The sequence below is a fragment of the Pocillopora verrucosa genome, chromosome 4, assembly GCF_036669915.1.
Source record: "Pocillopora verrucosa isolate sample1 chromosome 4, ASM3666991v2, whole genome shotgun sequence".
Classification (NCBI taxonomy): domain Eukaryota; kingdom Metazoa; phylum Cnidaria; class Anthozoa; order Scleractinia; family Pocilloporidae; genus Pocillopora; species Pocillopora verrucosa.
Genome location: NC_089315.1, coordinates 10,949,534 through 11,014,537, shown reverse-complemented (window position 1 = coordinate 11,014,537; position 65,004 = coordinate 10,949,534). Strand labels below are relative to the sequence as shown.

The 65,004-nt window shown below is 37.6% G+C and overlaps 3 protein-coding genes, 2 long non-coding RNA genes and 2 pseudogenes across 11 annotated transcripts in view; 3 read left to right on the top strand and 4 right to left on the bottom strand.

Moving 5' to 3' along the window:
* Positions 1-5,032: 5,032 nt before the first annotated feature.
* LOC136280581 (uncharacterized) lies at positions 5,033-7,272 on the top strand (annotated as a pseudogene).
* A 7,688-nt stretch (positions 7,273-14,960) lies between these two features.
* On the top strand, positions 14,961-22,027 carry LOC131796367 (toll-like receptor 6). Of its 4 annotated transcripts, XM_066166064.1 has the most exons (10): positions 14,961-15,043; positions 15,919-15,975; positions 16,207-16,252; positions 16,916-16,951; positions 17,460-17,536; positions 17,567-17,582; positions 18,711-18,734; positions 19,760-19,783; positions 20,831-20,953; positions 21,199-22,027. In XM_066166064.1, the coding sequence occupies exons 2-10, from the start codon at positions 15,964-15,966 to the stop codon at positions 21,630-21,632; spliced, it is 792 nt and encodes a 263-aa protein (XP_066022161.1). In that variant the 5' UTR covers positions 14,961-15,043; positions 15,919-15,963; the 3' UTR covers positions 21,633-22,027. The 4 variants fall into 4 exon arrangements, with proteins under 4 accessions (XP_066022161.1, XP_066022158.1, XP_066022159.1 ...); XM_066166061.1 differs by having other exon boundaries at positions 17,460-17,582; XM_066166063.1 differs by lacking the exon at positions 14,961-15,043 and adding an exon at positions 15,596-15,610 and having other exon boundaries at positions 17,460-17,582.
* A 3,658-nt stretch (positions 22,028-25,685) lies between these two features.
* Positions 25,686-27,395, bottom strand: LOC136280285 (uncharacterized). The gene is made up of 2 exons (XM_066165285.1): positions 26,408-27,395; positions 25,686-25,717 (listed from the first exon to the last, which is right to left on the bottom strand). The coding sequence occupies exons 1-2, from the start codon at positions 27,393-27,395 to the stop codon at positions 25,686-25,688; spliced, it is 1,020 nt and encodes a 339-aa protein (XP_066021382.1).
* Positions 27,396-30,694: 3,299 nt separating this feature from the next.
* Positions 30,695-31,618, bottom strand: LOC131796355 (uncharacterized; annotated as a pseudogene).
* A 2,721-nt stretch (positions 31,619-34,339) lies between these two features.
* On the bottom strand, positions 34,340-36,862 carry LOC131796353 (uncharacterized). The gene is made up of 3 exons (XR_010717306.1): positions 36,781-36,862; positions 34,859-35,005; positions 34,340-34,712 (listed from the first exon to the last, which is right to left on the bottom strand). It is a non-coding gene; the product is annotated as an uncharacterized lncRNA (long non-coding RNA).
* A 5,055-nt stretch (positions 36,863-41,917) lies between these two features.
* On the top strand, positions 41,918-57,034 carry LOC131796360 (uncharacterized). Of its 4 annotated transcripts, XM_066165576.1 has the most exons (15): positions 41,918-42,247; positions 43,458-43,512; positions 44,917-44,997; positions 45,968-46,006; positions 46,722-46,844; positions 47,040-47,119; positions 47,426-47,485; positions 48,724-48,772; positions 48,975-48,995; positions 50,100-50,153; positions 50,555-50,590; positions 51,011-51,058; positions 52,587-52,622; positions 53,134-53,274; positions 54,102-57,034. In XM_066165576.1, exons 1-15 carry the CDS (start codon positions 42,059-42,061, stop codon positions 54,542-54,544), a joined length of 1,455 nt encoding a protein of 484 aa, XP_066021673.1. In that variant the 5' UTR covers positions 41,918-42,058; the 3' UTR covers positions 54,545-57,034. The 4 variants fall into 4 exon arrangements, with proteins under 4 accessions (XP_066021673.1, XP_066021674.1, XP_066021675.1 ...); XM_066165577.1 differs by lacking the exon at positions 50,100-50,153; XM_066165578.1 differs by lacking the exons at positions 50,100-50,153; positions 50,555-50,590; positions 51,011-51,058.
* Positions 57,035-63,382: 6,348 nt separating this feature from the next.
* The window catches only part of LOC131796366 (uncharacterized), a 3,637-nt gene continuing 2,015 nt past the window's right edge, over positions 63,383-65,004 (bottom strand). Inside the window, exon 2 of the long non-coding RNA XR_009341126.2 lies at positions 63,383-63,752. This is a non-coding gene — a long non-coding RNA (uncharacterized lncRNA). The remainder of the gene's footprint in view (positions 63,753-65,004) is intronic.

The following is a 65,004-nucleotide window of genomic DNA, read 5'->3' as shown; positions in this document are numbered from 1 at the left end:
TTCAAGCCGGTGTAGCACGACATTAAGAGTGTTTATTTGATTTTGGCAAAACTGCTCGCGCAGTGTTTGTACCATTCCCTTTGCCAAAGCTTCTAGACCTTCCGAGCAGAGAGCACGTGGGGGCTTTTGCAGTGTGGAAAATTTCCGTAGTTTGAATGCAATAAGCTTCACGCAAAAAAACCTTATCGGCCGAGGAACCTTTGGAGAGATTTTTTTCTTACGGAATTCCGAATTACACGGTTCCTACAGGCATTTAATTCGCGGGAGAGGGGGAGCAATTGACAGATCCGTTTGATGGCATCTTTTATCAATATCAGTAAAGAAAAAAAGGGGGGTCTTCGTCTTCAGGTCTTAGTTTTTGGGGACTTCGTTGTGGGGTCTTTGTTTTCGAGGTCTATTCATTTTTAAAACTGAAGATCAACTTACTTAGCGATTACGCCATTAATATGTCAATCACGCGGTTAATCATAAAATCAAATGTTATCAATAAATTAAATTTCGAAACATGGTATGGTATATGTGTGATGTTGTTACCTACACATTGTTCTGTATCAATTCAAGCCAATAACTCGTTTCAATGTTCGTTCTAAAAGTCATGCACACTTGTGGGTGAAAAAGAAGGAAACAAAAACGAGAGGGAAGTTCGAGAAATGGTGTGACACCGTTCATGCATATATACTCTGACAAAGTACTTTGTTTCAGCTAATCATAAAGAGTGACAATCAATAATTGTCATGGGTCGAAACAAGATGTAATTATAACATAGCCAGCAGAGCCGCGCAATCAAATTCAGTATACGAAAGCGTGCTCAAAATCCCGATAGTGCACGTTGATAGCGTGAGCAAATCGCTTCGCCAGAATTTTTTTTTCGCGCGAGCGGCCATTGTTAGCGCGGGGAAAAATAATATATTTCGCGACAATAATGGATACAAACAGAGACTCGGCCCACCAGTCCCAAAACGAAGACAATTTTCCGACCTTTTTCCTTGGGCTAGAGTTCTTAAATGAGGCAGAAAAAGAGAAAAACAACGGAAAAGGAGACTCGGCATCAGCGCCGTCACGATTCATGATTACCGCGAACAGTCACTTCTGATATTGTTGTCTGTTTTTCGCGTCGGATTTGATGCACAATTCCACCGGCTATATTATAAAACAATTGGTTCATGCTTTTAGCTGTGCACTATCGAGTTATGGAGCACGTGGGAAGTTTGAAGAGCACGAAAGAAGCGTAAGAGTTGCCCGAGGCAATAGCCAAAAAGCTAGACAAGAAGTTAGCAATAGCCAAGAAACTAGAGTTGCCCTCGGCTATTACCTCGGGCAACTCTTACGCTTCTTTCGTGCTCTCCAAACTTCCCACGTGCTCCATAACTCGATAGTGCACACTAAAGCATGAACCAATTGTCAAATAACAACCAAGCCACAATGCAAATATCATTCCACGACTTAGTCTTAAAAGTCTATGCAAATAGTTGAGTACGCCAGAATCTCGACGATCAATAATGTGTAAGTCTGTCTGCAACAGTGTGATTGTGATCGTGTTCATTTGGAGCAATGTTGCATTTCTGTGCGTACTGTGTCCAAGCCCTTCTGGAATTCATGATGAATCGAAGTTAGCTGGGCAGATGAAACTCTGCTTGAGGAGATGTGGCCTAAGGTTTCAAGCAGATGACGCGGAATCAACATCAAGTGAAGGGGTGAGTAAGCAGTTCTCACTCTGATTTAAAGCAATGCTTATTTTAGTTCAAAGACAAACTAAAAGGCAAGGAATGTTGATAAGTCTAGAACTTTAACTCGTAATCACTAGGATTAAATATAACCGCAAGGGACGTAATTTCATAATCTCCAATTCCGAAGTCTTCTTCATCCAAAATCATTGCTAGTTACTCTAATTACCTACAAAACCGAATGGAGATATCTAAAACAAAAGCACCGATAACACTAAAAAACAAGAAAACATGCAAGGTAGTAAGACTGTATTGAGTTACATCGCGAAATGGAGAAAATTTAAATACTACTTTCAAATTTTTCAGTAAGAATATTACATTAGGGTTTGATGGCTAGCTCCACAGGACTTTTCTTTTTAAGTTACGATGTGTTTATTGAGGTTACATTTCGGTTTTTGGGCTATGAGGCTGCTTTATGTGGTGATAAAATGACTGATGAAGATAACACAGTCGATTAATCAATCTTACCGACAAACACCTTGGCCATGCCGATGATCTCTGTGATAGCTTTATGCCTTTTGCACGTAAACTACCCAGTTTCTACAACATCTTTTTAAAACTCTCCTGCCCACTGGACCTCAAAAAATTATGATATAGGACAGTTTCATTTCTATAATTATCACTCACATGAGAGAAAGAATGTTAGGATTAAAATACCTTAAGTCCGGTTTATCAGCGGAGTTAAGCGAGCCTTTGTCCGTGAATGAAGTGTTTTTGATGTTGCTAATTTTTTTGTTTTAAGGTTTATTTTTTTTCAAAACTGTTTTCATTACCTCACACAAGTTAGATGGGATTTATTGAGTGGGTGGGCGGGGTGTGGAGTATAGATCTAGAAAATGTCGAGAAAGGAAGATTTTATGGGTGCAGCGATGATAAGAGTTTTTGGTGTTTCCTTTTGTTCAACTCCTTGAAGAATTCTATGGAGAAATTCTGCGACCACTTATGCACTGGGTGTTGCAGAAATTCTGCAACCACTCATTCACTGGGTGTAGCAGAAATTATGCAACACTCATTCACAGGGTATCGCAGAAATTCAGCAAGCACCCATACACTGAATATCACAGAAATACTGTGACCTTTCATACACTGGATGTTGCATAAATTTTGCATCTTCTCGTTCACTAAATGTTGCAGAAACTCACTCAGGGCGTGATGGATACAGGAATATAACAGTCTTTCTCTAACCAGTCAATAAAAGATGCCACAAATATTCTGTCAATTAACTTTTACCAGAAATTATGTACCTTATGTACCTGCACATGGCTTAATGCCACGTGATGAAATTTGAATACTAAAATGTTAAGAAAGTAAACAATACAACATACAATCTCATTACTTTATTTTATGATCCGATACAAAAACTGAATGAAAAATATTATTAACTTAATAAAATTGAAGTTTGTTGTATAGCAAATAAGCAATCTATCCTAGCCAAAATATATTAACTAGTCACAATTTTAATCCTTTGACCCATTTTAAAAGATTTGTATATGTGATAAATAGAGAACAAATATATCATTGAAATCTTGCATTGTCTTGCAAAACACCTTGGGGAAATTAATGCTCAACCTTCTAATGAAAACCTTAAACCCTTCACTATTCAGGGGAAAACTAAATTAACAGAATCACAGATTTTAATTAATATCTCAACAAATTTTTAAAGTAGGTAATTATGCTACATATGTATCTCAGTTAAAGGGCAGAAACAAGATTCTAGGAAAAATAATCCTCTCTCTCTGTCAGCTACAACTGTTTCCAGAATAAGAAAAATCAAACCGTGCAATGTTGCCTAATAAGTCACAAACCAATGAAAGGGATAATGAACTGGAGAGCCACTCTACAAAGCCATTGTGAGGGCGCCTTCTGGTTTTGGGCGGGGTTCTACATTGAAAACAACGACGGAATCCAAGAAATCTGAAATAATTCACTAATTTTTATCGAAGTGTAATTCAACCGAAGTGAATCATGCATCGCATCAATATTCGCAACAACAAAATTGGCCTTAAACGTTCTTTTATCAAAAGTTTGTGGGTTCTACATCTCCATCGAGGACTGAAAACATACAATCCATAAATAAGAGATAGACTCAGAGATGACGATTCGATAAGCGTTTGGTAAAATTGTATTTATATCGGTGAGATCACAAACTTGTGCCTGGCAAACAAAGTCATGTTCGCTCAGACCACTGATCGTTATCTAATCGCTCTATATTTATCGTTATCCAATCGCTCGGACGAAGGGCTAACGCTCGACACGTCTGCCTTTAAACTCTTACGGTGGCCAATTTACGTTATCAACTCAGTTGATAACGCTAAATTACATTTATCGTTACGATACATTATGATTGAAGTTCGCGTTACCTGTCACACTTGCACACTTCTGACCTCTTATCAAACTTGAAATTTGAAAAGTTATCGACACTGGATTGACTGCTTGCGATACTTTGTATTCAGGTGTTTTCAACTTTACCTTCAATTTCTAATTGATTCTCTAAATCCGGAATCATTTCTTCATAAATGAGAGATCCTGCATTCAAAGAATTGTTTCAGTCATCGAAGTCAACCCACTGATCTTCATTGGGAAGTCTTCCCTTTGGTGGTGATTCGAGAATCGTGAAAATCAACATTGCTCGTAGAACTGGGATATGTTTCCGGTGTGCTTGCCATCATCCGGTGTGGTCGCCATCATCGGTTGATATGTTTTTGTTCGACGGATACAAGTTAACTCCACCCAGAGTCTGACAAGAGCGCATATCAAACAAAACTGATAAAAGGCCAATTCTTCGATTATTAGGATATATGAGCGGATGTTGGCGGTTTGTAAAACAATAGGTTGTGTAGGCGCAAGAATTTGTATTATCATTTTTTGTTAGTGTTGGTATTTCATAGTTTCGTGTTAGGCGTTTATTTTCTCGTCTTCATTAGTGTCCTTTGTCAGTTACCAGTTTTGTACTTGTTATATTTATTTGCATATCGTATATATATTGTTCGCGCGTAATTTATTTGGTTAGTTGTCTAGTTTGCGAAAATTATCGTTACATATCTAGCTCTAGGTTTCATGTTTTCGTCTTTGGTTTGGTCACATTCGTCTTGTAAGTGTCCTTGTTTATTTCGCTTTGTCGTTTTCCAGTACTTTCACTCATACAATGTAAGTTATTTTATGATCATTCGCGTGTTTGTAATTTTGTTATTTTCAGTTACTGTATTCAACAATGTGTCAAGTTTGTTCTAGTAAAGTTTGAAATACGAGTGACTGGCGTTTGCGGCTATAGGTTGAAGGGACTTTTGTCCCTCATAGATGATATTGCACAGTGCACAGCTTACGAGTTCTAATCGAAATACTAACCCTTTGCTCGCCGATAAGGTGTATAGTGCACACGAATGGAGATTTCATTTCTTTAACTAGGCCTTCCATGAGCGCTAAGCCTGTGAAGGTCAGTATCGGTGCTTTTCAAAACCGCGTTTTATAATTAACCATAATAGACTATTTTACAGTTCCCGACGCCATATTGGATTAGTAACCGCGCACACATGATAACGAGGCTGGGGCTGACCCGGCGGTTCTTTCAAACAGCTGATCTGCTAACATTTCGCGTCCTAATGCACATTTTAATGCGAGTTCTCCCTTCAAAATGGTTCTTAAATACAACGATATAGAAATTTCGTCTTTAGATGACATCCAGAAACTCAAAGCAAAAGATCTCAGGGAAATTGTAAGGTCTAATTCAGAATCGACGGGCGGAATGAGAGCCGACTTAGTGATGAAAGTTTACGCTTTGCTGATGCGACATGTGTTTCCATCGAGTGGTGGAGAAAACCGAGAACTTCCTACAGATGTTCAGGACTTAAAACAAAACCAGAGCGACTTTAAATACGAAGCAACTATGGTAAGGATTTCAGCCCTTGGATGGTCAAGCGATCTCCGTAACTTACCCGAGATGAATTTCATTCACCTCTACGATTACCTCGTTGTTTCCACACGAAAGTATCGCCACATCGTGTTGGAAGGAACGCATTACAAAAAGCTGAAATCTTATCAGTTCTTCTTTGAAGATAACGTGAAAAAACTGGAGAGTAAAGTCTTTGGCAAATGTTCTCCCCTCTATGAAGAAAACGCCTTACAGAGCTATTCTCGAGTTCTCACCTACCTACGATGTGCTACGCGCAGCGTGTACGTACCTTGCTGGCCTCCTTCTCCGAGGAAAAGGAAAATGCAACCACATCGGAGGAGTGCTGTTTGCTATCGAGGATTTCATAAGAAGAGGGTTACAAAATAACTCAGAGCCATTAACCTGCACATCGCGGCTCTCAGTGTGGGTGGTACCGCGCAATCAAAGTGTAGCAGCGAAGCCAATCGACAAAGTATTGATCAGAAAGATTCGATTCGGTAAGAAGAACCTAAGAACCCAGCCAAAAATAATAAAGTTTGATCCTAGGGCCCCAGACATGAGAACACGTGACGAGACTAGCTTCAAAAAACTCTGCGAGAACCTCCAAAACTGTTTGCCCTCAATTTCCTTCCTTCTCTTCCACGATATCAAATCTAAATGTAGAGGCATCACCTTTTAATCAGCCTCAAACAATGGACAGATCGATCCACAAGAAGTACCCTTTACTGACAATTATGACATTGCAACGCACAGGTTTAAAAGTATTGTAGATGAATATGTTGCAAATTTAACAGCCACCAGTGAAGAGATTATCAAAACTGAAAGGATCACAAGGGGTCAGAAGAAAGACCCCTTGTGGATTGAAAAATGAAAATCGCTTCTAACAGCTTCAAATTTCGGCAAGGCCGCCAAAACCAAAGTTGAACCTACAAAAAAACTTAAGGCAATGCTCTATTCGAATTTTACCACTGAAGCTGTTCAGTATGGCTTAGAAAGCGAGGCAAAGGCTATAGCCCTCTATGTCAAGGAGATGGAGCAGGAAGGAATCACTGTTTAAGTGGATGAAGTTGGACTTTTGCAGTCTAAAGATAAGCCCTTTTTAGCAGCTAGCCTGGATGGAATTGTAACAAACCTAACTACCCAGGAAAAATGGGGGATAGAAATTAAATCACCATTAAACAAAGTGGGCATGAGAGTGGAAGATGCATGCAAAAGTAAAACCTTCTTTCTGAACTTAGTGATGGAACAATTAGACTAAAAAGAAACCATGATTATTATATTCAAGTTCAGGGCCAACTTTATGTTGCTAAAGACTTAAATATTGAAAGTATTCATGTTATTGTGTACTTTGGTGAGGAAATGCCTCTTTTCAAAGAGAAAATTTTTATGGAAAGCCTTTGCTGGAATCAAGAACTATTACCCAGACTTGAATTTTTTTTCAAAAGGGCTCTATCCTGAAATGCTAACCAAAAGGGTTGAAAGAGGCAAACTTTTGTACCTCCATGGCGGGTGGCAGCCATATGGGCAATATTCATGTTCAGCAAATGGACTGAAGTTAAGATTTAGCAGGCCCATTAAAACCTTTTAATTCTGAAACTCCCATAAGTGATCAAAAGAGAATTTCTCCTTAAGGGGGCCGTCTAGTCAGATTTTTGCGAATTTTTGGTCATTCAACCACTTTTTGGTTTTCGCTTTAAATCGATAGTTTGACCTATCTACTTTAAGGTTTTGAAATCTTTTTCAATTAATTCTACCGGTAAAAACTGAAAAAACGTAATTTCCGTAACTGTGTCTATCAATGTTGATCAGTTGCCATGGAAACCGAATTCAAAATCGACCCTATTCCGTGAGACTTCTCGGATCAACGCTCTCCTAGTTCCGTTTCCAGGGGTCCCAAGGCCAGGTTTCTCAGTAAACGAACTTCACGCAGTCAGATTTTTCGTTCCTTTGTTCTTAGAACACAGCCAAATTACTTCAGTTTGTTTATCATCGAATAATCATGCCTAAAGGGTATAAATCAGGTGTAAAACAACGAGTTCTTAAGAAAATTGGTAGTGCTAGGAAAGAAAGGCTTTTAAAGGTACCCCAAAGCACAGAGAGATCGCGGAAAATGCATCGAAGAGACCTAGAATTGAGATCACGTTTGTCAGTGAGGATGACGTGTTATCGAGCAAATTCCGAAGCCACTTGCCTCTGTTTCTGCGAGAAAGCTACAGGAAAGTGACGATGAAAGTAGATCTGATGAGAGTATCTCCTTCGAAATGCCAGTGGCCGAGGGATATCGGCTCGTGCACATGGAAAGTCTTCGAGAGTTTGTTGAGAGGATTCACTCAGCCAGCCAAGATTGTGCTTCAGGTAAATTATGTAAACTTATGTCCATACCTACTTGAACCAGTTTCCAAACGGTGAACTTCTCCTTCAGGCCAATTAAACTTAAAAATAATCTTCTTATTTTCTCATGTCCTTTAGCCTCCATTAGGTTAGTGGAGAATGAAAGCGACAGATTTGGTCTGAGTAGCAGCTTGTACGCCATTTGTGATAGCTGTGCTATGAAAGAATTTCATGCCACCGGATGTCACAATATTCCCGATAGAGTTCCGAGGTCAGGGAAAGGATATTAACAGGCGGATAGTGTATGTTTCCTATGAAATGGGAGTGGGAAAGGAAGGTATTGCAAAACTCTGTGAAGTTCTCAACATACCCTTCACAATGTCGAAATTGACTTGGTACAGTCATGAAGATGTGTTACGAGGATGTTGTGCACAAAATGCTTGCAAGTAACAGAGAAGAAGCGAGAAGGATTGCTCTTGGGGAAGATGGAGTGGAATATTCTGACACTGCTTGAAGAGAAGTACTAGTTAGTTTCGATGGAACTTGGTCTAGGAGAGGGTTCTCAGCTAATCATGGAATTAGCTTTCTAATTTCTGCCTCAACTGGAAAGGTACTTGACTACGAGTGTCTTTCATAGATTTGTAACATGTGCACCCAGAAGAAGGCCACTATGTCTGAGGAAGAATTTGAGGCATAGTATAGTGTAGTGTTGGAACCTTTACAAAAAAGCTGGTAAAAAGAGGGATTCAGAGAGAGTGTCAGAAGCAGAGAAAAGAATTCAGGGACAACACAAAAAGTACAGACTTGCCAGGAGCCCAGCAAGGTAAAGGGATGAGAACATGAGACTTAACAAAGAGGGCAAAACATACGAGGCCGGAGCCTTTAATTTTTAGCTCCCAAGAGTGAAAAATGACTTAAAATAGTTCATTTTCACTTCTTTTCATTTCAAAATTGTTGAAGAGTGATATTTTGGAGCTTAATGATGCTATAAACACCTTCAAGTGATATGGCATTGGTTAAAGGAGGAGTTTTCCCTTGTGTCAACTTTAACAGCAGTTTTCTCAAAACTGCCCTTTCATGGTAGTTGCTATCTGCCCCCACCTTTTTTTTACTTCAATTTATGACCAATTGTGGTGAAAATTGGCACAGGCTATCCTTTTGATGTTAAGCTGTGATCCTATTGAGCAAAATTGGATTAAGATAAATAATTAAGGAGATACTAGATCAACATTCTTATAAGGAAGTGTTTGGTTGCCATTGTAGCACCAAAGACCCTATTCCGAATCCACACCATAGGATCATGGTTTAATCCATGCTAGTTATGCCTAAGAATTATAACCTTTTGCCATTAATTCTGTAGGAAAAAATATGGGGGGCAGACAGCAGCCCCCATTTTATGATATGAAATTCAGAAGTTAATAATTAACCATGGTTTAAACCATTTCATCTCAATTTCAATTTCCTGAATAGGTCTCTCTGAAGTGATGAACTGATCAAAATTTCTTAGTTGGGTCCAAGACAAAATAAAGAGGTATGCAAGGTAGTTCGAACAGTTAACGAGCAGGAGAAAGAATCAAGGAAGCTTCTAAGTTGATTAGATTAGTATATTACGGAAAATGTCAAATTCTTATTGATGTTGAAGGTGTGAAAACCATAGAAGAAAATGGAGTTGTAATGCGACTTTTTCTTCCTTCTTCGCCTCTCTTAAATTGCTCACTAAAATTTTATCTCAAGGAAAGGCCCATGATGAGAAGACACTAGTTGGTGATTCGTGGGTCTGTCAGCTTTGAGAATAGTTAGCTCTTTGATTCTAACTCACATCTGATTTGCGTTCGTTAAATCTATTCTGGTGCCAGATGCCTTCCGAAAGAATAGGTGAATAGGAGTCTTGAGGTGCATTCCTTTTTTTTTGGGACGATCGGGATTTGGATTTGTGATCCAAGATCACACTGATCACGGTGCATAGAAAGGAACGAAGTTTTTAGGGTGCGTTCCATCGGGAGGATCCGGATTTGGATGTTGCTAATCCAAGAATCACTCAGATCACGGTACATGAAAGAACGGATGTAGTTTTTAAGACGAGCTCTCAGGAAATTCCAAAAAAGTGCGCTATTTTAAGACTTGTGTATGCACTCGGGTTAAATTTGAGCTCGTCCCTGAATGGCTCGTCTACCTGCCACTGGCACAGGTTTTTTCAGCTCCGCTCTATTTCATTGAAAAGCACATTTTTTTCATGATAAACTCAAATGCTGGAATTTAAACAGAAGCAAGTATTGATTACGATTACGGAAGGAACCGGGGAAACCCTGAATGCCTGCGCCAGTGGTCCGATCGATTTAACATTACCAAACTCGATTTTATTTTGTGTTTATCGCAGGATTTGTGGAGCGATTGCCAACAATCTTTCCGGTCAATATATGAAGTACCTACTTGTTTGAAATTGAGCACCGCTGGGCAAAATGATTGATTTCGGACTCCTTCGCCTAAAAGGAACGCGGGTTGGATCAGTGATCTGAAAATTTTGATGGATCACTGATCTGACCCCAATGGATTTGGCTTGTTTTTACATTGAGCACCGCTGGCAAAATGATTGATTTCGGTATCCTTCGGGGCCTAAAGGCACGCGTTGGATCAGTGCATCTGAAAATGTTTGATGGATCACTGAAAAAAAAATTTTCTGAATAATGGGATTTGCGTTGAAAGGAAATCGCCACAGATCAGAAATCCTGATCCTGGATTCTCCAAAGGAACGCACCCTTGGAAGTATGGTGCATAAAAATAATACAATCCAGGCAGCTGCGTATCTTTACAGAACAAAGAACAAGGGTTGAACCAGTTCTCCAAAAATCATCAATGCGGAATGCAAAAATGTCATCACATTCCTTTGGCTGAAACCCCTCGTGGAGAAATCACCTTCTGAGGGGAATCTTAAGGTCATGAATAAAGCACTAAGGGTTTATACGGGACGCCGTGATGAGGCCAAAGTTAAAAATGCGACGCGCTGGTGAATTTTACTAAAAGGTTAACGTTAATTCGTGAAGTTTACGAAACTGTATGAGACTTGAATTATAACGTAAAACCCTGAAGTTTTTTTCCATAGCATGTAAACCTCAAGATTTCCCCCTTGAAAAAACCATGCACTAAGAGAGGAGATTAGGAATTTTTCCTTTTATATCCAGTGAAGCGTGAACTGATTTTTCGAAAAATTCGTCGTAAGCTTACCAATATCTTACCAGGTCCTCTCTTAGCACACGAATTAGTTTTCAACAAATTCACTAAGGATGAGTTTCAATTTGCTTCAAGTAAACGCCCTATGGTTATACAAAAGGGGTTCAGTTAAAGCTAAACTTCAGTAAAACATTATCAGCTCAAAAGTCAAGGGTGTGTTTTAGCCCCCCTTGTTACAACTAATACCTGTTCCAATCATAGTCTAACAGTGTTGACCGAATTCATGCATCCTCAGTGTTGTTGTCCATGTGATTTTACTTCTCTTTCTTTTAATTTTTTCAGATCCATGCATACAGGAGGGAGGCCTTAAAAAACCCTATAAATTGTACACTGAGTCTGTGTTCAAGGCAAATGCACACTGAACAGTCTATAATGGTGAGCAGTGAAAGAGTAATTTTCGTGGATACTATTGGCTCAACAGTACTGCATCGCCTTATGAACTGAAGGGAAGAGGAGGTTAAAATATCTTCAATCTTAAATCTTAAATCCTCAGTTGAAATAAAAAATTACTGAACGGGTAACTTCGTGAAAAACATTCTATTCTCATATGAATGAATGACGATACCCCATGCGGTGATGGCGATGTAAAATTCGGCTTTGAAAGTGTCGCTCATTCCAAGGTCGTCTAATTCGAAATTTCTTTTAAAAATGAACGGAGTCAGCTTGTGTCTGCAACAGCATGAGCTACTTGTGGCCATGACCGGTTTACTTCCATCTTTTTCTTTGATTTAAAACAGAAATTTACAAAAAAGTTGAAAAACAAACTTTTAAAAGAATCTTAAATGTGTTAGGAGTCCATCCTGAATGAATTAATTCAAACAATTTTTTCTTCTTGCAGGGAAAGGAAATTAATTTCCTGTCAATAACTTGCCTTTTGGCATTTGATTAAAAAAGCCTGATTTATAATAGTTTTTGTTTAATAAAGCGGGTATGGGCCCTCTCTGTTAATGGCCTTTAGTTTCCAACTGTGGAGTTAAAAAAGAAATCACTTAAACATAATCAAGGGTTAAAATCAAAGACTTGACCGTTCCATGATAGATTCTTACCCCGGGGCAAGGCATTATGTACTCTTAGACCAAAGTTAACAACTCGGGCAATAAAGAATTGAATATTTGTATGAGTTAAACGCACTTAACGTTTAACTTTCGCTGCTGAATTATCCAAAATTTTGCCCTTTTTAAGCAAACACATTTTCTTAAACCGCGAAAAACTGAAGCATTTTTGTTTTATTACATAAAATCCATTTCCGTCTTTTTTGCCTAAATAGTGCCGCTTTGAAGCCAACCTGTCACTTTGAAATGGAAAAAATACATGGGTATTTTGCGGAATCGATATGAAAATATGCCCAAAAGATCTATTTTGGAAAACACAAAATAGTCTTGGCAAGCGTTTTACTCTACTTTTTCTGAACTTCAAACTCCATACTCAACAATTTCCCACCACTTTGTCAAAATGAAAGCTTTTTTTAAAATTTGAGGTTTGGTTAATTGTCTCTAACCACAAGATTTTAGGCTGAACTAAACAGCTAACTGAGGTTTGATAATTTTTTTTTTTCAGCCTGATTTTTTTAGTCGTACATAAAAACGAATAAATGAGTCTGCGTTGGGATGGTGTTCGCCCTGAAATATATATACATACATGTGCCTTCATTATCTACTACTCATTGGACGAAGCTTAATTTTAGATGGGAACAATGGTCTATTCATGCCCATTTTCTACTCCGGTATTTTTTTTACATTGGTTGGAGGTTAGTCAATTGATCCTTCTTATTTTCTCTTGCAGTTTACGTGAACGTCGTCCAGTCTTCTTATGACTGAGTGCCTAAGTTTTGTAAGGAAGCGTAAGTAAAATAGTGTTGATAGGTACTATTTTATCTGAAATGCAACCACATTCTACGTAGTGTTTTTCCATTTTCGGATGTGAACCAGACGACGTTTTCGACTGCGTTTTGCTACTCTTCTTGAAACGAATAAGGTCGACTGTGTACCTCTTCACCTAATTAAGCATTATTCTTCTATCGCTTAGCTAACTTCTCCTCCAGCAATTTTATTTTAGGTTGCCTTCGTTTCACCTCTGAAGAAGCAGAAACAATAGCTTGATCATGCGAACGAAGAGATTCTTCAAGAGAGAAAACCGAGGTAATAAAGAATGTTTATGTTTTGTGAAAATCATTCTGGCTGTAGATTAAAGGATTGCTAATTTACATATGGCCACGCAATTTGGGCATGTGACCTGGTTATTTGGCTATATGTAATAGAAGTGACCTGAAATCAGACAGATTTTTGCTATAATTTAGTCCGAGTTCGTAAACATGAAAGCAAAATGGTCACGGGCAAAAGAGTTTTCCATCATAAAGAACAGCCCGTGTGTTATCACATCTTCCCGTGGCACAAGTGGTACGAGGAAATAATCCTTTCAATGCTTCAAGCATAATATAATCTGCCTATTAAGGTTTTTCTAGCCGAATATAAGTCAATCACACAGGGCTCTTTCACAAGAATGGGTCCTCAGTTTTTCGCTTAATCTGGTACCGTATGGAGCTTTGTGCGTGGTGTTTCCCCTCTTTGAGAGTGCTCAGTCTTTGTATTATTTATGCTTATTTCTCACTACGACCATGTTCAAATTGAACAGGTATTGATGCAAAATGGCCTGATAGTACGGTAGGCCAGTTTCATAAAAATGTTTATATTCCGTTTCACTCAAGTAACCCTTAGTAGTGATTAACATGCAATTTCCCTTACAATTATTTACCGCCTGAATCACATATTAAGGTTATGGAGAATAAAGAAAATGATCAGCCAACGAAAGAAGGTTTTGATCGGTAAACAAATTCTCCTTGTCAAGCACCTTAAGGAATGTAAAAGAACAGAGAATATGTATACTGATTTTAGGGTGTAAAGGTTAAAGGAAGAGGCAAACACATTTTCTAGAATTCACAGTTGAGACTCGCTTTCCTCTCACGGCATCGGATTGCAGGTTCCATCTCGCTCAGGTCACGGACCGTTCACAATGTGATCATATTCATTAAGCGTAGGAAACGTAATTCTGCACCCAAATTTCAAAATGAGGTGCCTGCTCGCGTGACAACAGCCTGTTAAAGAGCAGTACACAGGTTTGAGAGTTTGTATCGGCGGTAGAATGGTAACCGTAACTGACATTCTATTACTCGTGGCAGTATCGTGTCCCTTTCATTTTTTTCAGATGCGGGTAATTGCTTCATTGAGAAGGGAAAAATGATACCATTTATTCTCCGTAGTCTATCAGCTTGACTTTTAAAAAATTGGAAAAGCTCTGGATGATATGCAGGGAAGGTGTCATGGGAACTCTTCTCCAAGGTAGCTAGGTGATCACACCAGTTTTTTTTAAAATCACCACTGCGGTCAGCCCTGTATTATGCGGTCGGCAACGCCCATTTCCCCATGGATAAACGCTTATAATACAAGTTTGGACTGTATTTTCCGTATTTTTTTTCTGTATTTTTTGGCACTCCCACCGTTTGAGAGGCATTTCAGTTAATCCCACCAGGACGAAGAGTGATAGTAAATAAAAAGAAAAATGGAACCTGTTTACAAGTATGCCAATTAACCACAAGAATTCTAAATTTCTCTAATTTATAGGCTTTCGGGGAAAACATGAAAATTCGAATGTCTCACGAGGTCTTAATTTTACAAATTTCCTCCTCAATGTAGTACCTAAGGATCAAACTTTTTCAAGGCCCAGGGCCCTTTCTGGCTGCAATTGAAATTATCACAACCAGCTGAATTGAAGGTTCTTTTGACTTTTTACCTAGATGACGCGTTAAACTGGACTGGATATAAAGTAATCTATCACCCTAACCGAACTGACGTAAAATGTTGAGGTCTTTGGCAAGGTGAGGAAAATTCCCCTTCGGAGCATGTTTTTCATTAGTTGACGAGTTTACTCATTTCTGCTTCGTGGTGTGTTTTGTTCACAAGAAGTCTACCACTTAATTGCGCTGAGACTGCTCCCACAACTTTCATATGCGTTATTTTTCAACACAGATGGCCTAGACTGACTAAAACTAAAAGTTCCTGGAATTGCAGATCACATTTTACTATTTAAAATTCTGTTTTCTCCAATTAAACATGTCTTGGCTTATTGAGGTTTGAGATCTGATGAAATGTCTGTTATTTAGTGAACAAAGAATTCCCGCCTTAAGCATAGGCGGAAAAAAAACGCAATCGAGGCACCGTTTGTCAGAGGATACAAAGAAAAATGTAAAATCCCTTTCCGAAAATGCCTAGTAATGCCCCTAAAGAAATGCACGCGGTACGAACAACAATATACAGAACCGTCACGCATATCTGTGACAGACTATTTGCCGAATTATCGCTTACTGCAGGGCCATTTACTTTACCGCAGATCTGACCAGCCAGCTTCTACAAACCGTACTCTGATGAGCTGAGGTTCTCGTAAGGTCGGATCCTGTGAGCAGTGTTATCCTTTGCTGTACGATCGTACCTTTCATTGCTCTTTCGTTTTGTAGCGGTCACTGACGTTTATCATCCAAACAATGATCGCCACACCTAGCACAACACCCATTGCAGTACACCTTAGTACTAAGATGATGGCACACCGCTGCACTTCAATGGGTTACGCTTCATGTGGCTTTAGGCTATTGCTAAACGATTTCTGAAAGCGTACCTGGCGGATATAGATTTTAGTTTAGCGCACTAAAACTGACATACATGCCCAGTTAGCATAATTTTACTGTGTCTGTTTCAGAATTTTACGAGCTAGAAAATACAAGAGCTGCAAAGTGGATGGATAATGGCTGCGCTTGTAAGTAATTTTGTTTTGCGCATATCAATTAATAGTTGAATTATGAGATCGAAATTTTCATCGCGTGATGGCGTCACAAGAAGTGTGGAAAGAGGAATTGAACTAGCTATTTGTTATCTTATATCTTAGCTGGAAGGCTTAAGCGCTTTAGGCGTGCCTGCTGAAAGGTAAAGCAGATACCTCTTTCGTCACTAACATTCAATTTGTATTGACACTTTCTTTTTTCATTAGGTTACTCTTCTGCCATACCCGACTGGATACGGTTTTTCGACCCCCGTAAGCTAATGAAACGTATCAACTATTATCAAGAGGGTTAGGGTTATCAAGTGTCAAGAAAGAGAAATTCTGAACAGATATTACCAGCTTGCCAGATATTGACAGCCCGCCATGTTGTGCTGAGAATAACCCTCACATGATCCAACATGGTTAAGAATGTGAGATTCGAAATCGAAGCCTATCATTCTTTATTCCAATTACGGCTTCGTCAAATAACATCGATTGTCGTCAGGCCAAAGGCGATGAATGAAATCGGTCGGCGTGCCCTTATTTCGCAAGTTAAGACAGTGCACTCTCCTCAAAGGATCTGCAAGATCTTCTGGACTTCCAAGTTTTTTCTTTGGAAAACATTTCTGAAAGACCTGGAGTCTCTTAGCCTTTCAAAAATTGCTTGCGTGGAGCAGTACGCGGAACCGAAATAATTTTTTTCCTCTGCGAGCATCGAAATAAGCAGCAGGAGATTAAATCTGTGTTGATTCAAGCCTTTTTAGCGAAAAACCAATCTCTCATTAAGACAATCCAGAAAACGTTTATTTTCTAATAACTTATTCCACATCTTATTTCACTGAGCCAACTTTCGGTTGGATTATTCATTTCGCAATTAGATTGCAATTAACTGATAAGCAGCCTGTTTTTCCTCGGCATTTTTTTCATTTTTTTTCAGATTGTGATGTTTCACATGGAAAAATTTGTAGGTTTGGTGAGTATTCCTTATAATATCAATGTGTGTATAGGTAATAAGATGATTTCGAGTGCACTCTGGTGTTAATAAGCACGAGTAGAGTTAATTCTTTCAAAGACAACAAAATTGCACGAGCCCGTTGAGCGAACGCAATTTGTAGCCTTTGAAAAACTTACAAGCGCTTGTAACCAAAATTGCAAGAGAAATCATTCTATTACTCATTACGGTAGCGATAACAACGACAACAACAACAAAAACAAAAACGTCAACACCAGGTTTGCTTTAAAAGATTGCATATCTCAATTTTGAGACACCAAAACTGTAGAAATGAATCTAAGTTTTCAACTGCGTACTTTTCGACTGGAAATTATTATTATTGTTATTATTACTATTATTATTATTAATATTATTATTATTATTAATAGTAGTAGTAGTAGTAGTATTGTTGTTGTGGGGTCATGTTGCACTTGCTATAACTTTGTAATTTTAAAAGAATATTTATTAATAAATTTTTTATCCTTTGTAGATGTCATAACAAAGGCTCCATCAACGATAAAAACAACAACAACAACAGCATCAACAACAACAGCATCAACAACAACAGCATCAACAACAACAGCATCAACAACAACAACAATATCAACACCAGGTTTGCTTTTAAAAGATTGCATACTTCAATTTTGACACATCAAAACAGTAGAAATGAATCTAGGTTTTCACATGCCTACTTTCTGACTGTAAAAAGGAAAATTTATTTCTTCAGAGGCACATAATTCTTAATAAATACTTGATGACAAAGTAGTATCAAATTTCTTGAAGGGGTCAACAGACCTAATAGTAGAGCAAATTAGTTAAAATTAGGACACAAAGTATTTTTTCTTAAGTATTCAGCTTCTATTTACAATTTTGGCAAATAGATATGTTTTATATATTCATTGCAAATATTGTTCTACCAGCCATAAACTTTATGTTAAAGGGATAGTTTTCACGTAAAAATTTGGTTATCTTTTTAGTGTTAAGCTCCACTTCCTACGTTTTAAAATTTCCTGTTTCATACTTTTTTGCTTTTTGATTTATCAATACATATAAGATACGACTTTCTACAATAATTACTGACAACTACTTATAAGACGATCAGGTTAACTTTTCTTTCCTGTATTAAGTGAAATTCTTGCAAATTTTGGACATTTAACCTTTTTGACGCTAAATGACCTTTACTATTTGATAACTTATCGAAATATGTGCGCAAAATATCTTCGTCAAATACTGGAAGGATGTCCGAAGAAGGCCTTGAAGGAATAACCTACTAAAGGGATTAATAAATTATGCTTGTAGAGGTCAACGTAGACAAATGAGGAATTTCTCGAAAACAAGAGTGCTGGAAAAATCTTGGTGATGACAAAAAACCTTTTATTATCAAATTAAAATGGGTTGTCGGAAGCGAAGATTATGACAATTTCGATAGCGACAACAACGATAGCAACAACAACAACAAGAATGTCAACACCAGGTTTGCTTTAAAAGATTGCATACCTCAATTTTGAGACACCAAAACTGTAGAAATGAATCTAAATTTTCATCTGCGTACTTTCCAACTGGAACTATTACTATTGTTATTATTATTATTATTATTATTATTAGTAGTAGTAGTAGTAGTAGTAGTAGTAGTAGTAGTAGTAGTAGTAGTAGCAGTATTGTTGTTGTGTGTCATGTTGCACTTGCTATAACTTTGTAATTTTGAAAGAATATTTATTAATAAATTTTTTATCCTTTGTAGGTGTCGCAAAAAAGGCTCCGCCAGGTTTGCTTTTAAAAGATTGCATACTTCAATTTTGAGACACCAAAACAGTAGAAATGAATCTAGGTTTTCACATGCCCACTTTCCGACTGGAAAAAGGAAAATTTATTTCTGCAGAGGCACATAATTCTTAATAAGTATTGGATGACAACGTACTGTTAAATTTCTTGAAGGGGTCAACAGACTTTACAACTGACCTAATAGTAGAGCGAATTAGTTAAAATTAGGACACAAAGTATTTTTTCTTAAGTATTCAGCTTCTATTTACAATTTTGGCAAATAGATATGTTTTATATATTCATTGCATATTTTTTGCATTTTGATTAATTCATGTTTCCACAAACAATAAATAGAAAATACGACTTTCTACGATAGTTATTGACAACTACTTATAAGACGATCAGGTTAACTTTTCTTTCCTGTATTAAGTGAAATTCTTGCAAATTTTAAACATTTAACCCTTTTGACGCTAAATCACCTTTACTATTTGATAATTCATCGAAATATGTCTGCAAAATATCTTCTTCAATTGCTGGAAGGATGTCCGAAGAAGGCCTTTAAGGAAAAACCTATTTAAGGGGTTAATAAATTATGCTTGTAGAGGTCAACGTAGACAAATGAAGAATTTCTCGAAAACAAGAGTGCTGGAAAAATCTTGGTGATGACAAAAAACCTTTTACTATCAAATTAAAATGGGTTGTCGGAAGCGAAGATTATGACAATTTCGATAGCGACAACAACAATGTCAACACCAGGTTTATTTTAAAAGATTGCATACCTCAATTTTGAGACACCAAAACTGTAGAGATGAATCTAAATTTTCATCTGCGTACTTTCCAACTGGAACTATTATTATTGTTATTATTATTATTGTTATTATTATTGTTATTATTGTTATTAGTATTACGTTTATTATTATTAATAGTAGTAGTAGTTTTAGTAGTATTGTTGTTGTGGGTCATGTTGCACTTGCTATAACTTTGTAATTTTGAAAGAATATTTATTGATATTTTTTTTATCCTTTGTAGGTGTCGCAACAAAGGCTCCACCAGGTTTGCTTTTAAAAGATTGCATACTTCAATTTTGAGACACCAAAACAGTAGAAATGAATCTAAGTTTTCACATGCCTACTTTCCGACTGGAAAAAGGAAAATTTATTTCTGCAGAGGCACATAATTCTTAATAAGTATTGGATGACAACGTACTGTTAAATTTCTTGAAGGGGTCAACAGACTTTACAACTGACCTAATAGTAGAGCGAATTAGTTAAAATTAGGACACAAAGTATTTTTTCTTAAGTATTCAGCTTCTAAGTGAATGAAGATTTTAGATATATGAAAATTCATATATTTGCACTGCGGTGGAGAGATGAAATTAGGAGATCCTCGCAGCTAAGAACACTTGGATGTTTATTTGGACCCATTTCATTGACCAGCTCCCAGTTGGCTTGTTAGCTCAATTGGTAGAGCGCTGCACCGGTATCGCAGAGGTCATGGGTTCAAATCCCGTACGGGCCTGAATTTTTTTCAGGTCCTATTTACAACTACTCGTTTCAGTAGTGTTCTTAGCTGCGAGGATCTCCTAATTTCATATTCAGCTTCTATTTACAATTTTGGAAAATAGATATGTTTTATATATTCATTGCATATTTTTTGCATTTTGATTAATTCATGTTTCCACAAACAATGCATAGAAGATACGATTTTCTGCGATAGTTATTGACAACTACTTATAAGACGATCAGGTTAACTTTTCTTTCCTGTATTAAGTAAAAATTCTTGCAAAGTTTAGATATTTAACCCTTTTGACGCAAAATCACCTTTACTATTTGATAACTTATCGAAATATGTCTGCAAAATATCTTCGTCAATTGCTGGAAGGATGTCCAAAGAAGGCCTTGAAGGAAAAACCTATTTAAGGGGTTAATAAATTATGCTTGTAGAGGTCAACGTAGACAGAAGAGGAATTTCTCGAAAATAAGAGTGCTGGAAAAATCTTGGTGATGACAAAAAACCTTTTATTATCAAATTAAAATGGGTTGTCGGAAGCAAAGATTATGACAATACGCCTTTCCTCTTTTATTTGATTTTTTTTTTCAGGTAACAAAAAGAGGAACACTATCATTGTTGGAGTAGTTTTGGCCATTGCCTTTTCGGCAAGCATAATAGTAACACTGCGTTATTGCCGACGATCGCAAACCGATCTTACACCATCGATGCCAGGTTAGTTTTTTCCCCTCAAAATTCACTTGAATTCAATCCAACATACGGATGCGCCTCGTTATACTCGCGTATCATTTTAAGCTCTAGCTACATTTTGACGTTGTCTGTGATCTATTACTGATGGCATTCAGTAGACACATCTCTTTCATGAAATTAGGATATATAGCTCTTGTAAGATTAGAAAACTGCTATACTGGGACTCGTATCATCTGTGATCAACTATACGTACTTCTTTGATTTTTCAGATTTAAAATTTGAGTACGATGCATTCGTTATATTCAGCTCACAAGACTCGGATTGGGTGGTAAACACTCTCATCCCAACTCTGGAGAAAAAGCATGGCTTGAAGTGCTGCATACATTACAGGAATTTCACACCAGGAGTCCTTTTTAGGGACAATGTGGTGGAAAGTGTTTACAAGTGTAGAAAAACCCTTGCTATTGTCTCTACTCACTTTTTTGATAGTAATTATTGTGGATCAGAACTGGATTTCGCCCTTCATCGACTTATGGAAAAGAGGGATGACAGCCTAGTTGTCATCAAACTTGATGAAGTTGATAAAAGGAAACTTCCCATCGAACTGCAAGAGAGGAGTTACATAGACTATTCGAAATCCGTCGAAAAGGAAGCGTGGGAGAAAAAATTGGTTGACTGCTTAAAGAACAAAGCTAACAAATAAAACAAAGCAAGCAATAAATCATAAACAGAAAAAGCAAACGTCGATATTTGCCTTGTAAGCTTTCTCGCGGGTGCCATGTAATACAAAAGGGACGGCGGGAGAAAATTCAAAATTTCAAGAGAGTCATCATTGACTTATCTATTTCTGTATTACTGTGTTACAAATCTAATTTGCGACCGACATGTCGTCTCTATTCTCGCACCTGCTATGTGCTGCACGTACACCTATTTTGGTTCGTCATTAATTTCTATCCGTTTCCGGTGAGATGTTTAAAAGCCACCTCGTGAAAGGTAGCTACCCGATGAAATAACATGTTTACTTCAATCTTATCTGCAATTTTCACATGATTGTTAATGTCTCGTATCAGTAGTAGTTTTGGAAGAATTTATAATAAAGTTCGGACATAACGCGTGCTGTCATTGGTTAAAATACCGTGCTCTATGAGAGTATAGAGCATAGAACTGAGCTAAAGCTGTCACGCTATCTGCCAAATTGTAATATGTCCGACCTTTTCCGGGACTTCTTTCTAGCTTTTCTTTCGTTAATTGAAAGTGAAATTTCGGAACAAGCGAGCAAAGATTTGCAAAAATGCCAGATGCAGTAATTTTCGTTACTGTAACGTGAGCAGAGACAAAAATCCTCAAAGATAAAACAAAATGGACAGTCCGAAAGTTTTTCACGTTCAGTTTAATTGCAAGTTTACGTGCGGTAATAAAAATCAAATACAGCTGAGACTTGTTTAGTATATAAAGTTTCGGGTTCAAGAACAAAAAAGGGAATGATGAAAAATATAACCTGGCATCACTGTTAAAATTCATTCTGATCATGATGGTGTCACAGCGACTGCGATCATACTGAGGTCTATGCGGAATTCGGCTGTCGTTCATCCATAAAACACTCGTCTTGAGCAGTTTGTTTTCTACTTGTCATGTGAAATAACTTGCGTATTTTTGTGAGCCACGATTGGGCCGAGTTTCACTGAACATTTCACTTTCAGATTCTGTATTAGAAACTAAAAAACTTCAGGCAAAAGTGTTAAATTCGACATGCCGAACTATTTTAGTTTGTAAGCTATTGCAGAATATGAACTTTGATGGTTTTTGAACTTTGATGGTTTGACATTTTTGACAGCTTTAGTCTTGTACAGCCAATCAGATTATTTGAAACATTCTAACAGGAATTCGAATCGGCTTATTGTGACGTGCTTTATGAGAGAATAGAGCATGCTGACGACACTGTTATTGTTGTTATTTTGAAAATTGAAAGTAATGCGCGGGGAATTTAACGGATTCTCTATTATAAAACAAATAGAGAAGCCTTGACTGTGCTCTGTTCTGTTGTAAAGCACTTAGGAAGCTGCTAGAGCACGCAAGAAGTGGGGAGAAACACTTGGTTTCACGGTTGAAATCGGCTGAATCTGTTATAAAGCTCGTAATCATCTTTATGTAAATATGGAGGAGCCTTGTGTGTTAACCTGCGACAAGTATAGCAACATCGCGAACGAGAAGTCTGTGGATTTTTTGTAATTTTTTTGTTTTAGCCAAAAACAAATTTCCTTGGGAATTTTTCTAACATTCGCAGTATGCCAACAATGCTAGTTTTTGTGAATGATGGTTATTTTTGCAAAAATGTAGATAATATGGTTCTAGTCGCTTTTACTTTAAATTTACTAAAAAATACCTCCATGACTAAAACGTTTACAACAAACAAGCAAAAGGCAAACACATTTAGCCTACTTGTAAATAAATTGAAAACTTAAGATCCCAAGACGGAATGAGCTAGGACGGCTATCGAAAATATATTTGCAAAACATGGCATGCGCAAATGAAGCCTAGATTCGTGTTCTCCCCCCGTCCTGATTTCGTCGACGACACCATTCAGCTTGCTTTGCCTTCGTCTCGAAAATATATATACTAAGTTGTTGTTTTGCAGTCGCGGTCATCTGTGATGCGGAGCAGTGTCCGGTGAAGAAAATGAACGGACTGTAGTAATCGAGCAAACCTCTCCTCTGAATAGTCTATTTAAATCAAATTTGGTTCTAAAGTATCACTCAAGCTTCTTACATGTACCTCCTGGTTGTCGATGTTCAACTTTGGCTCATAATTTTGAGAGGTATTTCACGTTTACGTCAGGACGGATTCCCAATTATTCGTTCCGTGGGATCTGAAGTTTGAATCGAGTCGTAATTTCCAGGGAGCCAAAGGTCGTCCTTCGTCAGACGAAGGGTCAACGCTCGAAACATCGGCCCTTCAACTCTTTACGGTGGCAAATTTACCTTTTCAACTCAGTGGTTAACACTAAATTACAAAATTGGAACATCATGTGAAAGAAAAGAACAACATACATACATATTTAACATTAATTCAACCATTTTCTAAAATAGATATCTTCCCTAAACCAGTATACTTCTAAACAGTGTAAGCATTGCTAGAAATTACACCCAAGAGACACTTGTGAGTAAAGCTTCCCTTTTCAATGACTTTGCAAAGTGATAACGTAAGGCAGCTTATGATCAAGACTGATTTAAAGCACAGAAAATATCAAAATAACATAGAGGCAACAAATGGTCCAGTTCCTGTACAAGAATATAGATCTTGTTTGATTTGTGAATCTGAAAAACAAAGAGCCATAGAGCAGCATTGAGTATTCTTCCAGTGGATGTGAGAATACATGTACTCATACTGCTACTTTAGATATCATCAAAATATGAACTTTCAGCAAGTACTACCTAAGGCATTCGCCAAGTCATTGAAAACAAAGGAAATAGTGACAAGGGTCTGCCTATGCTCAATTGCAAGCAAAGCTTGCTCCAAAAAGGCAAAATTGCCTTTGACTGATTATAAGAAACATTGAAAATATGAAATGAGCCAAGAAACCCAATGAGCATCAAGAATTCTTTTCTTGTGGAAGGTGACACATTACACTTTGCTCTGTTACTATGGACAGGAGATCGATGTATTGAAGGTCGCCAACAATTAAAATTTGTGCTGGACATAATCTCTGATTGCTGAATCAGCATCAGCTACGCTATGCAATGAAGACAAATTTTACAACTATATTTAAAACAAGCCAAATTGCAAAAAGTGCCTGTAGCCAGTAAAAATTGCCTACTAGTCTCCCATTTTTAGTTAGTCCGTCTCCCCTCATTTCGTTTACTCAGATGGTATATGTATATATATATATATACATAAATATATATATATATATATATATAGGATGCTTTTCTAACACTATAGGCCAAAACACTACAAACGGAAATGGAAATTTGGCTCAATGCTAATAATTTGTCTCCCATTCAATGCTTGAAAAATGACGCAAGACTCCCAAAATATCTGAAAAGAATCCGCTATTCCATTTGCAATATTTATCAAATGGTTTGACAAAAGGAAATTTAAAAGACATGCTAAATAAAAAAAACGAACATAAAGAAGGCAAAATAAGATACAGCCTCAAGGTACTTGAGCCGATACTTGAGCCGATGTACGTGGACTTCATAAGCAAATGGGCTCAGTAATTATAGCTGTTTATTTTTGTACCAAAGTAGCATTTTTTTGGACTCATACCTACAAAATTTTCACAGCTTAATTCAATGCATATGTGATGGCAAACACAAAAGAACAAAGGACATGAACTTAAAAGGTCAGAGCGATTATTCTGCACCTTTTTAGTTCAAGGCTAGAGATTCAGCACCACAAAGTTGTCTCTTTTCACTACAAGCAGGATAGGCAAAGTAATAGATTTTTAAATTTCACTAATCCATTCAGTTTCCGCGTCAACTGGTATTCTGCCAGCCATACAAGGATATTATGCAAAAAGTTTTTGCAATCCACTGCTGCTCAGAGTACTTTAGGTTGCCGGTGAGATATCCCTCCTGGATATCTGTGATGTTTTGAATGGATTTCAAAACAAGATGCAAATGATTAACAACGATTTAATAAACAGTTGTAAGAAGACGTGTTACAACATCGGTGGACGCCATGATCGTTTTTGCTACATATATCCCATAGTTCCCAACGAACATCCGGTATCGATAACTTCCGGTTTACATGAACATTACAGATATCCAACTCTACTGAGGCAGAGAACTGTACAAAAAATAAACAAATGAGCAAATTAATTTGTTGTTTGAGAACAGTCGTTTATTACAACTACAAATTTTCCATATATGTAAACAAACTGTGCATAAAAAGAAAAAACACAATCATGGTTCAATGATCATCAATGATGTACTTTCACCACACTCTATAATTATGTACTTATCAAGAAAAGAAATCCTAACTTTATGCACTTCGGTTCTAGTACAGTATTCATGAATTAATAAGGATTGCTTGTAGACTTAAAAGACAAAAAAAGATAAGACATGGTTTGATGTTACTCTGGTTTACAGATTTAATGAATGTAACCGAAGAAGTTACAATTCATAGACTCAACGTTTCGACACTCCTGTCTAGTGCCTTCATCAGGGGTGATCTAAACGCTGCAACAAGAGGTCCTTTTATATGATCACTAATTAGCTGCCTTTTTTCTGACGAGGTGTAAATAGGCGTCAGGAAGCAAGCCGCCATCGTCACGATTTAAAGGAGCGTGGGCGGAGTTAATTTGCCAAGCCTCCAAACTAAGGCGCTGGTGGTAACGCCGATTAGTGGTGATAATTTTAGAATTATCCCACCCAATTGTATGGTTAGTTAGGCATGTGTGCTCCGATAAAGCTGAATTTTCTTTTCTGCAAAAGAAAACCGCTTTTTGATGCTCATTTAAACGTGTACTAAACTGACGTTTGGTCTGTCCGCTGTATTCGTTGTCACAGTCATTGCAAGGAATAGAATAAATGGCCTCGGTGCGTAGTTCTTTCGTGACAGGATCCTTAGGTTTAGCGAAAATACGCCCCAAAGTTTGAAAAGGTTTTGGAGCAACTTTAACGTTGTGGCTATTCAAAATTCTCTTGACGGATTCCGTAACACTCTGAATGTAAGGAATAACAACAAAACCAGTCGCTGGTTCTCTTTCATTAGAAGTGTTACTAGTTGCAACTGGTTTTTGGCAGTTACGGAGAAAGGTTTTTTTATAGCCATTTGCCTTTAGGACATTAAAAATATATTTCCTCTCCTCAGCCCTCGAATCGAGTGAAGATGGTAGACAGTCAGCCCTCCTGAGGAAAGGTTTGACTACAGACGTTTTATGGCAAATAGGGTGGTGAGAATAGAAAGCGAGGTATTTGTCTGTGTGGGTAGGTTTACGGTAGACACTTGTCTCTAAATTACCCTCAACCCCTCTGGACACATTTAGATCGAGAGAGGGAAAATTTTTATCTTTTTCACGCTCAAGAGTGAATTGGATCGACGGCTTTACTGAATTCAAATGCGATAGGAGGTGCTCCACTTCATTTCCGTATACCGCAGAAATAACATCATCGACATATCGTTTCCAGAAAAAGGGTTCAACCAGTGAAGAAGCTAAGGCCCTTTGTTCCACGTCTCCCACTGCCATGTTAGGAATGACAGCGGAGATGGGCGAACCCATAGCTGTACCAAAAACTTGTTGATAGTAAGTGCCGTTATATGCAAATTGCGTGGTTTTGAGGCAAAAAGACAGCAGATGAATAATATCCTCCACAGGCAAAGACGTCCTTTGTCTTAGGGAAGCATCTTCTTGGAGTCTCTCCTTCGCAACCTTAACGGCAAGATCAACTGGGATCTTAGTGAAGAGCGAAACAAAGTCGAAAGATAATAATTCTTCACAAGCGTTAAGAGTTTTATCTCTCATGAAATCCGCAAATTTGCAGGAAATTTTTACATTGTAATCAGTATTCCCAACAACAGGCGACAAAATTCTCGCAAGATAACCAGAAATTGCATAAGTCGGAGAATTAACAAAAGAGACAATGGGTCTCAAAGGAATTCTCGGTTTATGAATTTTAGGTAAGCCATAAAAACGTGGACATAAGCCGTCACTACTGTATAACATTTTGTACGTAGAGTCGCTAATTTTACTTAAAACTTCCTTAGGCGATTTACCCTTTTCTTTCGGTGCTGATGTCACTTTTAAATTTTCATAATCGCTGATGTTTTCTGAATCATCAATCGACGTTTGAAACGTCTTACTCGAAGGGCTTGATTCTGCACGCTGAAAGAGCTTAAATTAAGCTTAAGTGGATACGAACAAAGACATAGACATAAAAATATAAGTTAATCCGCTTTTCGAGAAAAAGATTAAGAATTCAGACTGAGAAATCCTGAAATCAGAGAATCTTGAAATAAGTTAAGTCCACCTGGAGCAAACGTAGTATTCGAACTGTAACCGTCTCTATCTCTTGGTGCCAAAATTAGGACACATGTCCGTAGTTGTGAAACCTCTGAGACTCAACAAGGCTCAGGAGAAAAGGCGAACCTTGCATGCATCAAATTCTCTGATGGGAAATTAATAATCGTAACGACGAAGAACTCGTGTAATCTTTAGGTTCAGCGTTCATTGCAATCAATGTCTTGAACTTTAGATGCTCCTTTATAATAAGGAAGTACTGCCTTAGTTCGCCTTCATCTTGGAAAATGGCAAGGAGATCTTGGCCATCGCAACCGTCGTTTTCTGTAATATAAGATACGAACAAAGATCAATGGAGCGGTCAAGTTTGTGTATGTAAAGTTGCAATGAAACGTGTTGCTAAGCAAATTTTTTTTCCTTACCTGTCCTTTCTTAAGTCTCATTTCATGTGACTGGAGCTAAGAACAGCCTCTTCAAAGATGAATTCGCTGCTACAATTCATAATCGTGTCTGACGCACGCGGTCTAGGTTCGACTAATGTGACACGCAGAAGGAACTGCTAAGACGCACTAGCAAAAGAAGGACGGATTTTGGGGAGAAATCCCTTTTACAACAAAATTTTACTCATTAAAAAATTCACCGCATAAAGTTGAGTAAGCCAATCGATAGTTTAAGATTTTCCGCAGTTTCAACTTTTACCAGTATAGGGCCCCTATTTATAACATCCCGAATCCCTGTCCTTGTCTCATTCAAGTCGTGATGGGACTTCCACGTAACCAAAATTGTTGACAATGTTGGGTTTATTTTCAGTCATTTCAAGAATTTCATCTTGTTGGGGCCAGATTGTTAAATCCTACCTGGCTCTTGGAAGGGCCAAATTGAGCAAAAGTTCCAAAGTAGAACTCATTTGGCCAATTCAGATTTTGGAGGGGTCAAAATGGTACCTGTCCGACCCGTTTTGGCTTAAAAAGTCCAAACGAACCTCAAGGGGCCAAATTGGCCTTCAAGACACTGGGGGCAATTTGGCTTTTGGGGTCAATTTAGCTCTCTGCATTTTACAGTGTGCTATACTCTCCCACCGACGCAGCACCACGGTTTCTTAGGAAACCTACCCCCTTTATTCAAAAGTATGGAGTCCTACCTAAGGAACAATAGAATGGTCTAATGCTCGCTCTCGTTCTTAGACTGTTAAATTGAAACTAAGATGTTCATTTTACCACGGTTTTCCGCTGGATGGCTCAAATTGGTTTTCCATGACTTTGTACCTTAGTGGCAAACAAACGGAATCTTCAGCTCTTTTGCAAGAGATAAAATTTCAGTTTTTTCCAAAGCGAAATTCAACTTCGCATTCGGTCTCATTCATCGCGTCTAAGTCTAATTGATCGAATTATCCATGTGGGAATTCAGAATATTTGGAGAAGTTTCCCACGTACAGTAAAACAGAGAAGGTTCCTTACATCTATAAAGGTCGCCATTATAGAACTATTGGCGTCGCCGTCTCGTGTAGGAACTACTCAAGATCCTAAGTATTTTGTTTTTAGTAGGCACGACAGAACTCGACCCATCAGTAGTGGTTACACACACCATGGGTTTAGGGGCTTACGGAGGGTAAATGGCTTTGGTTTGGTTAAGCTCAGGTTTCATGTTACCCTTGGGATATATACGGTTAGACCATAAAAGACTCTCTCAGGGTTAAATAGAATTAGATATGAGTTCACTGACCTTGCAAATTGGTAGGAAAAGTGCAGAGGAACATGAATGTCACGAATAGAGATCTAATAAGCTTACTTTCAGTGATTTTCCTGCTTATTTTACGACAATGTAGTTGGAACAATAGATGAAAGCCATGTGACTATAAGGCCCCGAAAGTTAACCACGAAGACTAATTTAACCGTAAACATTTCTTCAGTTTTTTAGTTCAGGAAATAGTTGATGCCTCTGGCCTCAAACTATCTGTTGCCACTGGTTTTCCTGGAAGTCTACATGATGCTCGCATGCTACGTTTAACTGACGTTTATTGGGCTGTTGAAGAGGAGAATATCCTGATGGAACCCACATTTGACTTGGGCGGAACTGTAGTGCGCCCTCTTATCGTGGGAGACACTGCTTAACCAACCAAACGCTGGCTTATCCGACCATGTAACCCATGTCCATGTACCATGTAAGGATACTGATTGTCTTACGCACCACTAGGGGAAGTTTAACCGAGAGGTATCTAAGGCGAGAACAGTATCCGAACACCCATTTGGTATGACCAAAGGAAGATGGAGGGTTTTTACTAAGGCGCCTAGCGGGACAGTGACAATACCAGACACTATCATTGCATGATGCGTGCTAGATAACATTTGTGTTTTACGAGGAGATGAACTCGACACAGCTGATGGTGATAATGATGATAGTAATCATCATGATGATGATGACGACAGTGCCCCCCCCCCCTTCCCAGGCTAGAGCTGTGGTTCTACAAGCCCTTGTTCAAAACGTTGCAAATCAATAGGCAGTATCCCCTTGATTTTGTCCTCGTTACGTCCTAAATTATAGAAGGTAACAAAATATTTGTATTTTGATTTGCAATTTATTTGAGAAATTAACTTATTTAAGGTAACAGCAGATTTAATAAAAAAATATATATAGTAACATAAAATCAATCGAAATAGCGTAGAAATGATCACGGGATATTTACAGATGATGAGATGTTATTTTTTTGCTACAAAACTGCAACGTGTATTATACTAAGGTAATCGCGGTTGTAACCATTTTACAGCACTGTGTATTTCAGTGTCCAAAATGATATTCGAGATCATTTAAAATGTCTTTTTGCAACCGTTAACTGTTCCCTTTTTTTTCTTTGGAATAGAAGCGCTGAGTTGAAACTTATTTTTTGAAGCAGACTTGTCCCCGAGTTTTCCTAACGCAGACTTTGGTGTTGTCGCTGCGCTTCTGCTCGAGATTTGAGGAGAGCTTTAAAAAAACTCTCGTCATTCTCCTTGGATCTTTGGATGGATTCTTGCTGAGACTGCATCATGTCAACGATTGCTAGCTTCATGTCATCGCCGCTAAGCCTTTTTCCCATTTTTTCCAGTTTTCTCTGCAACCGCACTATCGCCTTCAGTAATGGTGACTGGTTGTTTCTCTGGTTTCTTGCCACAATCTTGATTTCCGGTCGACAAAATATCGTCGGTATCATTAGAGCTATAATCTTGTTTATGGGCTTTTGTTTCGTTGACAAATCTAGGATTTACTTTGTCTGATGAAGCCATAAATTCGTCTCCTCATTGTGTTGGAACGTTTTCCATTCCCTTCCCTTGCGATTGTTGTTATCACATACACTTTTGTATTTGTCCAAGAGCGCTCGCCACTTCTCTTTTAACTTCGCTCATATATAGCTTTTTAAACTCCACTCCAATGTCAAAGCACATACTTTGAAACTGCTTCAAAATATCTTCCCATTTGTTTTTCTTGCCTTGACTGCTTTTTGTAGACTTAAGTCTATCGTAGTACTCCTGATAAGCGGAAATTTAAATTAAGCGTCTCTCTTCGGTCAACGACCAGCTACTGCGCTTGTTGCGATCGTCACTTCGGTTCAAGAATTCACTTGGAGTTGGACTGGCGCTGTCCCTGTTTGGTTCAAACTGAAGGTGATCGCCAGCACCGGGGACAGGTTTCTGGTAAATCGGGCAGGGATTTAGCATCGCTGGACAATGCAGAGGAGGCTGATTTTGAGCCATGCCAACACCACGCAGGGGATTACCGCTGTTGTTAATTCCTTGCGGCCTTGTTTGGTTTCCTTGCCGCAAATAAATACCGGTTGTAGTAGGGATCTTCGTTTTAACTAACGTTCCTATAAACAGATAAACAGAAAATTTATGACTTTATCAACTTCGTAACTGACAGTCTGAAGGGCAAACTTACGAAAATAAAGTAAGAAATACTCACAGTGATGCACGAAACCCTGCCATGTTACCTCGTGCCACAAGTAGGCGCGAAATCAGCCAAGCGCATCAGAGGTCACCTCATAGCACTGCAGGCGATTTCCTGTACTAGCTTCGTTCTGCTTTATGACTGGCCAAGCCACCTCAGGGACCAGATAAACCGTACTTTTCAGTTCAAGAACTGTCATGGGAAGTTCTTTTGTTCTTTTTGGTGTATCCATGGAACTAATTGTTGGGCAGTTTCGGTCTGGAGAAAGCGGTTACTCTCAACGTCTTTACCCATGGGCAAACGCTATTTAACAATGGGTAAAAGAGCTAGTGCAGCCACAACTATTCCTACTCGTTAGCTCCGTCCCCGTCCTTGCTCTCCACCCTTGCATCTTAAGGTTCCTAATTATTCAACACATTATAATCACTGTTTGCACTTGCTGTCGCAGACGTCATCTTGGCTGAGTAACTGAGCTAGTTATGCGCATGCGTTGGGTCGTCACGTATATAGACCAAGGTTCTACGTACAATATCTACGAAAAAAACTAACGCTTATTCTTTGTATTCTTGTTTAGTAGGTATAGTTTGGTGCAGTAGCGTAGTTTGGTGTGGTTTGGTTCAGAAGGGGTAATAGGTGGAGTCTGGTGTAGTAGGTGTAGTTTGACGTAGTGTGGTGCAGTGGTAGGAGGGTCCATAATAGACTTTTCCAATCCTGCAACCCGATACTAATGTTCACTCCGTCTCGCCATCCCACCGCAATGAACAGTTTCATCCCGATTCTGCCGGATAAAATCCTGATTACTCTAGTTCACCGCCATATTTAAACTGACAGACAAATTATAGCCTGTCTTTATAAGTAAGACGGAGGTGCGGTGGCCTCACGGTTAGTGCGCTTGACTCCGGATCTAGTGGTCTGGGTTCGAGCCCTGGTCGGGGTCATTGTGTTGTCTTCTTAGGCAAGACACTTTACTCTCACAGTGCTTCTCTTCACCCATGTGTACAAATGGGTACCAGAAACTGAGTCGATAACGTGTATTGGCCACCGTAAAAGCTGACGTTTCGAGCGTTAGCCCTTCGTTAGAGCGATGGAAGGAATTGTGGGTTGAATATGAGTTTATATACAGATCAATTAGAGCTATGCTATTGGTGGGAATATGGTTGGGAATAAGTAAATATGTAAATAAGTAAAATAAGTGAAATATGGTTGGGATATAAATATGCATGGTGACGAGGAAACGAGAGTAAATCAGTTGAATGGAAAGCGCTCATTGCCACGGTAGGGATTAAGAGTGCCGATTTGAAATATAATTTTTTTTAGGGAAAGTAAACAAACTACCATATGCTGCTTAGAATTATTAGGGAGATTTGAGTGTCTAGCGACTGGTTTGGATGCGTCTTTGTCATTTCTTTCTACTTCGCGAAGGTTTTCTCAAAATCGGTCACCCAATCGTCTCCCTGTTTCACCATTGTATGACTTTTCGCAATAAGTTTAATTTATGCAGTAGATGATATTGACGGAGGTGAAAGTAAAGTGGTCAGTGATCTTAATGAATCTCTTGGGTCAAGACACTTTCCTACGTTATGAATGAGAGAAAAAGTTTGGATCGTGAGCGAGCACATTTGAAATTAAAAAAGATCCATGTTGGTCATGAAAATCTTCCAGTTCTCGACTTGAGTTATCTTTGTCGTGGATGGTCGTCTTTCACTATTTGCCGCTTGTCTTCCCCCCAAAAACTCTAAGAATCCAACTCGAAAGTTTGGGATATCTGCTTCTAATCTTTGCTCTTTTTATTCGTCACTTTTCTTTCAGTCTGTTTCAAATTTTTCTTTAAGAGATATTGGCCATCAAGACAAACTTTGAATTTAGCGGGCCGTACGGTGAAATACGCGGAAAAACGCGTGCAGTGTGCTAAGGATTTAGGAAGCATCTCGAAGGAGTCCCGAAGCATAACACAACATTTTTAATTATTTTTTTCTAATTTATTCGCCGCAGTTCAACAAATACAAACCACTAATCTACATCACACAGTAACAAGAAAAGAAAAAATAAAGTGGAGTGACAGGAGAGGGGAACAGAACTTTCGTTCCAATTGAGACCTAAGCCCTATAATACGATAAAAAAGACACAAGTCAATTTAAGTCATAAAATACTTACTTGGAGGACTATATGAGACGAGTTTAGAAAAATATAGGTTATTTAATTTAGGTTTAAATTTAATTAATTTTAATTAATTAAGATTTAAATGTTAGCGGCTAAATGTCATAGAGTTACGCTTTAGTTTAATTTGTCAGACAAAGACTTAATAGTTCTGAATATAACGTATGATCCGTATATTAAAAAAAAATTTACACACTACCTTAATAATACTTAGTATTGACTCTATTTCGTGAGGGAAATTTATTCATGACAACCATCAAAACTACCCCACCCCTTCGAGACTTTCTTCTACACATGTTTGTACACTATGCCTCTCCATAATTGTTTCTCAGTTAACGTAAGACAAGTCAATCAAACAATGTTAGATTTCATTCATTATCTTTAATTTATTATTTCTGCTTGGTTCAGTCGAAAGTTACACGTGCTTCAATTCTTGAATGAAATATGACAAGTATTGCAATAACTTTTGTTGCAATCGTTTTCCCAAAAAGGAATACAGCCATGTGGACATGATTCTGTCAGTCTCTTATGAGCAAATTCCCTGCAATCGCATGAGACTACGTTGCTACGTTTCTGTACATCGGAACTCTTTGGGTGGAAGTAATCTGCCATGGCTGTTTGCTCCTCTTTGTCGTCCCATTTGAGATTTTCTACGATGGGAGTTAAATCCTCTTCCGTGAATACGTTTCGTGATGTGTTACAGTGCGACAAAGGCACAGCCATCAAGAAAATAACGAATACAACCTGGAGATAAATCAAAAAGAAAGCAATGAGACAAATCATACCCGAAAAAACGAAAAAGGAAAGGCTTAGGTTCATAAATCAGTCAATGCAGTGTTATGCTAAAGTTACGTTCACGAAGGAGACAAAGATAATTATGCTTGTTTTACCTTTTCAACGTTTCCGTGCATTTTTTCTCAGACTTCTTGCTTGATACTGGTTTTAGTCTACCGTCAAATTGCTGGAGGACCCTTCCCTGAATCGAGGCGATGTGTGGAATAAGGAGCCGAATGGCCCTTTTTATATTCTTTGAAGCACTAAATGACAAATAAAGTAAATAAACTATTTTACCAAAGATAAGACGTTAACTACGTAGACGTCAACCATATTTAGTGGTGATAAAAAAATACAAAAATTCAAACAGCTGGAAAGGATGTAAATTCAGATTAGCTTAAGGTTTGTTGTCATCGCCTGGACTCACGAACATAAAGTTTTTCGCGATACCAACTTAAAATACTTCCCTCACGTCCAAATAAATTTTAGACAAAAGCCGTATTTTTTTGAGAGATTAAGATTACAAAGAAAATAGCAGTTTTCAATTGTTATTAAAGCACTACATAAATGTTGGGATACCGTTCAGATGACTTCTTTTTATTTCCCAAGCGGTTTTATATTTCTCGCCAAGTTGAATGAGTGAATGTTTCATAACCATGTTTGGGCTTTAATAAGTTATTGATTGGTCATCTATATCTCAACTCGCATTCCAAATATAAAAAAACATAGTACTCGTTTGTAAGCCTGGATTATAAATCAATCGTTACATGAGAAACTTAATGGATATAAATTTAAGCTTTGTTTTTTACGGATCAAATATTTCAATTCATAAAAATTTGAAGTTGATCAAAACTATCGTCAAGATAAGTAATTAATTTTGGCCCTGAATATTTAATAAAACTCCGTGGGATGACTCCAAGTGTAGTTGCTCCACTTCTCAGTTTTCCCAAAATCAGCTGATATCTGACCCCGCAGTTTGACGCAATCGCCAACTCCAAAAGCAAACATACTGTCGGTGCAACGAGCATTTTCTTTTTGTCCATTGATTACCGAAGACAAAATAATCCGCAGGCACCTGTGCCACATACACACACACACACAAAATAAAATTTAAAAAATTAAAAAAAAACAAAAAAAGGAAAGAAAGAAGGAACTAGTAATAATGAAATATAAATATCGAGTCGCATAGAATCCTTAATGTGAAGCAAGTTAACTAAGTGCTTCGCTCTTTCATAGTTATATCCCTTTTAGGCGTTGGGTAACGTACCACGTTGTTGTGCTAAAAGGGCAAGTAGGTATTGACGGTTGAAACAGGCTGAATATGTTATACAGCTTGATATCAGCTGCATGTCAATTACCTGTAGCCTTTACACTTATTTTAAAGGTCCAATTGTAAAATGCCACTTGCTGAAAACCAAAGTGACTTTTTTAGAGTTTGAAATATTAATGTCATTATGATTCGTAGCAGACCGGAAATAACCCAGCTTTTCATTTTCTTTACTCACAATACAAGGCAAATGCAAAAACTCATGCCGGGATCTGCTCTCCACTCATCGTCGGTGTCGACAAATTGTAAGGGTGGGATACGTTAATAACGTTTCTTAGAAACCTTCCAAATTTGGAATTTTTCTATTATCATCGTTAATTTATTTATCGATTTAATTTTTATTTTGAAGAAGATAAAGCGAGAGGCCCTATCTTTTCTAGACAGGAAATACACATGCGGACATGGCATACTGGATGTAAAAGGTTTCTGTTGTTTCTGATGCTTGGACTGGTAAACAGTCAAATGGATTGTCTCATTCGGAAATTACTCAGCCGAATTCAAATAAGACATAAATTGCGAAATATGATAAAGGAAAAAAAAGTGTGTAAAACAGCTTCTGTGCGTATACCTGCGACAGTCATAGTTACATCACGGACGAAAGTCTGTGGGTGGTTGTAATTTTGGTTGTGATGGAGATGAAATTTCATCTAGTTTTCTTTCCAAATTCATCCGCCTTTCGTGCCTCGAGAATTAGAACACGAAATGACTTACAATTCCACCTGTACCGACGATCATGAAGGGCCGGAAGTATTAGACTTTTTCGAGAAGAAGAGTTTGTCACTGGTAATATAAGCCTCCTCATCGCTTATCCTTTGCTTTATGATCATAATAAATTGTTCATTGGCTGGACGAAATTTTGTTGCGTGAATTACTAATAAGTCAGTGGCTAGTTATAAAGAGAGAAGTTACCCTTGCGGCTAAGTTTATATTATACCTTGAACAAGTTAAAATCGACAGGAAAAGTAAAGTAAGGCCCATTGCTGAATATTTACAAAGAATCGATCTTGTGAGCAAAAAAATGAAAAGATAAAATTATCCAGTAGTGGTTTAACGAAAAGGACACCTTTCCAATAACATGTATATTAACTTAAACATGTTTTTAACAAGGGGGGACCAAGTATGTTATGACTTTTATTTGGATTAAACAACGCACTACATGAACAATGTCTATCTATATCGAATAACTAATGGTCATTTTGTTTTATGTTTAAGTATACTTAAAAAACGAAATCGGACACAAAGTTTACGCATTTAGCCGTTTAGTTGCTACCTAAAGATATAACGGTGTAATGAGGGATACTATGGGGATAATATCTGATTCGCATGATTTCGCTTTTTTTCGATGCCTATCCAATTTTACATATTGATATACTGAGGCTTGTTTTACAAAAATTAATATCAAGCCCTCTTGGTTTTGGGATGGTGAAGTCTGAGTTTCCTGAATGAGAGTAATCTTTACTTTCGTTGCGTTTGCAATTAGAGGCTTGGCATCAACTGAATTTGTAAAGTTATTTCTGGTGATTGGGAAAATATACAAATAAGGGAAGATCGATGGCATGGAGTATACATGCAAATGTGTTGTCATTTCCGACAATTCGCTGCCTTCACCTTTTAATTGAACGATGATATGTTCAAAGGCTGACACCCGTTGATTTTTACATTCTTGTAACCTTCACTCTAAACGCTTAAACCTGAAAGTCAGCCAGCAGCCACCGGCTACTTTCTAACTGCATTATATCAAAAACATCGTTTGTGTTTCTCGTCCGTTGCATTGGGGGTTTCTATTAACTTACATCGTCCAGCCATCTTTTTTTTTTTTTTTTTTCTCGTTGTGCTTGTAGAGAACGTGCCTAACCAGTTAAGTACGTTATCAAAGTAAGATAAAAAAAAACGGGTGGAAGGGAAAATTTGCAATGTTTGTTAAGTTCAGTTTGCAATATTCTCTCAAAAGACCCGCTGTCGCTTTATTCACTTATGGCTTTATTGACAGCACCTCTTGAATTGTGAAAATATTGCGTCTGTCTCAATGAATTGTTTTGGAGAGAGGAGGCAGGTGGCGGTGAAAATTCTCGCTAAAATACACGCAATCAGCTTCTGGCGACGCGGGCTGTAAGATAAAGAAAATTATACCTTACGCAGTAATAACAATAACAATAGTGAAAGTGTTGATAATGACAGAATAGCATCAATGATAACAATAATCATATAAAAGGCACCTTATTTGCAGTCTCACTGCGCATGAACAACTTGCCGTTGTCCCGTGGGTTTCACGTCGTGGCGAGCACTTGTGTACTTAATCTTTTGTTTTGATCACTTTTAGCTTACTTTCGGACTAATTCAATTTGGAAGCCAAGTAAAATTGCATAATGTTTGATTTTATATTTAAAATAATGTTCTAGAAGCATTATTAGAATCATTTTTTCAAAAATTGTTTTCGCGTGCTAAACTAGCTTCCAGCGAAGAGTTTGCTTTCTTTCAACGGAATAATTAGTTGTCTTTTCCGATTTTCTCAATGTATAACCGGTCATTTAACTTAGAAGATTTTTTAATCGACTCAAATTAATTTTGAATGTAGTGTGTTAATCGCCATGTTCACAAGCAGACAAACACACGCTTCTTGTTCACACGAGATAATTTCGTTCTTCGCAAACCGTTTTTTTTTTATCCCGAGACTAAACAAAACTAGCTGGCAAAAATAATGAGTATACAATTTATGGTAATCGATCGCTTTAACATTAAACATCGAAAATGTAAAACAATTTCCGTCTTTGATATGCCGAGGCAGAACTACTCTTCTAAGCCTGATTGTTTGTAATTTTTCGCAAAAATAATTTCACAAGGGGTGTGTCTATTATTAGAAAAGCTTTAATAGTGTAATTCGTTGGGTTATTTTTCAAACATAGTTTAACTCGTAGACGGAGTGCACAGAACAAAAAGATGTCATGTTGGTCAGAGAAATCTTATAATGTGAACCCTTTAAATTCAAGGCTGGCTCCAAAGAGCGTGGTTGGGCAAGGAGCCAAATAGCGCAAAATCTGAACACACATCCAGGATTCACAGTATCTTAAAGAGCTGTCTTTGTGACTCTTTTAATATAGGAAACCAAAAATAAATCATGCGTTTCCTTCAAGCTCGACATGACCGGACAATGCGAAGGAATCGAGAGCTTCATTGTGAAGATTGAATTTACCACCAAATTTGCGAAGCTCGCTCGGCGCGGCGTCGCGTTTTTCGTGCGCTTTGCTTGAGGATAGTAACCCGCAGTCGCGACCGCAACTTCAAGCCGTTCTATCCCCAGTTTCTTATCGGTCGTCACGTCGCAGTCGTCAACGAAAACGTCTTTTGCTTAAGGCGCCTAATAATAATAATAATAAATAATACTAATGGTAATAATTTTTTTTCATAAAAATTTTTTTTATTTATTATAATCACTAAAAATATTTACAAAAATTATGATAAAATCCTTAAAAAATCGAAAAAATACATTAGAATGTCTGATAAAAATCTAAGAAAAACTAACGGTGTACGCTTCGTTTACCTTTACTCCTTGAACTTTAAAGAAGAAGGTAATACAAAAAAGTAATAATAGTAATGTGAAGAACTAGTCGGTCAATGCGTCGGTTGAATGACCGGCTGCTTAGTTTCTTAGGTTCTTTAAATTTTGTTTTATTGCTGCTCTAGCTGTCATTTTCAATTCCAAGACCTGTCAGATTCTCGTAAGAGCCTGGAAATTTGAATGATGTCACTATATTCAAGAAATTTTCTCCTACCACTGCGCTTTTTGTGGAAAGTTCCCGTGTGGCTACCTGGTGCTGTAAAAATCAAATATTGATCAACCCTAAAAAGACCAAGTTCCTTATGGTCGGGACAGGCTTCCTAACGAAATCGCGATCTCTTTCTTGGAGAAAGAGATCATACCTGTCTCCAGTGCCAAGGATCTCGGAATAATACTAGATAACAACTTAACCTATGATAAACACATTCATCATCTTCCCTCATCGTGCATGACTAAACTTTGTCAAATAAACAGGGTAAGGAACAGTTTTGATAGGGACACTTTATGCGCGATCATCTCCGCTCTAGTCCTAAGAAAATTGTTCTATTGCTCTACAGTTTAGTCAAGCACAACTGCCACAAACATCTAGAAGCTTCAAGCTGTTTAGAATTTCGCTTGCAGAATCAGCACAAAAACCAAGAAATTTGAGCACATAACACCTGCGTTACGCGAGATTAAATAGCTACTGGTAGATGAGCATCTCCTTTACAGACACTGTAATGACATTTAGGTGCATGAAGGGCCTGGCCCCCACATATTTATGAGAGTCTCTCCGAAGACGCAAGTATATTCACTATCGTAACACTAGAAACAGAAAACCCCTTGATATTCCTCCAAGCAAGACAAAGTAAGGCCAGCGACGTTTCCTCCATAGAGCAGTCAACATTTGGAAAAATTTAGACTACGACTTTAAACAGTTACTTTTAACATCATTTAAAGAAAAGTTGAAAACCTACATGCCAAAGAATTATTTCAATTTACCGCTTTTTATAATTTTATCCATTTTTTATTATAATGCTCTTTGCTGTTTAGTATTGAAAAGGCTCCCTGGGAAATACTAATAAAGTATGTATGGGTGTGTGTGTGTGTGTGTGTATGTATGTATGTAATATTAAAAGTTGTATTCTAATGGTAATACTAATAATAACGATGGTAATTATGTAATAGTGTAGTTTTATCGTTCAGGTGAGTGTAGTCCTGAGAAGGACTGTTATCGGTAGTGGTGACTGACGTTTCGACAATCTGAGAAGAATTCATCATCAGAGTCAAGTGACTTGACGGTCATCACTACCGATAACAGTCTTTCTCAGGACTACACTCACCCGGATGATCAAACTCCATTAGTCGCATGTTACCCCCGGGTTCAAACCATTAACTGGATGATGATAATGAGGCAATTATGCTAATCGTGAATATGGTTGTAAGCCATTTTACGAGCGCTCGTAAGAACTACCAGGCAAGGCAAAAGTTGCATCATTAGGAAGCGTACAAATCAGTGAGAAGGCGGCTGTCTAAATCATTCGACAGCCAGTTAAGAGAACACAGACCAATTACTCCGATTTGACTTACGTAGCAGCATGTCTTGGCGCGTGGAAGGACATACCTAGGAATTTTAACATTTCAAATGAGTTTTATGATGATTTTGTCTTTTAATCAGTAATTCATTAATGTTTGAAAGCTTTGCTCGCATTAGGTCTTCAAAAACGATAGATTATTTGAACTTACCACTAGATAGAGGGGGTTTGTCCTTGTTAATAAATCAAAGTTTCTCAATTCATGTTATTCTGATCTTTTCATTTCATCTTTGAATCTCTTTTGACAAAACAAGCTTATATATTGATATTTTATTTGATCAGATTAAAATTTACTCTATCCCAAAATAAACTAAAGAGATAGTAACGTTGCTTCTGAAGACATCTCAAAAGAAATAGTTTGCAGGAATATTGCGACAAATGATAAACAATTGAATTCATTTTCTACAAAATTTCGTCTTGGTGACTACCTGTTTACCAAGCGCACTCAGTACAAATTTCATATCATCATCAATTGACGTCTGAATAACAGAGGCCACTTCGTCACAGTCTATTTACATGCATTTTACAATTTTATTGCTTAAAATCAGTATTAATAATCTCCATCCTTGCTCAGTCTCGTTGCGTGTTTCTCATTATTTCAAACTTTAATATTTTTCCTAAATTTTCATATTTATAGTTTTCTCCAATCTATATATTGACCTCTTGCGTGATGTGCTGTCACCCGTGTCATCCTCTGACGCATCATGAGCGAGCGAAACTTGTTCATGACAACCATTACGTGTTCGAGCGACTGAACAGGTTAATTTAACCTTACCGCACCATGCTGTGGACGTCATTCAAGCATTCTTATGCGAGTGTTCATTAATACTAGAGCAAACAAGAAGCACAACGATAAGCGATGCGGGAATCGTTCTTCAAAAGTATTTTCATTTTGTCCATTTGGAGCGAGATTTCAATCATGTGCGTGCATTGTCGAAGCTCTTCTAGAATTCCTGATGAATTGAAGATAGCTGGGCAGATAAAGCTCTGTTTGAGGACATGTAACCTCAGCTGGCAAGAAAACGAAACGGAAATATCAAGTAAAGAGGTAATCTAACAATTCCTTCACTTATAGCGGTGTTTATTTTAGTTCAATGAACAACTATTTTCAAAGAATGTTGGCAAAAGCTCCATGTACGAGATTTTAACTATAATTCGTAGACAATATAGTTCAATAACGAGTGTTAAAATTTTCAAAATTTCCAATCTCGTATTTTTCTAGAGGAAACTGTCCTTCTCTGCGAACATCTTTATATGCTCAAAGCATGTCGATGTGAGACCCTCATCTGAGCTAGCTCGATTATCGGTACAAATTTGCCTCCCATGCATTTGAAAAAAGATTCAGCTAGATTATGAGCTGTTGATATGAGAAAACACACTTCCTTTATTCAGAAATAAACAAAGAGCGACCTTTCAAGTTTAGTCCCTAACGGGATGAAATTCATTTGAAAAGAACCAGCAGCGGTGGTTTATTTACTTAGGAAAAACTGGCAAACAATGACCTGGATTGGCCCTACTTCTCATAGGAAGAAAATATCATATATTTTAAAAGAAAAAATGTTGAAGATGACGGTAATAGATTCAAACTGATTAACGGGCAAATATCAAAAGACCCTGAGGGCTAATTACGCGTGAAAAGTTTACCTCCGAAAATAACGGGTGAATAATTGGGTCTAGAACAATCGTAAACGCAAAATATTCGACTTAATCATTCAGTCCAATTTCTGCCTTCTATATTTCGAAAAAATGTGAATTTGTAAAACCTATTCCACCATTGGAAAGAAAAAAAATAAATAAACCGACAAAAACAAAACAAAATAGATTGGGAGATAAAAAAAGAAACACAATTGAAGAATATACGCAGTAGGGGTACATCAAGAAATAAAATGACAATATCCGCTGTTATACTTCCTATTTTCTATATTCCGAATATTCCTCTCTCTTTATTTCCCAACCTCTACATTTTCCACTTTCTGCAAGCCTGCTTTTTTCATTTTCGACGCTTTTCATTTTTAATACTCGGCTATTTACAATATTCGCTCTTTGAACACCGTAGTTACCATCTAGCCTCCGATTCAAGATCAAAACTTGTTTAAGTTTGAGGTTTTGAGGTTTGTTCAAACATGCTCAGTCTCAAATCCATGATCTTTTTGTTTCGGTTTAGGACAATTCACTGTATGCCTGTAAGAAATCTATAGTACAGACTATTGTCACCTTTCTACGAATTAACAATATTCTCCTGTTTTTCTTTTGTGCAGTCACACGGACGTCATCAGTGTTGTTACGACAAATGTCGAGTTTTTGTATTGAAGAGTAAGTAAATAGTAAAAAGAAGTGAAATGATAGTATTCTATCCTGTATGAGATGTAGCAGATATAACAATTTGGCGTGCTAGATTGAGAGATAATGTCGGAAGAGACACGTAAATAGCTTGATGTTTTTATGATTTAACGTAACGTCAATCAATGGTTAAAATCAGACTCAATTTATAGAGGGTAACACCTAATAGTTAAACAACTAATACAGCTGTGACTCTCTTAATGAATGATACATTGTTAGAATGGATTTCCTAACACTAGTTTACTAGCTCTGATCTAACAAGGAAAGTGTGGGTCACCGCTTATAAAGGTGACGCTTACCGAGCTGTCAATCTCTAACCTTCGTCATGATTTTATACTTAACTAGCGAATCACGCTAAGCTACGCAGAGCGGAGTTCGCATACTAAATAGGTACTTCGCGATGTTTACGCTTTACGAAATGACTTCTTAGTCTTACGGTCAAGGTCGCGCGAAACAAAAACTAGATTGGTTAAATTATAACAACCTTACAAACAGAATTAAAATCATAGCTGAGGAGATATCCTAAGAGAAAATAGTCCTCGAAGACTGTTACATAACAACAGAATAAACAGAAAATTCGAAGAAGAAAAGGCGTACACAAGGTACCGCCCCTAAAAGAGCTACGTGCTATTCGTATAAATTACCTGATTATAAATTCAGTGTGGAGGATGAAAAGTACTACATGCTTACACCTAAAAAGTCACTTCTAAGTAAAAGAGGTGTAGAGCGTGCTAATTGATACCTGTAAGATAAGACCGCCAAAAAGAATAAGAAATGATCAAATGGCTTATTATAATTTTTACTGAATGACTTGTGTTAATATATTATTTCCATTCATTTTCCACGGTCAAATAAGTGAAAAAAACACCTATAATGAAAATTCTTGCTAGATGCCAATTTTGTCTTTTAACAATATTACAAATTAAATGATATATATAAAAAATTACAATATCAAAACTTCTTTAAAAGTTAATGTGCATATTACCCACAATATACGATCTAATATATTCTGAAGAAAAGGTTAAAACTGTTTCCCTAATCTGACTTAATTAAGACATTATTAACAAAACATTCGTTGAAATATTTATAGATGAGGAGGTACGTATCTTAAGCGGAAGGTGATTCCAATATTTGGAAGTTGTCGCGGTAAAAGTAATATCTCCCTCTTTTACTCGATATATCGTAGCTTTTAAGAAAATGTTGTGATTGGCGCTCCGTTTGCTTCTACATGTACTTCACGTGTGGAATAACTAGTTAAACGAGAGCCGTTGAGAGCTCGAGGAATTCAGTCAAGTTTACATACCGAAAAAGGGAAATCTATTCACAGCCTCCCACTCTTCCTCAGCTGAAGCCCCCTCCCTTGTACTGTAATTCCAGATTTTCTTCGTCCCCGTGTGAATAACCTGAAACAATCGCGCGACCAGCAGACGAAGCCACCTTTCAAGAGGCAAAAACGAGGTAACAAAAAACGTTTTCCTCAAACGATGATAAGCTGATTTACTACTAGCCAAGCATTACACTTACATAATAGCTGGCTACGTTGACTACAGTTGATAGAAATGACTAGATTGGGACACCAAAAGTTTTTTTAAGTTTAATTAGATAGTTCTATTTTAAATTTAGTAACAATGTGTAAAAAAAAAAAAACAAAAGATCGCCGATCGGATCGCAGTTAAGCCGTTTTTAACACCTTTGTTTTTTGTATTTGAATTTTTCCGGGTTTTCAATCAGTCCCCGAGTGATCGTCACAATCTCAGAGTAAAAGTGGTTCCAAAAAAGGGGGTAAAAGGGGGGAGGTAAACAAATTGAAAATGTGTATTATTCAACGCATAAATGTTAACACACTCATGGGAAGGTCATTTGTAGTGAAGGTGAGTGGTTCAACTAAGTTTAACGAAAAGAGCAGAGAAGGTTTGCTTGACTGCATCAGTGTTTAACTAAATTCATCATACAGATGAGGCACGTATCGAGCTGGTTGATTGACCGTTAATACGTGCGGTCGCCTTGAGCATCTTTTTAAGTCCTATTTTTGGCTACAATGAGACAAGACCGACAAAGGTTGATGAGTTAACCTTTGCATGTTAAGTACGGTCGGAAAGCTCGCACAAAGTGCTGAGAGGGAAAAAGAGGCTGCTAGTATCGCTGCTAGGCACAAACTATTGACTATTTGCGGTTTTCGTCACAAGCTTAGTATTTTAGCAGAAGTGCAAAGTCCTGGCTTAGTCTAATGGTCAATCAACAATATCGATTCGCCCTGCATTTTAACCAGAAATATGGTTCATTGTGACTCCTCCTGCTTCTTTTGGTTCAAGAGTGTTATTGACATTTCATTATGGACAAGTCATTGCAACTTGGAAATTACTTTCCCGTGCTCTTCGAATAATGGCCAGATCTTTATCCTTACAATTTGTTTGCTATTTTCGCACAGAAAGCTCCCTGAGCCACCTAGAAGACAGCTCTGATAACGGTAAAATAAAAATATGCCTTTTTTTGTCACGAGTAGTCCAGTAGTGCAGAGTGTTTTCTTTTTTCAACTTTGTTACCACCATCTTAGTGCTGAGTATTTGCCTTACTTGATCACTTTTGGATTTTAGTTAGTTTGTCTGATTTCTTTTAAAACCCTTTTTTTCTTTCTGTCTCTTTGTACTTGACTTTTCGTTTTGTATTTTGTTTGCTTGTTTGTTTTTTTCTTTTGGTTTCCTGTCTTTTTTGCGTTCTTGTTTCAGCTGCTTTAGTCCTGTTTTATTTCTTTGTTTATATTTTTCGAAGTGATTTGACTTGTAATTGAAAGAAAGCAGAAAATTAGTTGTTTCCCTTAAATCTGCTGACTCGGCCTTTGTGGTGCTGTACAAAGCTCGGTATGATAAACCGTTACCACCTTCTGTATCTGGTTTCTCAAATTTAGGTGATACTAGTTTGACAGTCATAGGTAAAGCAAACCTACCCTAACCACTTTAAGAAAACTAAAAAGCGAGTTGTTAACTTACATTTTGTGCTAAAAAAAAAAAAATGTCATTAAAAGGTATTTCAGAACTCGGCGTTTCATTCGTTTTTGGTGCAGACACATTTAGCAAGTGCTATTTGTCATTTTGAATGTACCAGTGCTAAATTTATCATCGAGAGTAGATTTATTTCATTTTCTCTAATGATTAATGCATGGTATTGTAATTTTTCAAACAAAGATTGCAATTTGGGGAATACAACGAGTTCCACTTTGATAAAGCCTAACATGAAGTTAGTGAGATTCCAGGAACTTAACAACACAGGAACATACATGTTGAACGTGACGTGGATACCTTTGCAAGGTATGTAGAGTAACAATATAATGGTGTCACATGTCAATCAAGAAAAATGATTCCTGCTCGGACAAGACAAATTATTTCCAATTCTGCTTAGCCTTTTCGGCAAACCTTTTGAAAACCAGTAATTATCCATTTGCGTTGGTAAAAGGTTGCTTTGTTTGTGCGAGAAAGATAGTTCGCATGTGATCTTTATTACAGATGACAATCTCATCTGGGATGGATACATGGTGATTTACAAAGTTGCAAAGGAAATCTTCAAATGCGTGAACTTGGATAAGGTAAGAATTGCTAACATCTGGGGATTTAAATGATATTCATAATGGCTAGGTTTAAAATTAGATCAAACTTTTGCTGAAAAAAAGTATGGAGCAACTGAAAGCTTGCATTTCTTAGAATACTTAGAACTTCTTCAAGTTAATTTATTAATTTTACCCTTTCGTAATTATGCTTTTAATCGACTTTTGTACTTGGTTTTGCCTCAAACATCGGCCCTAGATGTTAGGTGCGAGGGAAAAGTGTTTTTTGTTTTTAGCAGAGACACATTGAGGTTATTCATTATTATGCAACCATGACTTCTTTTTCAGAATGTCACGAATTTTGTGGTAAAGAGTAATTTGACAAGAGGTGTTAATTTCTTCTTCTCTGTAAGTGTTTCCAATTTTATGTATTTAACAAATAAAAATTGATGAGGGGAAGATAAGCTTAGGAACTTTAAAACAATATTACGGTCGATTTCGATAGCAGAAAACTTGAATTTAGAGCGACGCAGGAATCTGAGGAGCCCTTTGAAGCGGGAAAGGAAATGCGTTTTAAGCCCTATGCATCCGTTTTACTCTGGTTTTTGCACTTTTAGGCATATCAAATATAAAGGTTTGATTGGGGTTTGACAGTGGGACCTATGAAGCAGCATTTACGGTTGTTCGAAGGTTTCATGCTTTTTTTTAAGAAAACAGACTTAAGGCTTGAAGCATCGACTGTATAGGCCGAATACCTTGTGCAAATTTAAAACTATTATGAATGACATATCATAGCGGAGCTCGCAGAGCGTAGCCCCATAACTATACAAAATAGCAGTAACCCATCAAGGCGAAAAAATTTGGATGTACGACCGTACAAGGTGCTACTTTTAACATGCGTCAACTATACCGCGGGCACACCAACGCCACGGCTTTGTCCAGTAGTCCAGTAGTCCAGTGGTCAGTGCATTGGGCTCCAAGTCGGACGAGGGGGGTTCTATTCCCGGCGGGGGAAAGGCGTTGTGCCCTTGAGACGTACGGGAAAAAAAAATGCGAGCTCCGCTTTTAGGCTTGGCTAAATCTACATATTAGTAGTATGAATCCAACTCTGTGGAGTGGTACAGCGTTCACTGAATCCACTTCAACAAAAGACCCCACTCGGTTCCTGAAACAATAATGTAATGTAATATCTGTGTTTTTTACCTTTGATTATTTTGTGCAGTACCGCACGGGGTTGATAATGCCTTTGAAGTTTAATTCTTGTATGTCTTGGCGCCAATATTAGAAAGCCCTTACGAGTAAATGAGGCAATTTTAGGAAACGTCCCGAGTAATCAAGCAATTTTTAGCAAACGTCCTGTCTAAACGACGGGCGGGTGAAAACAGCACAAAAAAATCTAGTGGTGGAAAAATCTTGGCCGAGCGAAGGTCCAGCGCCTGAGATAGGCAATTCGACTTGTTAATTTGTAAATAGATTCTGACTTGGGTAGATTCTCCATTATCAAGTTGTATTCCAAAATGTCTTAAAACATTATTTAAATTTACTCACTAATGTCATAGCTAAGCTCAACCAAAGGGTCACTGTGGCGTGTTCCTGAATCGCCGAAAATTTAGTGTGGCATTGTTGTCTTTTTTTTTTTCTTTAAGGTTTTTGCCCGGCCATTCACTAGTGACAACCCTGCGGATTTTGACATAGGTTAGTTGCCTCTAACCGAGACCGTTTTTGTTTCTTAGCGTACAGAGACTGCCAAGGGCATTAATAATGTTTGAATTACATATTTCTAAACGAGGAAAGGCTCAACGCGGCTGCCACATCACACATCAGTATGTCCTGTCTCTTCTGTCTAACTCTTTTCTTTCTTTTTTCCTCGTCTAATTTTGTCCTTTTTTTTGTGCAGTTTGTCGCATCCCATGTAAAGGTGGGTATTTCGATGAAATTTATAAATAAAGATCTATATATAAGTATTTCTAAATGCGTATTGTGGTGGTCACTTGAAATATGAAACACAACTGTTAATTTAAAAGTTAATCGGTTGATACTAACAGCAGAATGAAAATGCGTCGATCAGTTCGAAGCTTCAAACCCTCCCATCTGCACCCAAACCCGGGCAACATTCTCGGGCGTTTCAACTTTTGAAGATTGGTTCCTTCAAATTCCCGCTCAACACTGAGTGTTCAGATGCCCCACCCAAGTGCCGGAACTGATCAGAGATGTTTTGTAAAGGATACGATCAGCGACCGTGACTTTCTTGTACACCTTTTCTTCTGTGCAATCTGCTCACGAGAGCGACTTCGAAATTCTTTTCCTTTAAACACCTCCATATCAAAATATATGTATTTCGCTAGAAAAATGACAGTTCCGGTTCAAATTCCCCACCCCACACAGGAAAAGTTCAAATTTTTCTGCACTTCAGGCACGGACGATGGTCAAATGTCCCGTGGGTTGCCTGGGAGGGGGATGTTGTAGCTTCGAATGGATCAGTGCATAAGCTTTATCTTTGAAGATATGTGCAATAGTCTAGAAAAATAAATATATCATAATTACATCATATCCTATATATCAATATGCACGATAGAGCATGACTAAGCATAACAAGGTAAATATTGGAACACGCTAAAATAATCAGGAGATGTTTCTAGCCCGCCCACAAAGTTACACTTCTTATTCATGGCAAGCTTCTTGGAAAAACAATAAGCCAGCCTGCAACATCTGACCACCTTGATCACACGTATAATACTTTAAACGCTTGAAAAAGCTTACCAAAGTTAATTCAGCATGTAGAATCGAGACAACATTTTACATATTCGGGGTAGATGTATAGCCTATGATGTTCACCAAGAGATTATAAACTATAATTATATCTTGAGCTTATTCTGTAAATGTATTTTACCCACGTGATGGTTTTTTAAGTTGTTTAGCAGCCAATAATAATTTTATGGGCTCTTCAATTTAATGTTTTAACTCACAAGTAGGGCTTGGGTCAGATGCACTTCATAAGAGTGAAAAATTTGTGTATTCATAGAGGCGAAGCCAATCAATCACGAGGCAACTGGCCCTTCTTCGACTCCTGATCCAGGTTTGTTGCTGGTTTTGTTAGCAGAAACAGTCACTACGAAAGCTTCTCTTTGTATAAGTATACATCTGTATATTGGACTTAGCATTACCCCTTTTAAAGCAAACGCGAATCGCAACCAAGGAAGAAAGCAGAAAACTTTTTGTCAGCAACCTTCTAACGCACTTTAAAAGGACAGGCGCTCGGTTGTTGTTGTTGTTATTTTTGTAATCATTGTTATTGGCTATTATTTTTTAAATCTGTAAAATTTTGAGTGCCATTTAATTGTAACCTCTTCCAGAGGATAATCTCTTGCGAGAAAATCTCGGCTATCTAGTTTTGAACCAGGTGATGGCTCACAGTTTTTAAAGATGTTGAAATATTGTATGACTTTTTCACTTTACTTATCTCTTCCTGATACACAGCTCACGACCCGAATGCAACAACTCCTAGGATCCCAGGTCTGTCGAAAAAAGACTTTTAAGAGTATTTTATATACCCTTTTATATCTTGTTTTGTTTATCTGTCGAAGTTGATTAAGTTTCGATCTTTGCTCTCTTTATATGGACCAATGGAAAGACGGGAACTTCAGAAACAATTGCATAATATTATTGCCATTTTTTCTTTTTATAGTTCCAGTCTCGAGTTTTATCTTCAAAGCACGTGTTCAGATTATTATCTTCCTTGTACTAAATGTTATCTCAAGTAAGAAGAGTATTGTTAGACTGACAAGTGTCGTCGCTCTCACTTAATTGTGATTAAACAAAGTTTATGGTCGTTTGGTTGCAACTCCTTTCGTTACGTTTCTAGAAGCAGCCACAACGTAGCAGTTTTACGTTAAGTCGGTTTTATTTTTATCTATTTACTTTTTGATTATATAGTTCCTTCTTCAAAGATCAATCGAACTTCTTCGTCACCTCCGACTTCAGGTTTGTCCGAAAATACTTAACACCATTCTTAAAAAAGTAATGACACTTTGTAAATAATGATATTTCTGTTTAAATCAAGGTAGAAGTAGAAAGCTCCAAGGCTAATCGAGGAATTTCGATCTTGTTGCGCAGTTCGGGAAATTTCAGAAATTTCAGAAAGCTAATTGCATGAATAATGATATTGTTAAAGAATAGTGATAGTAATCCTTAACTTTACGCAACCCCGTGCGATCAACTTACTTATTTTCCTACGGTGCTTTTTACTTTATAAAATAATTCAAATAGTACGCGCGCTCTGATTGGCCATAAAACCATTTTACATGAGCGTATGTAAACACGGTTTTCGTTCCACTTTCATTAGTTATTTTATGAAAGAAATGTAAAATGGTTTCCGTGTTTACATAGCCTGATGTAAACAGTTAGGAGGTTGGGAGAACACTCTATAAGCTGGAAACCACTCCGCTTCGCGTCGTGGTTTCCTACGCTTATCTTGTGTTCTCCCAACCTCCCAAGTGTTTACATCAGGCTATGTAAACACGGAAACCATTTTAAATTTCTTCAATATACCACACAAGTTAATAGTTCTTTTCGCGCGCGCTGATTGGCTGGTTTGGATGTTAATATAGCTAGTGCTATATTAACATTGAATCGAGCTAGAAGTAGTATAAATCTACGGCTGATCAAAGGATTTCAATCTTGCTGCGCGACTTTGCAACTACAGCAGATTCTGAAAAAACGCGTGATGTTTTTTATTACTTCCCCCGGTTCCATACAATTACTTCAATTAATAAGACCTCTTTGTCTCCTCCGACTTCAAGTTTGTCAGAAAATACTGAACACCATTCTTAATAACGCTTTGTTGCCGATGATTTTTCTTTATAAAACGAAGTGGGGCAGCTCCGGTCCACTGCTGATCGAAGGATTTCGATCTTGCTACGCGACACAGACATATTGGCAACTGCTGAAAACACGCTTGATATATAAACAATGGCCTAATTTGGCGCGAAACTAAAGTGCACAGATATTTGTCCGCGGACATTATGTGTTCCGAGATATTTACAGTTTTCCGAACATCATTCTTAATAACAGTTTTCCAGACACCATTCTTAATAACAGTTTTCCGAACACCATTCTTAATAACAGTTTTCCGAACGCGAAGCTCGAGGAAAACTGTGAGCTTCGAGGAGCATATGATTATACGAGCATATTTTCGCGCCAAATGGAGGCTATTGAATTGTCTTTGAATTGTCGTTGAAATATTTTGCAACGAGCTGGGGAAAAAAAATTACAAACACCTTACTGTTTGCTGAGTGAAATGTTCACTTCTCAGTTCTAAAGTAAGACTTAACGAATAGGCAAATATGTCCTTGTTCTGTAAAAACCAGAAAACGCTTTTCTTCCCTTGGATTTAATTCTTTACCAACGGCGTGGAAACAAAAATATTGTATGGATTATGATAATCCTTAATTATACTCGGTCTTATGCCACTATTTACACTTTTTTTTTTACTTTGTTTTGCTTTGTGCAGAGATGAAAAAGACTTCTTCGTATTCTGCGACTTCAGGTTTGTCAGGAAATACCAAGCAACATCCTTAAGACTTTAATAAAGCTTTGTTTGCAGACATAAATCTCTTGTTTGTAATTGAGTTTTCTAACGAGCTTTTCTCGTATATTGAAAAAGTATTACTCTGTTTATTTCAAAAGGATTTTTTCTATGTTAAAGCATGATTTACCCTGATTTTAAGATACCTTTACCTGTTTAAATCATACCGATCAAACTTGATATGCGTTAAAAATTTGCATCGGACATTACATGCAAAGGAACTTTTCGTGCCAGTCGATGTAGAGCTATATTTCATAGGTGCGATAATTGAGCCTTTGAAATAAAATCGACGACTGCTGTTTAATAATAAATAAATTTTGCTGAGAAAACGATTTACAAGCAATTATTAGATTCGTTTGCACTATTTGGTTCTTCCTTTCATTCTCCACTAGAATACTATGCGATTCCAAGATGGAAAAGAAACACTGCCAAGGATGCTTTCACTAATATGCTATTTCATCATCTCTTTCAGGTCATAAAAATAATATGATTGCTTATGTACTTGCAACTGTTACCATCTCGGTATTCGTTATCATTGTGGCTGCTTTGATCATTCACTTGCGCTGCCGTCGACAAAAACCGAAACCAAGGGAACCATCTGTCTCCTTAACAGGTACATGTTCAAATCGCCAACTGTGATGATAGAGATCAAGGGGATCACTTGTGGTTGACTTCTGTTTTGCGCAGTCATGCAATATGCTCTGACTGTCCGTGTCTGTCCTCTGTCTGTTTGTCTGTCTGTGTCTCTCTTTCTGATACTTTTTTAAACGATAAACTAATGAGCAGCACCGCACGAGCTAAAATAGTAAATACTAGATTTATTTTCCTACGCGTTACGCGCGAAAAAGCGTGGAATAAGGTATTTTTCAATGCTCGCGACCAGCTGTTGTAGTCCTATGAGAATCGTGCAGGGTCTGGTATGGTTTTTCCAACATGTGGGCCGTCATGTTTAAGTATTACGCGAAAATTTTGGGGTCCAATGTGTTAATCTTCATGTCAAGCCCCTGATGTCACGGTTGTAGTCTTGTAACGGTCTACACGGAATTTCAGTGTTGTGGACATGATTTTGCAGTTCTGGGCAAAAAGCATTACTGCCACGTTAAATTAAAGTTTTGAATTTGTGTATGTATGTTGTATATGATGCTTTTCAGTGATTTTGTTGTCATTCGGCATTGAGACAATCTTTTGGCGGAAAATCAATAAGATTTTCCAGCTAGGCTCCTAATCTCGATAACCGTGTTAGAGTGTGATAACTTCAATCCGGTTACTTCAATTAATCGATAATATTATAAAGGTTTTCTTGCAGGCTACTGTTCAAAGTTGAACCACCAATTAGATGGCGGCGCTTTCCACACTTAGTATTTATTAATTGTTTCAGTATATCTGCGTTTTTGTTAGTTCTACCGTGCATGTTTCATATCCAATTATTTCATGTTTCAGATATGCAGTTTGAATACGATGCGTTTGTTATATACAGCTCCGAAGACGCAGATTGGGTGGTAAGAACTCTTATTCCAACTCTTGAGGAAAAGTACGGTTTAAAGTGCTGTGTTCATTACAGAGATTTTCTTCTTGGAGTTCCCTTTCGTCAAAATATGGTTGACAGCGTTTACAAGTGTAAGAAGAATATTGCAGTTGTGTCCACTCACTTTTTCAATAGTAACTATTGTGGCACAGAACTAGATTACGCTCTTCATCGACTTATGGAAAAGAAAGATGACAGTCTCGTAGTAATCAAACTTGACGATGTCCATAATAAGAAACTACCCAGGGAACTCCGAAAAAGGAGTTACATAGACTATCCAAAGTCCACTGATAAAGAAACGTGGGAGAAAAAATTAGTAAAAAGCTTGACGTCCACCAGATTTTTACTAGAACAATGACCAAATGATACATGGGATACCTAGAATGGTGAGGTATTGTGGCGAGAAAGATGATACCGTCTTGGGTAAAATCATGCTATTAACCACCTAGGAGCACCGTACGAAAGCAACTTGATGGACTTATCATTAAGCAATAGGCTTTATGCATGTTTACGTTGAAATAACCTTATTTATAAAAAGCCTCATGCCTTTAGAGGCACGGACTGGTGACTTTAATTGGATGGTATTCTCTAGACACTGAAATCAACTTGATTTGAAGAAACGCGCACTTTAAAACGTTTAGAAAGCAGCAAAAATTCATGATAAATTTTAACGCAAAGAGGCCTAGAAGGAATTTTCAGTTTAATACGTCATCGTAAGTGGGATTTTTTCTAAATGGGGCGGGGTTTTGGGTTGCTGATGACTTCCGCCCCACCCCTATATCATCTCATACACTTTACTTGCATAGAAATCATTTCTGTTTATTTTATAACGCTTTACTTAACGTTTTTACATTGGTAGAAATACAAATTGCCGGATTGATAAGTTAAGAGATAGAGTTGGATTGCCATTATACAAGTCAGCAAAATAACGCTGTTAAATTTAATGTCATCCTATGGGAATTTTTCTTCTAAACATTGTTCACAGGCGCCAGGCTTACTCTTCGAGATACTTAGAGGAGAACAGATGCAATTTCCCAGTTTGCAAATTTTTTCTCTTTCTCTATTGGCGGTAACATTTTTAATAACATTGCTCAGAAATTGACAATTTCTTTGGCAGTCGTCTAGGTCTAAAGAATCGGTATGATCGTCTACATCTCGCTTTGTGAACGTGTTGGGAATGTCATCTTCCTCAGTGTCGTGCCATGCGACAGGTTCCGCATGGGCAGCTATATCTCGTTTGACTTGTGGCCTACTGTGCGTTGAAGCCGCGAGCAGAAAAACAATCATGGCTTTGAAGACAGCACCCTGCGAAAAACCAGTGAAAGATAAAAGATAAGAAAATACTCGAGAAACGTAAATAATTTAAAGAAGATAGAGATATAATTTGAAATGTTACACGTACATATGGTAATGCAAAGAAAGAATTCATTTGTATAAATAGTGAAATCGAAGGCGATGTGTTCGTCTTTATACTGCGATCATCGTCATGGTTTAGAATTAAGATAATTAGGATGGCTAAGCTGATTCCGGAGATATGCGCGCTCTGATTAGCCAACAATCGACTTGTTTTTCACTGGACGCTAAGGCACAAAAGTCTTGGAGACGCAGTTCCTGTCGTAGAATTTTTTTTTTTTCGATTCCAGTTTCAATTTAAAATACCTTTCTGAACCGCCTCTTGCAATACAGCTCCGGTTTCGGAGAAAATACTTTTGATGACCATTTTGAGGTTTTAACTCAAATATACCTTCTGTTCTGCCGTAGTGGTAAACAAAATCTGAAAATACCTTTTCAACGTTTTCATGAAATATTTCAGTTCCCTGTCGGCACAAGCTTGTGAAAATACTACTCTGCTCTACGGCCACTTCCATGGCTGTATACATCAAATTAAAGTTACATGCCTCAGACAATACCACCTCAACAATTGTTTGACCATACTTGGAATTAAGAGAGAAAAAATACTGCACAGCTGATCTGAAGCTGTTTTGTTGCGATTTATACAAGGGCAAATAAATTTCAACAAGAACTTTCAATCACCGGCGATATCTCCGCCACCTGGTGACATCTCGTCTGCGTCGAATGAGATATCGTTGCATAAAAGCTTACCGAAATATCGCTCCGGCAAATATTAAAGAAATAGAAAACATCAAACTCGATCTTACTTACATCGTCTCTTTACGTCGAGGAGAGAGTCGAAATTAAGAAATGCATCGCCATATCAAATGATGAGAAGGAAACTAAACAGAAATTCTTGGAAATTTCTTCCCTTTACAGCACTTTACTGTAACGTAATTACATTGAAGTAAATTAACCAATTAGATATGCGTATTGCCCAAGTACACATTGCTGTTAGCTCCTGTGTTGGGGGACAATATGACTCTCTTGTTAGTGCCATTAGCTAGGAGAGTGAACAATTTTAGCAGTGTATGTAATGGCAATATAAATAGCCATGGTAATATTGTATATAGCGTCAATACTATGAGGGCGGAGACACGGAAAAGTGGGTGTGTTTTTAAAAAATTGTCGCGGCATTGTAAGCAGGGTAAACACCGTCGCTGTAAGTAAAATGAGATAAGTTATGATTTGAGTAACCTTCAGTGTGTTAAACAAAGTTTGAAAAAATAATAATATAAAAAAGATACATCTTTCCCCGACGACGAGATATCGTTTCCGCCAGGCAATAAATCGACCAGGCAACATTACATCGTTTAGTCAATTTTGCTTCAGACCTCTGACTTACATGTCTGTTTCTTACGGGTAAGACTAGTCAAAACAGGAATGGAGCCTGAAACCGCTTCACTCCATGCTAGAAAGTGGACTTTCGCTGTATCATTAAAGAAAACATTTTTTTTAGAACAATCGAGTCACTCTTGTTAAATATTGTGGCTTGCCTCGCTTCTTTTAGCTTTGGTTCGAAACCCCCGGAAGTAGCTGTGCAGCCTTTAGTGTAATTATCTTTTGACTGTGGTGTCGTTTCATTTTGGGAGGGATCGGAGACGAGAGAAGCGATTTGTTTATAATCCCTTAACAAAGAGGGGGATTACTTTGAAATATGGTATTCAACATTATATCTAATAATGCATTTCTCACTAAAAATCCTTGTGGCGATGTATACCACTGAAACGAGATATCGCGATGACGCACCTCTCCGTCTACGATAATTCGCTATAGGGATATATTGTGTGCTCAACGATGTATCGTTGTAGCGATATTTCACTGAAACTAGATATCGCAGGAAAGCCCCGATACCTCGTTGATTTATCTCCTTTAAGAAGCAACAGAATTCGCGATATATCAAGGATATATAGGTAATATCTCTGTAGAATAAAGCGCTATGGTCGACGATAAATCGTAGATTTGCATTACTTTTGCACAATACTGTATATACTTTCTGGAATAGTTGATGTAAGAAAAATCTCTAACGATTTAATATTCTTTAAAGCCGACGCCATACTAATGCAGTTCTAACTAACTCTGGAGAAAGCCATGTCCACATAAATAGTGCGATGGCAATGCAGAAGCGGGATATTTACCTCAGGAAATAAATAGTAATCGAATATAACCACGTCTCAAGGTTAAGGACATGGACCGGACGATTAAAACCGACAAAATAAAAACGTCTCTTAGATATTTGTTTATTTTTAATCCCTAAAATGAAGTATAAGTCATAGCCAAGACTAAAGGCAGGACTAAACACTCGTGTTCTTTCTTCAAAACCAATGTTAAGGCATTTTGGCTGTTATCTTGGATTCCTTACCGAGCATAAGTATTTGCGAAATTGACTTTCATGGTAACCTGTATGTATGACATGTATGTTAAACTCGAGAGCATTGAAGCCTCACGGTTCTTTGTTGAGCTCAGTGCCTCACGAAATTCAGTGAAAATTAAATTCAGTTGTTTCGTTTCAGTTTGACATGTAAACGACTGGCTTCTCCTGTTAGTCGGGGCCATTTTTTCTCATTGAGAAGCAAATTTTTCCATTTGTTTCCGTTGTTGCTAAATTGCAGCGTCAGAATTCATTTGTACTATATTTCACGCAAAATTTTACCCATTTGGTCCACATATGCTAACATCAATTTCTAACGAGAAATTTTGGGGAATTTTCATTCCATTGACAATAATTGAAACGCAAAATTATTATCCAAACATAACGTTGATTTACAAGCGATTCGTTAAAAAAAAAAATTAGAATAAACCCGACTACACTTCAGACGTTTCCTTTAAATTTAAGTGCAAATACTAAGTAAAGCGAAGAAATATGGATAAGCTATGTGAACAGTTTGATCTACGTTTAAAATGTGTTTTCATCATTTAACAGTTAGAAAATTTACCTGCCACTTAAACTGAACTAAAAATTTCAATATTTAAAGGATGATAACTAGTATCTTGTACTACATTTCGGACACAAGACGAAAATCTGTTCTCTCAACCACTAGTACAAAAAAAGGCGAAGCTGAATGATACGATGGAAAGCTTTAAGCGTGAAGGTGATCTAGCTACCTACCTTCATTGTGATTATATCTTCCCTATTAGATAGACTTTCCCTTATTAGTTGTCAATGCTTGTCAGGATGTTGTACACAGACTGATTAAAAAAAAATACCTCGACCGTAAGTACAAATACTTTAGTGAGCAAAAGGGCGTGGTCTTTTTTTCCGCAATACTTATATCTTATTTACCTCCAAAATTAGGGCTAAAGTAAAATTCATTTCATGATTGCTGCTCTTCGGGAAACTCCCGTCTAAAAGTCAAACTCAGCATCATCTGAAAGTAGCTTCCTTTCTCGATTTTCAAGATTAGTACAATTGACTCGCCGCACGTTTTGGTTACTAAATATTCTTTTCACTGGGCTAAAAATAATTTTCAAATTTCATAATAGATTCTTCAAATTCTATCTTATGTGTTGCATTATGACGATGATAAAATCTAATTCTGCTATAGTCTCTTAAAGAAGATTGTAGCAGATGCCGTGTTTAATGGAATAGCAGTTTCACGCATGTGCCTTTTACCTTTTATGGTAAAACCCTGTTTCGGCTGTGTTCGTTCGTATGTGTTTATTCTTGGCTTGAGGGAAAAATAAAGTTCGAAGCAAACTCAAGAAACAGCACTGCTTAGTCATTGTGGCTCAAACAAGTAAAAGGTGAAATAGAAAATTAAAGTTTAATTAAAAGAACTTAACTGAATTATGACACGAACTCACTTCAGGTAAAAGGAGAGGCTTTTTAGCAGCAGGACAACTGTTTCATTTTCTGCTCATTTAAGTTCCATAAAGTCTTTTTTAAAGATTTTTCAATCGGTAAGTGAAAATTGGAGTCGAGGAAAACAATTCATTAAGCTGGATGTTTTCCCGGTTTAAGTGTTATAAGAACGCGGAATCTTACTTTGATTGTAATTTACAAAGGGAAGCTAAATGAAGAAATGAGTAGATTCTACTCTCATTTATGTAGGATATGTACTATGTTGCAATGAAAGCATATTTTTCTCAGTATCATTACAGCTCATCAAGAAATCAGATATTGCTATTGAAACTTAACCTCGATCGTTTCTGAAGCGGAACGATATTTTCGCAAGTTATATTCTCTAATTCATACGAGCCACAGCTACCAGTTCAAACATGATATAACGTTCACAAAAAAATCAAATCTTTTTTTCCTTCAAAGAAGTTTCTTCTTTTAAATTTTATGGTATGTGCGTCTATTCTTCATTAGGCAGTCGTGCTAACTTGATGTTTAGTTGTCATCTGTGGGGAATCGCCTGCCATGTCAAAATTCCGCATTTTTGCTTGTTCTCAGTTTTCTCCGTTGTCATAATCACCTCTTCCGCAGACTTTGCTCTTTCCAATGGTGTACATGGAAATAAATATGGCTTTTGGTTAAAATCGACATTTCTGAAGACAGGTGTCTTACAAAGAATACGATGCTCTTGCTTTTTTCCTTTTCGTGTTGGCACCCTTCTACTATAGAAACTTCAAGATCGAATGACGTAATATCCTGTTGTTTTTATTCCTTTTCTTTCTCAAGTTTTCTTTTTAAACGGTTTTGATTACGTAAGTCAATTAAACATCAACGCGTAGGCGTTTAGGTAAGGTCAAAAAGTGACCTTTCCTTACAATATCAACACTTTGCCCAACGTATGGGTGATAAAATTAGACTGCCGAAGGCTTTAATATTGAGATAATATCAAAGCATCTTCACATTAAACATCAGGGAAGAGAATCAACAGATCTCAGTTGCGAATGAAAGATAATGAAAATCATTCTCCACGCGCAATATTGGAGACATGTGAGCTGTAAAACCAGTGAACGGAATCTCATTGTTTGACAAATTTGTTGTATTTGTTGGACGAGAGTCTGACCAACCCGGTCCTTAAAACCGTCAAACAGTCAAAAATCAAATAACAGTCATCCATCAGGGTGGATAATTCTCGCTTCAAAATGCAAAGATGTGCACTTACCTTCACTGATTGCACTAAGGCATTTAAAATACTATAATATCTCAAAGAAATTGAAAAATCAGATGAAGATCTGAAAATCATAACAAAATTATATTGGGAACAATAAGAATTATGGCATAGCGTGGGCAAGTCTTACCTATTTCCGAAGGAGCTGCCATGGTAAAAATCCTCACGTACTACATGACTTATGCAAGTTCACTTGGGCTGAAAGTTCCAGTTGAGTTTAGCCCCGAGGTTTCAAAACTTTCAATATTTTTTCCCGCTTCATCCCGATTGAGGTAGGCCTTTTGGAGCTCAAAAAAAATATAACATGTCAAGTAATACTCGTTTCGACAAACAATGAGCATGTAGGTCTTTCAAGCGATAAACTTAGTTTTGGAGTTGACGATACTTTTTTTTTCTGGTGTCTTTGGGGTATATACAAAACAATTTATCACCTCAGTATCGGTGAATAATTGTTAAATACAGAGATCAAAAAGATATCTTCGTCTCCTCCGACTTCATGCAGGTTTGTCCGAAAACACTTGATACCTTCCTTAAAAACTTAATAACGCCTTGCTAAGGAACTGTTATCTCTAAATCGACTTGAAATAGGGAGCCTCCACGGCTAATCGAGGGATTTTGATCTTGGTGGTGACTCGAGCACCCTCTACAACTTCTGAAAACACGCGTAATATCTCTATACAATGTCCGAGATCAATGAAACTTCTTCGTCTCCTTTGACTTCAGGTTTGTCGGAAAGACTTAACACAGTTCTTGAAATCTTAAAAACACTTTGTTAACGATGATTATCCTCTTTGAATTGAGCTAGAAGTAATAAAAATCTACGCCTGATCAAACGATTTCGATCTTGCTGCGCGACTTGGCAACCTCAGCAGATTCTGAAAAAACGCGTGACATTTATTCTTATTACCCCCGGCCCCATGCGATTACCTATACTTATTTTCCTTTATTGCTTAAACAGACATCAATAAGACTTCTTTGTATCCTCCGAATTCAGGTTTGTCATAAAATACTTAACACCATTCTTAATAAAGCTTTGTTGCCGGTGATTTTTCTTTTTGAAACGAAATGGGGCAGCTCCACTGCTGATCGAAGGATTTCGATCTTGCTACACGACACAGACAAATTGGCAACTGCTGAAGACACGCTTGATATATAAAAGATGGCCTCATCTGGCGCGAAACTAAAGTGCACAGATGTTTGTCCGCCGACTCTATGTGTTCCGAGAAATTTACAGTTTTCCGAACGCGAAGCTCGAGGAAAACTGTGAGCCTCGAGGAGCATATGATGATGGGAGCATATTTTCGCGCCAAATGGAGGCTATTGAATTGTCGTTGAACTATTTTGCAACGAGCAGGGAAAAAAATTACAAACACGTTACTATTTCCTGAGTTTTTCAGTGTTCTAAAGTACGACTTAATGAATACGCATATGTCCATCTTCTGTAACAACCAAAAAACGCTCGGTGTTGTGGATATGATTTTTAAGTTTAGGGCAAAATGCATGAAGTCTGCTTCGTTAAATTGAAAGTTTTGAATTTGATGTTGTGGTCATGCACCTGCGCAGGGGTCTGATATGCTATATTTATGTTCATAACCTGATGTTGCAGTCTCGTTGTCTCGTGATATAATCGTGGGGTCTTATATTGTATGTTTCGTGATCGATTTCTTATAATTTCAGTCCGGTTACTTCAATTAATCGATAATCTTAAGAAGGTTTTTTGGAAGTTATTTTTTAAAGTTGAACCATCTTTGAGATGGCGGTGCTTTCCACACTTAGTATTTATTAATTGTTTCAATATATCTGTCTTTCTGTTAGTTCTGGCGTGCATGTTTCATATCCAATTATTTCATGTTTCAGGCATGCAGTTTGAATACGATGCGTTTGTTATGCACAGCTCCGAAGACAGAGGTTGGGTGGTAAGAACTCTTACTCCAACTCTTGAGGAAAAGTGCGTTTACATGTGTAGGAAGACAATTGCTGTTGTGTCCATTCACTTTTTTAATAGAACTATTGTGGCACAGAACTAGATTACGCTCTTCATCAACTTATGGAAAAGAAAGGTGACAGCCTCGTTGTAATCAAACTTGACGATGTCGATATTATGAAACTCCCCAGGGAACTACAAAAAGGGAGTTACATAGACTATCCAAAGTCCACTGATAAAGAAACGTGGGAGAAAAAAGTAGTAAATTGTTTCACGTCTACCTGATTTTAATTAGAAAAAAGCCCGAATTATATGGAATATTAAGAATCGTAAGGAATTACGGCGAGAAAGATGTTACCGTCCTGAGTAAAATCATGTGATTAATCACCTAGAAGCACCGTACGAAAGCAACTTGATGGACTTATCATTAAGCGATGAGCTTCGTGCATGTTTCCGTTGAAACACCCAGATTTATATAAAACCTCACTGTAAAGGTATGGACTAGTGGCTTTTAACTGGATGGTATTCTCAAGACACTGAAATCGAACACGCATTTAAAACGTCTAGAAAGCAGCAAAAATTCATGAAAAATTTTAACGCAAAGAGGTTTGGGAGGAATTTTCAGTTTATTACGTCATTGTAAGTGGGATTTATACTAAATGGGGCGGGATTTTGAGTTGCTCATGACCCCCACCCCACCCTTATTTTATAACGCTTTTCTTAACGTTTTTACATTGGTAGAAATACAAATTGCCGGATTGATAAATTAAGAGATGGATTTGGATTGCCATTTATACTAGTTAGCAAAATAACGCTGTTAAATTTCTCATCCTCTGGGAAATTTTTTCTTCTAAGCATTGTTCACAAGCGCTAGGCTTACTCTTCCAGACACTAACAGGAGCACAGATGCAATTTCCCAGTTTGCAAATTTTTTCTCTTTCTCTATTGGCGGTAACGTTTTTAATAACATTGCTTAGAAATTGACAATTTATTTGGCTGTCGTCTTGGTCTAAAGAATCAGTGTGATCTTCTACATCTCGCTTTGTGAACGTGTTGGGGATGTCATCTTCCTCAGTGTAGTGCTATGCGACAGTTTCCGCATAGGCAGCGGTATCTCGTTTGACTTGTGGCCTACTGTGCGTTGGAGCCGCGAGCAGAAAAACAATCATGGCTTTGAAGACAGCACCCTCAGAAAAACCGGTGAAAGAAAAAAGATAAGAAAATACTCGAGAAACATAAATAATTTAAAGTAGATAGAGATATAATTTGAAATATGCGCACATATGGTAATGCAAAGGAAGAATTCATTTGTATTAAGAGTGATATCGATGGCGATGTGTTCAGCATTATACTGCGATCATCGTCATGGTTTAGAATTAAGATAATTAAGGGTGCGTTCCTTTGGGAGGATCCGGATTAGGATTTGTGATTCAAGATCACACAGATCACGGTGCATCAAAGGAACGGAGCTTAAGTTCATCAGATCAGTTACCATGACAGCAGGCGCGAAACTGTGGAGCGCGTCAGTGGAATCGCACGCTAGATTTAAAAACGAAAACAAGATGGCCGTCGCGGATAGATCAGCTGTTGTTTCGTTAATAGAGGTACTTTCCAGTGATTCATTACTACAAGATGCGAGAGGTTGTGAAGATGAAGAATTTCTATAATTGTTTCTTTTGATAAGGGAGAGACAGAACCATGTCCGCATTGAGAATTATTTCGAACGTATTAAACCACTCTACAATGTTTCAGATTTTTAAGTCATTTTCGGATGTCAAGAACTACATTCAGCTGTTTGGAATGCTTGTTAGCTACTTGCCTAGGTCTGCCTCATGGACAAAGGAATGGGGGCAGACCTACCATTGACTTACAGAAGCAAGTATTGATTACGATATGGATACATGACAACCCTGAATGCCTGCGATCAGTGGCCGATCGATTTAACGTTACAAAATCGAGTGTAATTTGTGTTTGTCGCAGAATTTGTGGAGCAATTGCCAACAATCTTTCCCGTCAATATAAGTTCTGGTGTAGTGGGTAAACAAAATTTGAAAATACCTTCTCAACGTTATCATGGAGCATTTCAGTTCCTTGTCGGCACAAATTTGTGAAAATACTCCTCTGCTCTAAGGCCCTTTCCATGGCTGTATACATCAAATCAAAATTAGATGCCTCAGACCAGCTCAACAATTGTTTTGATCATACTTGGAATTAGGAGAGAAAAATTACTGCACAGCTCATCTGAAGCTGTTTTATTGCGATTAATTCAAGAGCACATGAATATCAACAGGAACTTTCAACCAGTGGCGATATCTCCGCCACCTGGTGACATCTCGTCTGCATCGAACGAGATATCGTTTTAAAAGCTCATCGAAATATCGTTTCCGGCAACTATTTAGGAATTTAAAATATCAAACTCAATCTTACTTACACCGTCTC

Excerpts from the sequence above, each read along its gene's own strand:
- LOC131796360 (XM_066165576.1), top strand. The coding sequence starts at position 42,059 with ATGCGGGAATCGTTCTTCAAAAGTATTTTCATTTTGTCCATTTGGAGC. Across the intron at positions 42,248-43,457 it reads CGGAAATATCAAGTAAAGAG|TCACACGGACGTCATCAGTG; the intron begins GTAATCTAACAA and ends TCTTTTGTGCAG. Across the intron at positions 53,275-54,101 it reads ACCATCTGTCTCCTTAACAG|ATATGCAGTTTGAATACGAT; the intron begins GTACATGTTCAA and ends TTCATGTTTCAG.
- LOC131796367 (XM_066166061.1), top strand. Across the intron at positions 16,952-17,459 it reads TGGAAAAATTTGTAGGTTTG|ATGTCATAACAAAGGCTCCA; the intron begins GTGAGTATTCCT and ends TATCCTTTGTAG. Across the intron at positions 20,954-21,198 it reads TCTTACACCATCGATGCCAG|ATTTAAAATTTGAGTACGAT; the intron begins GTTAGTTTTTTC and ends TTGATTTTTCAG.
- LOC136280285 (XM_066165285.1), bottom strand. The coding sequence starts at position 27,395 with ATGAGAGATAAAACTCTTAACGCTTGTGAAGAATTATTATCTTTCGAC. Across the intron at positions 25,718-26,407 it reads ATACAGCGGACAGACCAAAC|TTCTCTGCCTCAGTAGAGTT; the intron begins GTCAGTTTAGTA and ends TTTTTTGTACAG.